Below are 61,591 nucleotides of genomic sequence, written 5' to 3' on the forward strand. Positions count from 1 at the left end.
CTCAACTAATTACATCTGCAATGATCCTACTTCTGGTAAGGTTACCTTCTGAAGCACCGGGGGTGAAGACATCAATGCATGATTTTTGGGGGGACACAATTCAAACCCTAACACGTGGGGAAGCCAATAGTCTGAGGATGTCTGGCAAAAGCGTTCCAAGCAAAGGGGGCTTCCCAGTTGGCTCTGCAGTAAAGAATCCACCTGTAATGAGGAAGCCACAGGAGATGGAGTTTCAATCCCTGGATCAGGAAGATCCTCTGGAGGAGGGCATGGGAACCCACTCCAGTATTCCTGCCTGGAGAATCCCATTGGCAGAAGAACCTGGTGGGTTGTAGTCCATGGGGTTGCAAAGAGTTGGACATGGCTGAAGTGACTTAGCACTTCAGCATTCCAAGTAAAGAAAACAGCTTGAGCAAGCTTCCTAGGGCAGGAGAGAGCATGGTGAGGCAAACATCAGTGTGGTTCAACTAAAGAGGCAATGTTTATGGGGAAAGTAGTTGCAATGGAAAAATTTGAAGTTATAGTCTTGGCAACAATTTTCCAGGGCCAGGATGAGGAGGGTCCATGGCATGGGTGTGAGAAGCACTGGGCAGTCAGACCCATTAGAACTTGGCAACTTTCCCCTGGACATAAGCTACAAATGACCACAAGTGTGGTCACAAAAGGATTAGAAGACAGTTCTGTTCAGTTCAGTTCAGTCGCTCAGTTGTGTCCGACTCTTTGCGACCCCATGAATTGCAGCACTCCAGGCCTCTCTGTCCATCACCAACTCCCGGAGTTTACCCAAACTCATGCCCATCAAGTCAGTGATGCCATCCAGCCATCTTATCCTCTGTCATCCCCTTTCCCTCCTGCCCCCAAAGCCTCCCAGCATCAGAGTCTTTTCCAATGAGTCAACACTTCACATGAGGTACCCAAAGTATTGGAGTTTCAGCTTCAGCATCAATCCTTCCAATGAACACCCTGGACTGATCTCCTTTAGGATGGACTGGTTGGATCTCCTTGCAGTCCAAGGGACTCTCAAGAGTCTTCTCCAACACCACAGTTCAAAAGCATCAGTTCTTCGGTGCTCAGCTTTCTTCACAGTCCAACTCTCATATCCATACATGACTACTGGAGAAACCATAGCCTTGACTAGACTGACCTTTGTTGGCAAAGTAATGTCTCTGCTTTTTAACATGCTATCTAGGTTGGTCATAACTTTCTTTCTAAGGAGCAAGCGTCTTTTAATTTCATGGCTGCAATCACCATCTGCAGTGATTTTGGAGCCCCCAAATATAAAGTCTGACACTGTTTCCACTGTTTCCCCATCTATTTGCCATGGAGTGATGGGACCAGATGCCATGATCTTAGTTTTCTGAATGTTAACAAAGATGTCGTAAAAACTTAGAGAAAAGGTAAGAGTGAGTCCACCATCAGGGATACTGGAAAAAAAGGCTCAGAAGGAACAGAGGCTGATACAAACAGTCCCCACGTGAGTGAAAGAAGCACAGAACACCCAAAACAACCAGGATGACTCCTGCTGTGGCTTCTGGGATTAACAGAGACTGTCAGAACCACAGCTGCAAGGCGAACACCCCAAACCAGAGCAATGTTCCAGGAGAATTTCCGAAATGTGGCACACTCGGATGAAAGTTACGTCTGAAAGACAGAAGTGGAGAATGAGTACTTGTGGAAAGCTCTGAGGATGACATTGGTTTTTACACAGCCACAGGCATTGAGAAGAAAGTCCACTGGCTCCCTGGCGGCCTAGAGGTTAGGACTCTGCTCTTCACTACCATGGCCTGAGTCCAATCCCTAGTCAGGAAACTGAGATCCCACAAGCCTGTGTGGTGCTGCCAAAACAGAAGAAAATTCAGGAAAGGTAGATGAGTGTGTGCTGACATGTCGAGAAAGCCAATAAATGTGTGAGGAGCAAGAAAAGGGGATGATACATGGATAAGAGATAACAGAACAAAAAAGATAATTTGTCAATATCAGGCTTCCCTGATGGCTCAGCAGGTAAAGAATCTGCCTGCAATGTAGGAGACACAGGAGATGTGGGTTCAATCTGTGGGTAGGGAAGATTCCTTGGAGAAGGAAATGGCAACCTACTTCAGTATTATTACCTGGGAAATCCCGTGGACAGAGGAGATGGCAGGCTACAGTCCATGGGGTCACAAAAGGGTCAGACAGGACTGAAGCGACCAAGCACAGCACAGCTCAGTCAATATCAATCTTCCCTCTGAGTTGAATTTCAAGGAGAATTGGTATTTGCCATCCTTTAAGGGCCCAAAAGGTCACACCCAGTTTGAATTTCAGCTCTGCTACTTAAGAGGCCCTAAGGCAAGCCATTGACTGTATTTGAATCTCCTTTTGCTTATCTCTACACTGAGATCAATAATAGAATCTATGCCATAGAATTTGTGGGCAAGATTTTATGAGAAAATGTATTCTAGCCACATCTACCCATAAAAGAAGCCCAGTAAAGACAGAGCTGCTGCTGCTGCTAAGTCACTTCAGTCATGTCCGACTCAGCGATCCCATGGACTGCAGCCCACCAGGCTCCCCCATCCCTGGGATTCTCCAGGCAAGAACACTGGAGTGGGTTGCCATTTCCTTCTCCAATGCATGAAAGTGAAAAGTGAAAATGAAGTCGCTCAGTCATGTCCGACTCTTAGCGACCCCATGGACTGCAGCCTACCAGGCTCCTCTGCCCATGGGATCTTCCAGGCTAGCTATTGCCAAACCAGAATAACAGAATGAACAGTCTGAGGGCTGAAAGCTCAGAGCACGTGTGGGTTCAGGAACATCTGAACTTCTGAAACATGTTCATCACTCCAAGCTGATCCAGTTTCTGCCCAGCATCCTGCAACTGAAGTGAAGCCAGAAGGCACCTATGCTATTCAACAGGGGCTGCCATAACAAAATACCACAGATCAAGGGGCTTAAACAACACACATTTATTCTGTCGCAGGCCTGGAGGCTGGAAGTCTAAGATCAAGGTGTTGGTAGGGCTGGTTTCTGCTGACACCTCTCTCCTTGGCATGCGACACTATTGTCTCAGCGGCTTCACATGGTCATCCCTCTGTATGTATCTCTTTCTTGATTGCCTCTTCTTAGAAGCACATCCCTCAGACTGGACTAGAGCTCAGCTCAGGGACCTCTTTTACCTCTTGGCAGAGCCTAATTCCAAATATTCACATGCTAGGGCACCAGGGGTTAGGACTTCAACATATAAATGTGGAGGGACACTGGTCAGCCCAGAGCAGTCCCCTCTGGTTACCTGAGAGCTCCCAGTGAGGGGACAGGCTGACAAGAGACTGACCCTGATGGACGTCCCAGGTTACACATGGCAGATTTGGGGAACTACAGCTCAGTGACCCTGATCCTCAGGAGAATTACAAGATGCGTTAATAGACATCACCCTTGAGAGCACCCAGGAAAAAAAGTTCTGATCAGCTGGAGTCACATGCATTCACAGGAGTTGTGCCTAATCTCAGATCTCCCTCGTTACCTTCTTTTCAAATGAAATTCTCAAGTTAATAGATGTTTGCTGAGTGCCCACTCATGCCAAGCATTGTGCTGGAAGAAGCACAGTCGAAGCTTCAAGGAATTTACATTTCCCTAAGGAAACTGGGCAGCTAAGCAAACAATTTAACTTACAATGTGAGAACTACAACAAAAGAAGGAAATGCAATGAGATTATACAGAGTAAGAATAATTAATTTTCTTTGAGGGACTACTAGGGGGTGGCTGACCAACGGAAATTTCCCAACAACAATTCGAGCTGGGATCTGAAGAAATAACTGTTTTCCAACAGAGAAAGGGGCTCAGGGCTCCCCAGGCAGGGGAGCAGGGCGTTTGTTTAGGAAGGGACCTGGCAGACAAGGGGAGGAGGCGTTGACAAATGTTCAGATGCAAGAGAACATGTGCTCAGAAAACCATAATCGGCTTGTTTTTCTTCATTGGATAGCCTTAGCGGGGGATGTTAAAGGACCCCGGGGCAGAGAGGAAGTCAGAGGTCAGAGAGGAAGGGCACTTGCCCTGCCAATGAGCTAGAACTTTCTCTACTCGGTTCAGTTCAGCTGCTCAGTCGTGACCGACTCTTTGCGACTCCACGGACTACAGCACGCCAGGCTTCCCTGTCCATCACCAACTCCTGAACCTTGATCAAACTCATGTCCATCGAGTCTCTGCTAGAGATGGGAAATCAGAGGACTGTTTAGAAATGACAGGAGATAGCAATGATAATGCTTGTGACAGACGCACAAGTGAAAGTATTGCAGGAAATGGTGAACTCACGCAGGAGGGAAGAACAAGACTCAGCAAAAATGGAGATCTTAGCACCTGGGGCCTCTCTGTATGTCAGCTCTGCCCGCTTTATTATCCTCCCACCTGTGCCAGGAAGGACGACTCTCTGTATTCCATGGGCTTGTGTCTTTTAGCCCTGCCATCCAACAAAAAGATACTCAAGACACAAAAGTTATCAAGAAAATGTCATCTCTACATCTATGTGGCCAGAGTCAGGACTGACAGACCACCCCACTGGAACCAAGAACAGAAGTGGACAGGAATGAGCAGCTGGTGGAGTGGGCTGGGGGACTGCTGGTTAGTTGATGGCTGATACTTACTGATCATTTGTTAGTCTATAGCAGTGGTCCAGGCAAGAGATGATGAAGACCAATATGCAAACTATTATGTATAAAATAAGCTGCTGCTACTGCTAAGGCGCTTCAGTCATGTCCGACTCTGTGCGGCCCCATAGACAGCAGCCCACCAGGCTCCTCTGTCCCTGAGATTCTCCAGGCAAGAACACTAGAGTGGGTTGCCATTTCCTTCTCAAAAGCATGAAAGTGAAAAGTGAAAGTTCAGTCGTGTCCAACTCTTAGCGACCCCATGGACTGTAGCCTACCAGGCTCCTCCATCCATGGGATTTTCCAGGCAAGAGTACTGGAGTGGGTTGCCATTTCCTTCCCCATAAAATAAGCTACAAGGGTATACTGTACAACACAGGGAATACAGCCAATATTTTACAATAACTATACAAGGAGTATAGCCTTTACAAATCGTGAATCGCTAAACTGTACACCTGTAACTTATATGGTATGATACATCAACTATATTTTAATACGAAAGAGAGAGATGTTGAAGACGTGAACTAAGGCAATGGTGATGAGAAAGAAGTGTGGAATTGGGAGAGATTATGAGCCAGAATTAACAGTACTTGGGGGCTGATTGAACAAATTATGTTAAAAGAAAAAGTGATTAAGATAGCATTCTAACTTGGACTATTCTGTGAATGGAGAACTCATGGGGGAGTCAGGGGATAAAAGTGAGAGCAGGTTTCACATGAAGGTCGAATGTGCATGTTGGGGGCAGCTTGAATTTGAAGGACATCTTCTAGTCTTGAGATGGAGATTCAGCAGAAGGTTATATGCCTGGACCAAAACTGGAGATCTGAGAGCTATTAGCCTGGTGGAGGCAATTACAGGTAGAAAAACAGACAAGGTCGTTAAAGGTAGGGGCAGGGAGGAGCAGAGTGAGAAGCATCCTGGGGACCCCTATTTCCATTCTGGTGATTAATACAAGATTTGTAATACATTTGACTACAGTTCTAAGAATCAGCTAGAGGCACATCCAGGAAGGCATGACAGGAAAGTCTGCAAAACACATCATTCATGAAGTGATAAAACACTAGTAAGACAGTTCACCCGAAACTCAGGAGCATCTGTATGAGGAACCTGAAGCTCAAAGTCCACACTCCCGACTTCCAGATGCTCACTTATGGTTGTTACCAAAACCACACTATGCTCCTTCTTTGAGGGTCACAAAGTCTTTGGCTTGTATTACATGAGATGGTCAGCGCCCTTGGACCAGGGCACTTGCTTTAGACAAAGGAAAAGCTTAGGAAAGAGTGTAATAGTCTAAGAGTCTGCGATAAACACTACAGCCACTTCCTTTTAAATAATGAGTGTTGTTTTCTAAGTTTGGAACTGAGGTCTGGATACAGAGGGTTGTTTATTTGAAAATTCCATTGGCTTTGCCGATCCCATTCCTGTCTATTGCTGTACTTTACAGAAACGTCTTGCTTTATACAGAATGAAATCTAAATTCTTTTACTTGACTTTTACCATGATCCTTAATCTAGTATCACACAGCCTCACTTTTTAAAAATTAACTTTCACGGGAGTATAGTTGTGTTATGATGTTTCAATGTGTTACAGTGTGTTACAATGTTAGTTTCTATTGTACAGCAAAGTGAATCAGCTGTACAATAGCTTTTGGATTTCCTTCCCATTTAGGTCGCCACAGAGCATCAAGTCGAGTTCTCTGTGCTCTACAGTAGGTTCTCTGTAGTTATCCGCTTTTTTAAGTTACCTGTTTCATACATAGTATCAATAGTGTATTTATGTCAATCCCAATTTCCCAATTCCTCCCATCATTCCTTTTCTCCCTTGGTATCCATACATTTTTCCTCTACATCTGTGTCTCTATTTCTGCTTTGCAAATAAGATCATCTACACCATTTTTCAAGAAAAGAAACTGGGTCATTTGTAGAGACATGGATGAACCTAGAGGCTAATACAGAGTAAAGTAAGTCAGAAGAGAAAAACAAATATTATGTTCCTAAAGGTCTCAACTCATCACAAAATCAGCTAAGAGTTCATAATCTTATCTAAATCTCATCAGGCCAAAAGTCCCAAATTTCATCATCTAAATAAGGTATTGGTGAGGCTTGAGCATGGGTTTCCCAGGTGAAGACAGTGGTAAAGGACCCACCTGCCAAGGCAGGAGACAAGAGACACAGGTTTGAACCCTGGGTTGGGAAGACTCCCTGGAGTAGGAAATGGCAACGCACTCCAGTATTTTTGCCTGTAGAATCCTATGGACAGAGATACCTGGAGGGCTACAGTCCATGGGGTCACAAAGGGTTGGCATAATCCATCCAGGAACAAAATTCCTTCCCATCTACAGAAACTAGAAACCCAGTTGTCTGCTCCCAATATACCATGATAAGGTAAACATAGGATACCAGTTATAGACATTCAGTTCAGTGAAAATGGGAAGAATAAAAGCAGCAACAAGAGTCAGACAAATCTCACAAAGCATCAGCACCTCAGAATCATCCCGTGTGTGTGTGTGTGTGTGTGTATGTGTGTGTGTGTGTGTTAGTTGCTCAGTGATGTCCGACTTTTTGCAACCCCAGGGACTGTAGTTCACCAGGCTCCTCTGTCAGTGGGATTCTCCAGGCGAGAATACTGGAGTGGGTTGCCATTTCCTTCTCCAGGGCATCTTTCTGACCTAGGGATCAAACCCAGCTCTCCCACATTTCAGGCAGATTTTTAGCATCTGAGCCACCAGGGAAGCCCAGCTGGAATCATTCCTGTGGCTCTTAATTCCACCCTCTGAGCTTGTGGTTTCACATCCTGCGCATCTTTCCTTTTTTCATGAAAAGTAACATGAGTAGTTTTATAAGCTTGTTTCTTGCCTGTAAGCTTTTACAAGACCAATAGTTTTTTGCTGTTTGTTGGTTGGTTATTTAACTTTCATACTATCTCTCCAAACTGGCACTTTTAGTCCAAACTTGCAGTGTTTTTCCACATATAAAGTTCTCAAAAACTTTGTGAATCTCTCATATATATCATGGGCATTTATTCCATGAGACAGAAGGCTCTTCCACAAGTCTTCCCTAGATAATCCTGTCTCTGCTTTTGGCTTCTGCTGAGATGGCCATGGGACAATGCTCCCAGCTTCCTAAGATGCGCTCTGATTTTCTAGAGGATCTGTGAGTCACACTCATAAAGTCTTCAAAGAAATCTTTTGTGACTTTACACTCCAATCTTTTGATTTCTTGAAGATTTTAGGAAAAGATTACATAGCTACACCCTCAACTTTTTCTCTAGAGCCTGCTGTCAGCCTTTCCTGATGACAAATCTCCTAATTTTAGCACTTATTTATTTATTTATTTTTGCATTGTGGATAATGTTAGGATTTTCCAAAAAGGCTAAAGCCTAATTTCTTTTCTTTTAACATTTCTTCTTAATCTGTATCATTCACCTTGAATTTTACTTTAAGCAGCAAGAAGAAATCAGACTTCCCCTTCAACACTTTGCTTGTAAATCTCCTCAGCTAATTCTCCAGGTTCATTCTTTACAAGCTCTTTTCACACAACTGTAGAACATAATTTCATCACGCTTTTTGCTGGTCTATAACAAGCGTCTCCTTTCCTCCAGTTTCCAATAATATGCTCCTCATCTCTTTCTGAGTCCTCACCAGCAAAACCTTTAACATTCATTTCTACCATCAGTCTGTTTATGATGATTCAATGGTTTTTCACTATTACATTTCTCACTCTCTTCTGAGCCTTTACTGGCAGGGATGTTTATTTCTATAAACATCCATATTTCTGTGAACAATGTACCGTGCTCCTCAAAATTCTTCTGGTTTCTGCCCACTGCCCAATTCCAAGGCCATTTATAGTTCGTTTGTTTTTTAAATAGATGCTTTTTACATTAGCACCACATTTCTGGTATCAAATATGCATTAGTTTTCTAATACTGGTAAAACAAATTACCTCAAATTTAGTGATCTAAAGCAACATAAATATACTATCTTAGAGGTCAGAGGTCCAAAATGGGTTTCACTGGACTAAAATCAAGGTGTCGGCAGAGCTGAACCCCTTCTAGAAGTTCTGAGGGAAATCTGTTTGGTTTTCTTTCACAGGTTCTAGAAGACATATGCATCCCTTAGCTCATGGCCTGATTCCTCCATCTTCAAAAACAATGTCATATCCCTCTGGCCTTGCAACCATTATCACACTTCTCTGACTCTCTCTTCCAGGTTTAAGTATCCTTGTGATTACATTGATCCACTTGGATAATCTGGGGTAGACTTTCTATTTGAAGATAAACTGATTAGCAATCTTGATTCCATCTGCAACCTCAGTTCAGCTTTGCCATGTGAAATGATATATCCTCAGAGTCCAGGCATTAGGACAGAGACTGCTTTGGAGGGTCATCATTCTGCCAGCCACAACCTCAAAGATGGTTTGAGGCTGCTGCCTTAAGTTCTGGATAGCAGGTTGGACAAAAGGGGACATCACATTTAAAATAACCCCAACAGCTTTTACCTCAAGTTCTTGGTATTTTAAAACAGAAAATACAATGAGATAATAACATTGAGATAATACATATGTTTACAGCAAAGAGTAACTTGGTTAGAACTCCCTCTTCTAGCCGTTAGGAATCAGAGAATTTAGAAGAATGAGAAATAGTTGGTGTAGCAGGGAAGAACATCTTTGCACTTACAAACATTGACATTTCCATTCAAATAATTCATGACTATTATGTAATTATGTAATTCTAGCAAAACACTCAATCACTCTTTGATTATGACCTATCTATGACTTCATGCTATGATGATGCAGGTGAACTTGGGCTCATTATCATCCCCAGTGACTTGTGAGGAAAATAGACTTCAAGAACTTTAGGCAGAGTTAAGGTTAGAAATTCAAATACAAATATTCAAATTTTAAAATATCAATGCATTCATGACCATTACCAAAGTCTTCTGTTTTTCAAGTAAGGTGTAATTTTTCTCTAATTTAGCCACAGGAAATAAAGGGCAACCTTCACAGTTACCGAGCTTATATTCCAGCAATAGCAAAATCCACAACAAAGCAATTTGTGTTTATTGAGCATGTGGCGAGTGGTGGAATAAACTATTTGCATGCGTACTTTGATTTAGAGGAGACCAGGATATCTTTGAATGACAATGTCAAGTAAGAAATAAAAGATTCTGTCAGGGAAAGAAACTAACATGCTGGGTACTCTTTCATTCCTTTCATTATCTTCTTTCATTCCTTCAACAACACTGTGAAATAACAGTGTTTTGTTAGTGAATAAATAGATTCAGTGAAGAAAAGCAACTTTCCTAAGTTCCCACAGATAATAGTGGCAAAGTTGGGTTACAAAACTAAATATGGTACAAAAAATCCATTTATTAAACAGAAATAGATTTGCAGATGTAGAAAACAAACTTATGATTATCAAGGAGGAAAGTTGGGAGAGGGATAAGTTGGGAGATTGGGATTGACATATACACAGTACTATATATAAAATGGATAACTAATAAGAGCCTGCTGTGTAACACAGGGAGCTCTGTTCAGTACTCTGCAGTGACTTCTATGGGAACAGAATCTTAAAAAGAGTGGATGTATGTATATGCATAGCTAATTTACTGTGCCGTACAAGAAGGAAATGGCAACCTACTCCAGAACTCTTGCCTGGAGAATCCTGTGGACAGAGGAGCCTGGCGGGCTGCTATCTGTGGGGTCGCACAGAGTCCAACATGACTAAAGCGACTTAGCATGCATGCAGGCATTGGAGAAGGAAACGGCAACCCACTCCAGTGTTCTTGCCTGGAGAATCCCAGGGACGGAGGAGCCGGGTGGGCTGCCGTCTATGGGGTCGCACAGAGTCAAATACGACTGAAGCGACTTAGCAGCAGCAGCAGCAGTACACCTGCAACTAACGTAAAATAGTAAATACTCCAAAAAAATAATTTTTAAAAACCTAAATATGACCAGCTTCCAAATGCATTGTCTTTTCTCTACAATCTGACATCTCCCATGAAGTGCAAGATGAATTCTGTGCAGGACCCAAGGAAGGAGATCTCTCCGTGAGGGGTAACTGGAGAGTGACTTACAGGAGGAAGGGAGAGAGTGAAGAAAGTGGAGAGCTGGGGGAAGGATGCTAGACTGACAGAAGGGTGAGGACCAGGGCACAGATGAAAAGGGCTTGAGATGGTTGGATAGAACAAGGAGTCTGAAGCTGGAATGAGACACTGGAAGAAAGTAATGGTAGAGAGGCTTGGACTCAATGGAGGGGTTCCAATCCAGAACACCTGAATGGGAGGCTATGGCCTTTTTTTTTTTTTTTTTGTAGGCAATAGGAACCCACTAAAAACACATGAGCAAGGAACTGATGAAATCAGATCCATATTTCATAAAGATTCACCTGACCACAGTGAGTTGATGGAAGAAAGGGAGAAACCTGGAGGTGACAATGAGAAGGTGGTTGCCCAGGTCCACTTGCAAGGTACCGAGGGCCTGAATCGCAGACACGATAACAGGAGCAGAAAAGAGACAGCGGATGCCACGGCTGACGTGAGCCGCTGCAGAACGAGGCCTGACAGCATGAACAGTTGAGTGAATGTGAAACACGTGAGGAGGAAGAGGTTATGCACATCTGACTCGGAGGTTTCCAGCCCAGGAAAGCAGGTGGAGGCTTGTCCCCGCCTGCAGGATGGAGTCGCCAAAAGGAAATGGGAAATGAGATGCTGGATCTCGGGGCAAATCTGAATGATAGATATCATTTTAGGAGTCCCCCAACACAAGGGGAAAGAAGAGTGGAGAGGAGAGCCTGGAGGGGAAGAGAGGAGGACCTGAGCAAGTCTTCAGCAGAGTGTGCCTTTAAGAAGACTGAGGAGCTGGCAGTGCTGGCAAGGGCACAGGAGAAGCAGCTGTAGGGACAGGAAAGAGTGGCCTGATTGCAAGAGATCTTCCAGAGGACGGGACTGCCACAAGTTCTGGGTGTTACAGAGAGGTCAGGGGGGACTCATCTGTCAAGAAAGTCATGTTGATGCTGCTAGGAAGGTGCTAAGAGTCCTCCCACAAGCCAGGCCATGGACTCCTTGCATATATTCTATGAGATTCAGCTCCTTACATGTGGAAAACCAGGTCAGGACTCTCAGCAGGTCACACTGCTACTGCACAGTGGATGTGCATGGGAGCCCAAGCTGGTCTGACTCTCAAGATTTCTGTGACACCATGCTGTCTCTCTGAGTGTATGCTGGACTTATTCCCGAACTTCAGAAAGCTGCAGAGCCTTGATGTCCACGAAAAGCATCACTTGCTGCTGTGTTAAGATGCAGCACATAGCAACTGACAGAGTCCAGCTCAGCACACACAGTGCCTGCAACATGGGTTTGTGTTGCATGAATGTTTAGTTCCTGGCTCTTCAGTCTTCCAACTACAACAAGGCTGGGAACACAGTGGGGAAAGTGACCCTGGAAAAAGCATGTACCCAGAAAAAGCAGGTGCCAGTCCTTCACCTGACTGCAATCTGTACCCACCTACAGTGCCCAGTACCAGGAAACACTGGGGTGAACTGAGAACTTGTAGCTCAGAAGAAATGAGTGAGAAGGAAAGAGCTGAGCCCTGGGCTCTCCCTCACTTCTTGCAATGACACTGACATTTGAGCTTGTGGGATAAATTTCCCTCTGGAAATTCTCTCTCCACACCTGCCAGTGCCCACCGGAGGTGAACCTGATGTGCTTGTCTTCTCAGGGCTTCCTGTTCTTCTTTCCATAGATTCCCCCTTTACTGAGTCTACTTTCTCCATCTTTTTTCCCCACATCAAAATGAAAAACTGTCTACAAAAAAAAAAAAAGAAATTTCACTGTTTTCCAAACAGTAGAAATCTTACATTAGCATGACTTCTGATCACAATATCAAATACTCTAAATGAACACCCCCAAAGAGTCTAGTCAATTGGCAATCTTAAGAGAAGTTTGCTGAATAGCTCCCGTGGTAAAAAGGAAATTGCCATGCAAACACTAGTTATCAACACTGATAAGATGTAGAAAATCAGTAATTCAAAGAACAATTATGGCTTTATTGGAAAACTATAGAGATTGAAAATAAATGTGGCAAGCATTCAACTAAAGAAGTCAAAACAACTAAACATTAAGTAAACCTAAAGGGAAGAATTAACAGAAATAATTAGAGAAAAATAACACCCCCTTTAAAAGTTAGTAGGTTAATCAATAAAAGCAAAGGCTAATTCTTCACAAAGACCAGTAAAACAGTCTAATCTCTAGCAAGTTTGACTTGCATACATAACATTAAGGACGATACTCATGCATGCTTTCATTTCTGATTCTTTGCAACCCAGTGAACTGGCGCACACCAGTCGTCCCTGTCCATCACTATCTCCCGAAATTTGCTCAAACTCACGTCCATTGAGTTAGTCCATTGAGTCATGTCCATCCAACCATCTTGCCCTCTGTCACCCTCTTCTCCTCCTTCCCTCAATCTTTTCCAGCATCAGGGTCTTTTCCAATGATTCAACTCTTCGTATCAGGTGGCCAAAGTATTGGAGCTTCAGCTTCAACATCAGTCCTTCCAATGAATATTCAGGGTTGATTTCCTTTGGGATTGACTGCTTTGATCTCCTTGCTGTCCAAGGGACTATCAAGAGTCTTATTCAGCTATTGACTGTTCAGTTTAGTTCAGTTCAGTCACTCAGTCATGTCTGACTCTTTGCAACCCCATGGACTGCAGCACGCCAGGCCTCCCTGTCCATCACCATCTCCCGGAGTTCACTCAAACTCATGTCCATGAGTCGGTGATGCTATCCAACCATCTCATCCTCTGTCCCCTTCTCCTCCCATCTTTAATCTTTCCCAGCATCAGGGTCTTTTCCAATGAGTCAGTTCTTTGCATCAGGTGGCCAAAGTATTGGAACTTCAGCTTAACCATCAGTCCTTCCAATGACTATTCAGGACTGATTTCCTTTAGGGTGGACTGGCTGGATCTCCTTGCTGTCCAAGGGACTCTCAAGAGTCTTCTCCAACACCACATTTCAAAAGTATCAATTCTTCATTGCTCAGCTTTCATTATATTCCAACTCTCACATCAATACACAACTACTGGCAAAACCATAGCTTTGACTAGACGGACCTTTGTTGGCTAGGTAATGTCTCTGCTTTTGAATATGCTATCTAGGTTGGTCATAACTTTTCTTCCAAGTAGCAAGCGTCTTTTAATTTCATGGCTGCAGTCACCATCTGCAGTGATTTTGCAGCCCCCAAAAATAAAGTCAGCCACTGTTCCCACTGCTTCCCCATCTATTTGTCATGAAGTGATGGGACCGGATGCCATGATCTTCATTTTCTGAATGCTGAATTTTAAGCCAACTTTTTCACTCTCCTCTTTCACTTTCATTAAGAGGCTCTTTAGTTTTTCTTCACTTTCTGCCATAAGGGTGGTGTCATCTGCATATCTGAGGTTATTGATATTTCTCCCAGCAATCCTGATTCCAGCTTGTGCTTCATCCAGACCAGTGTTTCTCATGATATACTCTGCATATAAGTTAAATAAGCAGGGTGACAATATACGGCCTTGAGTACTCCTTTCCCTATTTGGAACCAGTCTGCTGTTCCATGTCCAGCTCTAACTGTTGCTTCCTGATCTGCTTCCTGATCTACAGATTTCTCAAGAGGCAGCTCAGGTGGTCTGGTATTGACTGTAGCCTGCCAAAATAGGAGAGTTATAGTATAGTTCTACCACATGCTATACAAAAGCAAAGAGAAATTCTGTATAAAATATAATAAAAAATGTCCTTTGTTTTCAATACACAGTAATCTCAAAGGAGAAGTTTCCAGGTGACAGAAATGAAGGGAAATTCTAAGCAGATTAGTAAAATGAGTAGCCAACAGGGGCAATGGATACAGCTTATAGCCCAGGAATTGGAGCCTGGGGACTAAACTCAAAGTGAGCCAAGAGATGTAACCTTTTGACCTTGTGAAGTGATGAGCAAAAAACTGAGATCCCTACAGAGTTGGAACCCTCAGAAGTCTCTCTCCGGGGAAAATGGGATTCGAAATTTTCTGTCCACTTCTCCTGAGAAGGAAGCTCATACCAGCCCAGTTTAGAGGGAGGAAAAATGTTTCTATTCCAAATTTTTAACTCTGCACATTCTCTGTTGGAGCAAAGCCATTCCCAAGCTAGAGAAACAGCAGTATAAGTGAGCAAAGATATGGTGTATGAGGTTATTCACTGAAGCCTTGTAACCATTAAAAGCAATAATAACAATGGAAATAAGTTACATTAGTTTTGTGAGCAAAAATGCAATTGTCTTCAAAATGATGTGTATGCAATGATGCTGAAAGATGATTATAATGTTGAATTAATGACAGAAAACTGTCCATGTAGATAAGTAGGTGAATAGGTAGCTAGCAGAAGAGGAAAGAGGAAGAGAAAGAAGTAGTCAAACATGACTTTGGTTGAAGGGAAGTGAAAGCTCATGAGGGAATCTGGAGATAAGAGAATAAGTGGTTTAGGATTTGGTGGGAAACTCACATTTTATTAAACATGAATTGGTTCTAATTTATCAGAATAGTTGTTTGAACTAGAACAATGATATATTTAATGTACGTATCTAAATTTATGTTTAAATTAAGTGTCTAACAAAATTTTTTTTAATTTTATATAAGAAGGTAAAACAATGAAGAAAACTGAAAACACAGAAGCAGAGGAGGGAGGAGACGTATTTGCTGAAGGCCAGAGATAAACGGGCGGATTCCACGTGATCGCCTACCTCCTAGGCAATCTTTCATAGAATAAGCTTGTAGTTGTTGTTCAGTTACTTAGTTGTGTCCAGCTCTTTGCAACCCTGCAGATTGCAGTATGCCAGGCTTCCCTGTCCTTCACTATTTCCTGGAGTTTGCTCAAGCTCATGTCCATAGAGTCAATGAAGCCATCGAACGACCTCATCCTCTGTAGCCCTCTCTGCCCTCAATCTTTCCAAGAGTCAAGGTCTTTTCCAATGAATCGGCTCTTTGCATCAGGTGGCCATGTATTGGAGCTTCGGCATCAGTCCTTCCAATGAATATTCAAGGCTGATTTCCTTTAGGATTGACTGGTTTGATCTCATTACAGCCCAAGGGACTCTCAAGAGTTTTCTCCAACACCACAGTTCAAAAGCATTCATTCTTTGGTGCTCAGCCTTCTTTATGGTCCAACTCTCACATCCATACCTGACTACTGGAAAAACCATAGTTATGACTATATGGATCTCTGTCAGCAATGTCATGTGTCTGCTTTTTCAATATGCTGTCTAGGTTTGTCATAATTTTTCTCCCAAGGAGCAAGCCTCTTTTAATTTCATGGCTGCATTCACCATCCACAGTGATTTTGGAGCCCAAGAAAATAAAGCTTGCAGTAAGATAACACAAACCAACATTGGTGAAAATAAAACAGCCACACATCTAAGCAAGGAAAACAGCTAGCTAAATGTAGAATTTCAGCATCTAAGTAGACACATGATGCCAAACTTGCATCTGCTTCTCCCAGGGTTCAGCATTTCTCTTCCAAAGTTATGAGAACTCAGGGCTCAGAAAGAAATGCAGCAAAGGCCCAGCCCCAAGTCCCTGTGCTGGGCTTCCTTCACGATGTTTCCCTGTGTGTCTTTGCTTCTTTTACTGCTGGATGTGGAGCCAGGCTGTTTCTTGCTGCACAGCTTTGAGTCAGTGCTGATCTCCTGTGGGGCTTCCCAGGTGGCTCCGTGGTAAAGAATCCACCTGCCAGTGCTGGAGACAGGGGTTCGATCCCTGGGTCAGGAAGATCCCCTGGAGAAGGAAATGGCAACTCACTCCAGTATACTTGCCTGGAGAATCCCACGAATGGAGGAGCCTGGTGGGCTACAGTCCATGGCATCACAACGAGTCGGACATGCCTGAAGTGACTTAGCACACACTACAGATGAGGAAACTGAGAGTGAGAAAATGTAAGACATCTGTCCAAGATCAGGGAGAATTATTTCTACTAGTCAACCAAACAGAATTGTGGGGCATCTTTAAACAATGTCCTACAACGTGTCTTTAAATTTCCTAAGAGTGAATGTCAGCCTTCCTGATTCAGTGGCTCCAGCTGTCCCAGCCTCCCACTGGCCTCACAGTCATCTGAGGGTAAGAAGGTCAGCCCTTCACTGGAGCCTGAGACAGCCTTCTCTGAGGATGGGGCCCCTTCCCAGCACCCATGCCTGCAAGGCTCCAGTGTCACCCTGAGCAGTGGCTGGCACACACTTTGATGTAAAGCAAGGTGACATTTCCCATGAGGGACAAGGAACTGCGTCCAGCTATGAGCTGAACCACATCATCAGGGCAACGGAGCTACCGCAGGCCCTGACTCTTCTCTTAGAGGAGCAGCCCCAAGAAACTCAGTGCTTCTGCAACCTTCATGTGCCCGCTGAACTCTGAGGCCCGGATGGCCCCACATCCAGACCCTGGGGCTTGCTGTCACCACTCTTCACAGTAATAATACCATGACCTGTTTACAACAAATTTGATTGAGGCAGACTCAACTTACAAAAAAGCTGTACATATTTAATGGCAACCCATTCCACTGTTCTTGCCTGGAGAATCCCAGGGACGGGGGAGCCTGGTGGGCTGCCGTCTCTGGGGTCGCACAGAGTTGGACACGACTGAGCGACTTCACTTTTCACTTTCACTTAATGTTTGGAGATAAACAGTACACACACAAGCCCATCAGTATAATCAATGCCATGAACACACCCACCATTTTCAAAGGTTTCTTCTTGCCCTCTTGCTGCTGCTGCTAAATCACTTCAGTCGGTCCAACTCTGTGCGACCCCATAGATTGCAGCCCACTAGGCTCCTCTGTCCCTGGGATTCTCCAGGCAAGAATACTGGAGTGGGTTGCCATTTCCTTCTCCAATGCATGAAACTGAAAAGTGAAAGTGAAGTCGTTCAGTTGTGCCCAACTCTTAGTGACCCCACAGACTGCAGCCTACCAGGCTCCTCCATCCATGGGATTTTCCAGGCAAGAGTACAGTACCTCACATAAAATCTACCCTCTTAGCAAACATTTAAGTAAACACTACCGAATCATTAACTATGGGCTGTTCAGTGGAGCTCTGAGACTCATTCATCTTGTGTAACCAAAACTTTGTGCATTTTTTATTTTATATTGGAGGACAGTTGATTAACCATGTTTTGTTAGTTTCAGGTATACAGCAAAATGTTTCACCTATATACACACTTTGCATCTATTCTTTTTCCAAACTCTCTCAAATTTAGGTTCTTACAGTATATGTAACACAGTTCCCTGTGCTATACAGTAGGGCCTTGTTGGTTATCTGTTTTAAATATAGCAGTGTGTACATGTCCATCCCAAACTCCCAGTCTACCCTTCCCCTCACCAACTCCTCCCCCTGGTAACCATAGTCCATTCTCTAAGTCTGTGCAGCTATTTCTGTATTGTAAATAATTCGTTTGTATCATTTCTTTTAGACTCTTGCGTATAAGAGATATCATATACCTTGAAGTGAAGTGAAGTGAAGTGAAAGTGTTAGCGGTTCAGTCATGTCCAACTCTTTGCAATCCCATAGACTATAGCCCACCAGGCAACTCTGTCCATGGCGTTCTCCAGGCAATAATACTGGAGTAGGCTGTCATTTCCTCCTCCAGGGGATCTCCGTGACCCAGGAATCAAACCCAGATCTCCTGCATTGCAGGCAGATTCTTTACAATCTGAGTCATACCTTTGACTATAACCCCCATATACCCTCCTTCCACCCCTCTGGAGACCACCATTCCACTCTGAGCCTTAAAAAAGAGAAGGAAATCCTACCATATGTGCCAAAATAGATGAACCCGGAGAACATTATGCAGAGTAAAATAAGCCAAACGCAGAAGGACAAATCCTACCCGATGTCATACGAAGACTCTAAAATAGTCCAACTACTTGTCTGGGAGCTTCCCTGGTGGTTAAGACGGTAAAGAATCTGCTTGCAATTCAGGAGACCCAAGTTCAATCCCTAGGTTGGGAAGATCTCCTGGAGAAGGGCATGGCAACCCACTCCAGTATTCTTCCCTGGAGAATCCCATGGACAGAGAAGCCTGCCTGGGCAACCTGGCAACCTGACTGGGCTACAGTCAGTGGGGTCGCAAAGAATCAGACACAACTGAGCAACTAACAGTTTCGCTTTCACTTTCACCTGTTTCTGTATGAGCTGAGTATAAGCCACATGCAGTCAGTGTCCCATGTAATTCTCAAAACCCCGCCCTTTTATTCCTTCACGGAATAGATACTTACTAAATGCCTGTGATGTGCTAATCACCAGGGTCAGAGGACAAGACACGGTGACAGACTAGAGCTGACACACGAGAGGAGGGCAGCATGTGAAGAGACTTGGTAAGCTGTGCAGGTATCACAGACAGGTGAGTAGGAAGCACATCACTGGTGCGGCTGGGGACAACTTCAGAAAGGGGTTGAAGTTGGTCCTGATGGATGAATAACCAAGAGTTGGCTTGGTCAACAAAGGATGGGGGCAGAGATGGGGGCTGGGTTGCCCAGGCAGGGGGAAAATCTAAGGATAAATACTTCACTTAGCAGTTACTGAAACACAGTAGGAGAAGGATAGGCCTCGTGGCCTGGGCTGCAGCCAGTCCCCCATCACAGGGCCGAGTTCTAGAAGCAACAGGGGCACCAGAGACTAAGGTGCAGGCAAGGTGGCTTTGGAGGGTTCAAGCACACTGAGACATGAGCACACTTGTATTTTCTTTTTTAAATATTTTTAATTTATTTTTAATTGGAGGCTAGCTACTTTACAATGTTGCACTGGTTTTTGCTGCACAACAAGGTGAATCAGCCGCAAGTGTACATATGTCCCCTCCCTCTTGAGCCTCCCTCCCTCCCACCCACCCCATTCCTCTCAGTTGTCACCAGTAGACTGTTCTAGCTGCAGAGAGGAGAGCATTAGGAAGGTTTGTGTCTGCAGCTACAGTCAGGAACTGTCACAGTCATCAGGTCCAAGGTGGCAGGAAGGGTTGGTTGCTGTGGAAATTGAAAGAGCTAGATGCATGTAAGAGATGCTTCTAGAAACAACATGAGCATTGTTGTGGGGATTGGATGTGGGGAGTGAGAGAGTGATTGACAGCAGTCAGAGGGGATGCCCAGGGTTCTGGCTTGGACACCCTGTCATGTCCCTGAGGTAGAGATTCTAGAAGGTGAAACAGGTTTGGGGGGCAGGGCATTCATTTTCATTTTGAACACACTTGAGTTTGAGATGCCCACAGAGCAGCCAGAGAGAGTTGTCTCATGAGCCAAGGTGGCTCTTTTGATCAGGAACTTAGGAAAATGAAAAAACTTTCTGAGCGGCTCAGACAGTAAAGAATCCTCCTGCAATGCAGGAGACCTGGGTTCGATCCATGGGTGGGGAAGACCCCTTGGAGGAGGGCATGGCAACCCACTCCAGTATTCTTGCCTGGGAAATCCCATGGACAGAGGAGCCTGGTGGGCTACAGTCTATGGGGTCATAAAGAATCGGACACAACTGAGTGACCAACACTTTTCACTTAGGATAAAGGCCCAGGATACAAATGCAGTTTGGGGAGTTATGGGGAAGGGTTATTACTGAGATGACAGACATGCCTGAGGTCATTCAGGAATTTGTGGAAATGGAAAATATGTCCTGTAAACAACAAGGTCCTGCTCCGTAGCACAGGGAACCATATCCAACATCTTGTGACAAACTGTAATGGAAAAGAATGTGAAGAAGAACATATATATATGTGTATATGTATAACTGAGCCGCTTTGCTGTACAAAAGAAATTAACACAACACTGTAAATCAACTATCATTCAATAAAATTAAAAACTTTAACTATAATAAAATAGAGTCATTGGGAAAGCTCAGTAGGATAACACATGTACTTTGGGGCTACAGTGGGGCCTGGTACACAGCAGCAGCGGCTGCCAGTTTCTTATTATTTTGTTATTATTAAAATCATATAACAAAGCTCAACACATAGCAACCACTTAGTAAATGTCAGCTCTTATTTCCACTTTATGTTGTTAAATCTGCATCGTGCTATAGTACCTGGTCCAGGTGAGCGCTCAACAACTGTCCATGACTTTCTTATTGACTGTTGCTATGCCTGGCACAGGATAAGGGCTTAATAAGTGTTTCATTAAAAAAGTAAAAGAATAGAGGTCCTTGGGCAGCCACCAGGAAGCACGAACATTCAGTATCTGAGTGCAGAAGATGAAGCTGCAAAGACGAGGAGAAGGGGTAGCAGAGGTGTAGACAGCAGACCATGCGTGTGTGCAGGGGCTGAGAGCCCGAGAGGACCACATGCTCAGGGTGCAGAGAGGGCGGGTGAAGGAGTCTAGGAAGGACTCACCAGCTTTAGTAGCAGTTTTGGGGTGTGATGGACCCCAGTGGAGCCTCTCAGATGGTGATAGTGATAAAGAACTCATCTGCCAATGCAGGAGATGCAAGGGACCTGGGTTCAATCCCTGGGCCAGGAAGATCCCCTGGAGTAGGAAATGGCAACCCACTCCAGAATTCTTGCTTGGAGAATCGCACGGACAGAGGAGCCTGGCGGGGCTTTGTGTCCATGGGGTCACAAAGAGTCAGGCATGACTAAGAGACTAAAACAAAAACTCTAGCTTTCCAGTTGGTAATTATGTGTTCTATATATGTTAAGGAGGGATGCTCTTATAGAGAATAGCCGTCTCTTTATATACATTCTGGGAAATGGCAAAAATCCAGAAAAGTCTTTTGGGGCAGAGGCATATTGCAACATGTTTAGAACTCAGCCAAATTAGAGCTCATTTAATAGCAGATACAGTCTGTCAAAAAGTGCCACCAGCGCTTCAAAGCATCCTCCGGATGGTCCAATAATGGAGGTCATGCCCCACGCACGCTCCACTGTTGGGGTGGACTCCGCAGTTCCTCATATCAATCACTGTCAGCCATGTGAGAGGCACAAGGCCTCCTCAGTGTGTCTCTTGCCGGCAGGCCCTTCCCCATCAGATGTCCAGCTCTCCTGCTTAGACAAAACCTGGGCTGGGCAAAGCTTCAGAGTCACGGCCGCCTCCCAGCTAAGGACGAGCTCTGTGCTCAGACTCCTTAAGGCATGCAGAAAGCCATCTGTGAAAGCAGCGCTGGCTAGAGTCACCAGAAAAGAAACGGTACTTGTTCCAGGAAGGTGAGCTCCTCAGGGTCGTCCCACTGAAGTGTCCTGTCCACTGCGAGGAATGGATATGTGCTCCTGCCTTCCCTGCCCTTCTTTCAGCTGAGGACTCCTGCCCTTCCTGTTTTATTTCGACTGCAGCAAAAATACATACAACATCTTAACCATTTTTGTAGCATTAAATCTATTTACTTTATCTTGCAGCCCTCACCACCGTCCCTCTCCAGAACGTTTTTATCTTCCCCATTTGAAATTCTGTCCTCTTGAAACACTCACTTCCAACCACCATTTGACTTCCTGTCTCTTTGAATTTGCTCGGCTAGGTGCCTCCAGAGAAGGCAGTGGCACCCCACTCCAGTACTCTTCCCTGGAGAATCCCATGGACGGAGGAGCCTGGTGGGCTGCAGTCCATGGGGTCACAAAGAGTTGGACACGACTGAGTGACTTCCCTTTCACTTTCATGCACTGGAGAAGGAAATGGCAGCCCACTCCAGTGTTCTTGCCTGGAGAATCCCGGGGACGGGGGAGCCTGGTGGGCTGCCATCTCTGGGGTCGCACAGAGTCGGACACGACGGAAGCGACTCAGCAGCAGCAGCAGGTGCCTCATATACAGTATTTGTCCTCTGGTTGCTGGTTTATTTCACAGAACCTGTCTTCAAGGGTCATCCATGTTATAGCTTGTATGTGTATTCCATTGTTGGAACAGATCACATTTTCTTTACTCATTCATCTGTTGCTATGTATTCTTTGTGTCAGTACGTCTAATGGGATTAAAAAATAAAGTGATATCGTTAAATCACACACATTCAAGGATAAAAAAAGAGCCCATCCTGCCTTATACTGGACCAGTCTGAAGGACACATGAAAGAGTAAACCTCCTACCCTGACCCACGAGTTTCTCCTGTCTGCCTGTGGTTGATGCCAAAGGCATCACTGTAGAAAATTACCTTTCTGTTCCCTGATGCCTCTGGGACTAAGTAACACATTAAGGTATCTCACCCTCTAACAGGCTGCAGCAGAAGGCTCACGGGCTTCTGCACTCCCCGTGACAGCTGTCTGAGTGGTGGTAATTGATTAGATACGAGATGTGATGGGAAGAGATGAGAGGGAAGATGAGCGAGGGTTTGAATTGTGGAGCTCTTCTTAGGAGAAAAGAAACTTAATGGAGATTTCTGTCAAAGGAGCAGAAGGGCACAGATTACCCCTGAGACTGTGGTTCCCGCAGGAAGACAGAGAACTAAGGTGGAAAGAAAGAAAGAAGGATGCGTAACTGTCTGCCCTCGGGAGCATAGGGGGCATCCTTAAGGGCACAACTCATCTATTTCCGTAGATCCTGGTTTGAGCAGGACCCACAGTTGAGCAACAAGTAAATTTCCACCCAGAAAACTTAAGAATCCCTAAGGAAATACAGCAACATGTTTCAAGCTTTTAAAATGAATATTCAAATAAAATATAACCCTATATAATGGATTCAGTAGTCATCATATACATATAATTTTTATCATCTATAAAAGAGGGTTGTTTTCCTTTTTGCTCAATCACTCACTCGTGTCCAACTTTTTTTGACCCCATGGACTGCAGTGCCCCAGGCTTCCCTATCCTTCATGATCTCCCAGAGCTTGCTCAAACTAGTGTCCATTCAGTCAGTGATGCCATCCAACCTTCTCATCCTCTGTCATCCCCTTCTCCTCCTGCCTTCAATCTTTCCCAGCATCAGAGTCTTTTCTAAGGAGTTGGTTCTTCACATCGGTGGCCAAACTATTGGAGCTTCAGCTTAAGCATCAGTCCTTCCAATGATTATTCAGGACTGATTTCTTTTAGGATTGACTGGTTTCATCCCCTTGCAGTCCAAGGGATTCTCTAGAGTCTACTCCAACACACAGTTCAAAAGCATCAGTTCTTCAGTTTTAACCTTTCTTTATGGTTCAACTCTCACATCCATACATGACTACTAGAAAAACCATAGCTTTGACTAGATGGACCTTTGTGAGCAAAGTAATGGCTCTACTTTTCAATATGCTGTCTAGGTTGATCATAGCTTTTCTTCCAAGCAACAAGCATCCTTTAATTTCATGGCTGCAGTCACCATCTGCAGGGATATTGAAGCCCAAGAAAATAAAATCTGTCACTGTTTCCATTGTTTCCCTATCTATTTGCCATAAAGTGATGGGACTGGATGCCATGATCTTAAAAAAAAAAAAAAAAACACACACCATTCAGTTTTTTGAATGTTGAGCTTTAAGCCAGCTATTTCACTCCCCTCTTTCACCTTCATCAAGAGGCTCTTTAGTTCCTCTTCACTTTCTGCCATAAGGGTGGTGTCATATACATATCTGAGGTTATTGTTATTTCTCCCAGCAACCTTGATTCCAGCTTGTGCTTCATCCAGCCTGGCATTTCTCATGACACACTCTACATAGAAGTTAAATAAGCAGGGTGACAATATATAGACTTGACATACTCCTTTCTCAAATTTGAACCAGTCCATTGTTGCATGAGGTTCAAGATGGCAGTAACAGTGATGGTGTTCAGGGTAACAGTGATGGTGCTCAAGGTGACAGTGATGGTGCTCAAGGTGACAGTGATGGTGCTCAAGGTGACAGTGATGGTGCTCAAGGTGACAGTGATGGGGATGCCTTGAAAGACCCAAGGCAACCATGACCCAAAGCAGATGTGGCAGTAAATATTCTGCCCTTACCAAAGAGTGGCTGAGCACCTCCTTGCTATGATGAAAACAGAACCATTAGAATTTAGACTTCATATGGTAGGGAATTGTGTTGTGTCTATAACACAGCCTGGCACACAATAGATGCTCAACATTTACTGAATGAATAAACTAATTGTATTCAGTCATTCATTCATATGCCTCCTGGGAGCTTACACCAGATGCAGAGGTTGAGGGCTGCAGTAAGGAGCATTTTCCAAAATCGAGTATAGCGGTAGCCATTCAAATGGATAAAGGGTAAATATGCTTGAGTCATCCGTCTGAGGCAAGTCTCTGGAGTTTTTCAAATGTTGACTATAAATTGTTCAAAAAGCTCATTTATTACCACTCATTTTTCACAATATATTTGGGGATGAGCCCATCATGTGTCCAAATAAGCTGTTTTATGTGCCTGCCTTTTGGAGGAAAGAGAGGATATCCAATAGTTATTACCATGTCAAAATATGGAATTGATTTTAAATGCTAACAAGAAATTAGCATAAAGTAAAGATGATTATCTAAGGAATAGCTCTGTTTGCTTTTCACTCTAGCCAGAAATAGGGCCTAGAACCTGACCAGCATATGGTTGCTAGAGCAAACACCAAATTAATATGTGTCCCTATAAGATGCCCTTAATAAAATCATCAGCAAGACATTTAAAAGTCAAGTACCTGAGGTATTAAAATTGCCATCCATCCATAATCCAAGCACATGACAAGTTTTCTAAAGTCAGATCCCCACCTAGCACTCACTCCCTTCTTTCTTTTCAGGTGTGTCAGGGAAGATTCACTTGCAGCAAAGTAGAACTTCCCTAGTTTTTCCAAGTGGCAGATCGAATCTTATGTATAATATTCCATGACCGCTGGACATCTGGGCTGATAGAAGTGTATTGGGGATGAGGAGAAACACAAGTGCCTTGGCCAAGTGTTTTGCCATAAGTTCTTCTTTTGTTTAGGTTTGAAGAATTTGTCAACAAAAGAAACTACTTATTACACACACAATAAACAATTCCAATACTTAATGGAGTCCCTTGGACTGCAAGGAGATCCAACCAGTCCATTCTGAAGGAGATCAACCCTGGGATTTCTTTGGAAGGAATGATGCTGAAGCTGAAACTCCAGTACTTTGGCCACCTCATGTGAAGAGTTGACTCATTGGAAAAGACTCTGACGCTGGGAGGGATTGGGGGCAGGAGGAGAAGGGGACGACCAAGGATGAGATGGCTGGATGGCATCATGGACTTGATGGACATGAGTCTGAGTGAACTCCGGGAGATGGTGATGAACAGGGAGGCCTGGTGTGCTGTGATTCATGGGGTCGCAAAGAGTCGGACACGACTAAGCGACTGAACTGAACTGAATACTTAATAGAGGATTGTTTGACAATTTCAAAACACAGTCATTAAAAGGAAAGAAATAGAAACAGTAAGGAGAAGTAACAGCATATATATATATCATAAAACTGGGCCGGCAATCTACATCCAGACTCGAACAGTGCTGGGAAGTTCCGCATTAACAGCAATTTGGAGTCCCAGTTGGGCAAGGGTCCTGGGAGGTGACCCACCCCATGGGTCAGATTTTAAATTGCAATTTTGAAAAAAAAAATACAAAATAAATTGCAGTTTGGGGGGCTCCCGCTTATAATTCCAGGCTGCACCCTGATATCATCATCAGTTTGCTTGCAAAAATATGGCTCTGCAGGGGGCATATACCTGTGAATGAAGGAATCTTTTTCAAAGAAAGTGATGTCCTCAGTCTGGAAGGATGAATAGGAGCCATCCCAGGGAAGGAGCAACAGGGGTGAGCACATATTCCAGGCAGAGAAGAGCAGGTCCACAGACAGTGGTGGGAAGAAGCCAGTTCCTGCAGAGTCTGTGGTGGACTAGGTATTCAAACCCAGATGAGAGAGGACTGGGGATGTGAAGGGTAATGAAAAAAGAAAACTGATCACAGACGGAAACAAATCTAGGATTTCTTGGTCTCATTTGCTCAGAAGTAAATTTTGAACAGAACTATTCTCCAATCAGGCAAAGAAAAATCTGGGAAGAGCAAGATCTTCTTTCAAACAGCTAATTATGAGTTCTGGTGAGATTCAAGGGGTCAGTAAAGACCCCCGTTATGGTCTGGTCCCTGTCTTTACGGAGCCCATAGGCTGAGAGGCACACAGACCAGAAAACGGGCAAATCTAACGCAGTCTGTGGTGTGCTAGGGTAGGGACGGCTCCCTGTTCCCACGCTTGATTCCTTCAGACACAGACCTTGAGAGAAGGGTTTATTTGGGAGGTGGGAAGTGAGATGGGGAAGGGAGGGGATGTGTGCACATTGCATAGTCACCACTCTGGGCACCCAGGTCCACTCCCACAGGCCATGTCTGGGAGACTGCATGGTACCTGCCCCAGGTTGCCTTGCCTGACCACCCCCTCCTCCATCTCCCATCCACCATGATGAAGGGCCGCTCTGGGCATGCGCATCTCCTGGCTCATTCAGTGAGTCCTGAGCTCTGGCTCCTGAAGACAGAAGCAGGTATAAGAGCCAACCTAGGCAATGTGGGGGGGCTTAGGAAAGCTTCTTGGAGGTGCTGGTACATACGCCTAAGTGGGTCAGGTGAGGAAGAAAAGGGGGAAGACCTCCCAGGTAAGGAAGCGGCATCCACCATATTTACTAGAATTATCAGTACTTAGGTGTGTAATTTTTCCCCCACTGGGCATAAATGCTTATGGGGCAATGATTAAATCTTATCCATCTTTTCACTCAGCTAACCTTTCTCAAGCATTGACTTCTTTTGTTCTGGACCAAAAAAAAAAAAAAACCCCTAAGGGCAAGAAATATGGGACAAGGTATACATGGAGCAGCTGGTGTACCTCTCTCTAGCTTCAGAGAGGGCCACGAAGAATGACCAAATTGAAACTCCTGTCACCGTGAAGAAAATGCAAAAATGCTTCCTGGTGTGCAACTTTGTGTGAGAGAAGCCCCACACCCTGTTTCCCTAAGAACTTTCTTGTTTTTCTACAAGAAAAAAAAATAATAATTTTAAGAATTAGAATGTACAATGTATAAAAATGATGTTATACATGCTAACAGTCTATTTTAAAAAAATCAACAATATGATGGACACAAATCATAGACACAAACCTATTTCTACAATGTTATATAATATGTCATATATTATTTCTTTGCCTTCCGTTTAACCCATATTTACCTTAAGACTTTTGAATAAGGTCAATGTAACTGAATGCTGCTTTCTGTTGTCTTCAGTTCTTTGTATATCTCCTGTGTTTTCTTTGAAATAGGAGCTTTTTCCCTCAAACACCTGCTCACACTAAGACAAAGGCAAGAATAAAAGACATCATAATTTTTCAGGTCTAGGCCTGTCCTTTATTCTTGGGGCCTTGGAGTCTGTGAGCAGACATTGTGTAGATGCAGGGTCTTGCTAGACCGACATCATACTGACATCTGCTGGTCACTTAGAGGTCATCATTGGGAACAATATTCAAAATGGAGAAAGCTGCTCTGAGTTGCTTTCCATGTGTGTGCTGGACTTAATTTCTATTCTGTTTTCAAAGCTTCAGTCAAGATATGGACCAGGTTCTCAGGGAAGCTATGTCCATTAATGAATAGATATATTTTGGACCTTTGGCCTCTTGATACTGAAAAATTAATGCGTTCGAATTGTGGTGTGGGAGAATGCTCTTGAGAGTCCTTTGGACTGCAGGGAGGTCAAACCATTGAATCCTGAAGGAAATCAGTCCTGAATATTCACTGAAAGGGCTGAAGCTAAAGATCCAATACTCTGGCCACCTGATGTGAAGAGTCGACTCCTTAGAAAAGACCCTGATGCTGGGAAAGATTGAAGGCAAGAGGAGAAGGGGGCAGCAGAGGAGAAGATGGTTAGACAGCATTACTGACTCAATGGACATGAATTTAAGCAAACTCCAGGAGATAGTGGAGGACAGAGAAGCCTGACGTGCTGTAGTCCATGGGATCAAAAAGAGTCAGACAAGACTTAGTGAATGAACAAGTCTCTGTTTCATTACTTCCACTTGCCATCGGTCACACTGACCACCCCTCACTCAGCACTGTCCTGGGAGCATTTGTGGTGTGAAAAGTAGACAGATGGAAAACTTTCACAAACTTACCCATTTACCTTATTTCCACAAATGGTCCTCAGAGCCTGAGCTCTTAGGGCTTTAGAACAAAAGTAAAGAGGGCGTGGGAGGATGCCACGTGCATTTCTGCATGGGCATGGAGTGGGGCATGGAGAAATGGTGTTGAGAACATCCTGTGGGAAGCCAGCTCTCAGTGTTCCAGCATGTGCTGTTCCAAAGGCATCAGTAACGTTGCAATAACCAGCCCATCAGAGAAACCGCGCTGGCAGGAAACTAAATGGTTATTTGTCATTTTGGAAAATAGCTTAAAACAGTAAGGTGAACTTCCAGAACCTGAGTTCCCACAAAGAGAAACTCCACCCAGAGAATGAACTCCTGCTTCTTACCCTTCTATGCTCACTACTTCCTGCTGGTGTCACCCAGCCTCTTGCCCCTGCTATGAGAGTGTGGTCACAGAAAAATTAGATTTCAAAGTGCAGACACTGGGTTCACATCCTTTCCCTATCCCTTACCCATCAGGGCATGAGCAAGTAATGTTGTTGTTGTTCAGCTGCTAAGTGTGTCTGACTCTTTACAACCCCATAGACTGCAGCATGCCAGGCCTCCCTGACCTCCACTATCTCCCAGAGTTTTCTCAAACTCAAGTCCACTGAGTCTGTGATGCCATCCAACCATCCCACCCTCTGCTATCCCCTTCTTTTGCCTTCAATCTTTCCCAGCATCAGGGTCTTTTCCAATGAGTTGGCTCTTCACATCAGGTAGCCAAGGTACTGGAGCTTCAGCTTTAGCATCAGTCCTCCAATGACTATTCAGAGTTGATCTCCTTTAGGATTGACTGGTTTGATCTCCTTGCTGCCCATGGGACTCGAGTCTTCTCCAGCACCACAATTCAAAAGCATCAATGCTTTGCTGCTCAGTCTTCTTTATGAAGAAACAAGTAACACAATCTTTCTAAGTCTCACTTCCCTCCACTGAAAATTCATGTGACCACAGATAATGCAAAAGGAACGGGAACATCCATGTAAAGAGGCGGCAGAAGGAACCTGCTGGTACACAGAAAGGATTCACTTTTCCACCTCAACCTCTCAGCAGGTGCCCAGCCTCTCTCCCCTCCTTCCTGCCTCCGTGTCCGCTCCTCTAACAACCGATGTCTTGAAAGCAGTCTCCAGCCTCCACCCCACCTTCCTATCAGAGGTTCCCACTGCTGCATGGACATCCCTCCTGACAAGCTCATCAGTGACTTGATGATGATTTTTCTGTCCTTATTTAACATCTTAGGATTCTAAGACACCCGCTTCCTCGGTTTTCCCTCTACTCCACTCCTTCTCAGATCCTCTTTGAATGGGGAAACTCAGAACTCAGTCCTGGCCAGCTCATCTTTCCTCTCTGGTCTTTGGCCCTGGTTGACCACCTCTGACTCTAAAAATCATGGAGACCCTGATGACTCCTGCATTTGTAGCTCAATCTAACTTCGCCCTGAGCTCCAGGCTCAGATGTCCACCTCTACAGGACCTGTTCTGGATGCAGTGCTGGGCATCTTTTACACACCACCCAACGTCCACTCAGGCTACCTTTCCATCCAGCCGTTGCTTTGGCAACCAGCTGCACATGGGAGGAACTGGAAGCTCCAGCCCTGCCCACCTCTTCCACTCCTTCCCAGGACTTTTCTGCTGCTGTCATGTTGACCATCTGCAGCAGCCCACTCACTTACAAGTAGGAGATCAAGGGAATTGACCCCACTCCAGTACTCTTGCCTGGAAAATCCCATGGATGGAGGAGCCTGGAAGGCTTCAGTCCATGGGGTCGCTGAGGGTCAGACATGACTGAGCGACTTCACTTTCACTTTTTACTTTCATGCATTGGAGAAGGAAATGGCAACCCACTCCAGTGTTCTTGCCTGGAGAATCCCAGGGACAGCAGAGCCTGATGGGCTGCCGTCTATGGGATCACACAGAGTTGGACACGACTGAAGTGACTTAGCAGCAGCAGAGTGACCCTTGAGAGTGGGGGTTGAGAGCCCATGGACGAGCATAACCCTACCCCTTCCCCAGCAGGACTGATCCCAAAGGGCCCACGGACTCAAAAACACCTCAGGAAGTGACTTCCCTCCTGTCTTCCATGTCTTCCCAGCCCCTGGGATCACTTCCCCAAATAACTGATGTATAGGGTCTGCTTTGGGAGGAACCCAGGCTAAGTTGTATGGGTCATATGCCCCTCAGACACCAAGAAAATGTTACCACCCTAGCCCCACTTCTCCCTACCCAACACCCCTCATCTTCCACCTCCAAGGTTGGGCTGTGCATCTGAATTGCTCGCAAATACTCCAGTTGATTCCTATTGTTGTTCATTGTTCTGTGGCTCAGTTGTGTCTGACTCTTTGCAACCCCACGGACTGCACCATGCCAGGCTTCCCTGTCCTTCACTGTCTCCCAGAGTTTGTTCAAATTCATGTCCATTCAGTTGGTGATGCCATACAACCATCTCATCCTCTGTGGTCCCTTTCTCCTCTTGCCCTCAATCTTTCTCAGCATCAGGGTCTTTCCCAATGGGTTGGCTATTTACATCAGGTGGCCAAAGTATTGAAGCTTCAGCTTGAGCATCAGTCTTTCCAGTGAATATTCAGGATTGATTTCCTTTAGGACTGACTGTTTTTTTAAGTGAAGAAGCTGGCTTTAAAAAGTTGATTCTCAAATACATACAAAGGTAAAAACCACCTGTCTGGGGACTCTCACATAGGACCTCAGATGAAGCATTTGGGGAACTCTTATAGAGGGTGATGGCAGAAATCCTTACTCAGGTTGGGTGTCTAAGGCCATGGTTGTGACTGCCCTTCTTAGCATACACATGAACGTAGACATCCCTCCTGTTTTGCTGAAAGTTTTACTTTCAGTTTAGGCTCAAAAGATTTGGTAACAAAAGAAATCCCTTGTTACACACAATAAACAATTTTGATATTTAATAGAGGATTATTTGACTCAATTTCAATATAGAATCATTAAGAAAAAAGAAAAAGAAACAGAGAAGAGTAACAGCAAGTGGTTTTCCCAGCAGTCATATGCGGATGTGAGAGTTGGACCATAAAGAAGGCTAGGTGCCAAAGAACTGATGCTTTCAAATTGTAGTGCTGGAGAAGACTCCTGAAAGTCCCTTGAACTGCAAGGAGAGCAAACCAGTCAATCCTAAAGGAAATCAACCCTGAATATTCACTGGAAGGACTGATGCTGAAGCTGAAGCTCCAATAATCCGGCCACCCAATGCAGTCAACTCATTGGAAAAGCCCTTGAGGCTGGAAAAGATTTAGGGCAGGAGAAGAGAGTGACAGTGGATGAGATGGTTGGATGGCATCACTGACTCAATGGACATGAGTTTGAGCAAATTCAAGGAGACAGTGAAGAACAGGGAAGCCTGGCATGCTGTAGTCCATGGGGTTACAAAGAGCCAGACACAACGACTGAACAACAACAACAAAACAGCATATATATCATCAAATTGGGCTGACAACCTACATCCAGACTTGAACAGTCCCTCAGTATCAGTAATCTGGAGTCTCAGTTGAGAAAGGGTCCCAGACATCCACCCCGTGGGTGAGATTTCAAATTGCAGCTTTGGAGCCTCCTGCTTATAATCCCAGGCCACAAACTGTTGTCGTCAGTTTGCCTGCAAAAATACAGCTCTGGTTTTTCTTTACCTTTTACAATGCTGTTAGTTTCACCCTGTGAGTCATAAGACCCTGGCAGGGCTGACCAGGCCTCCAGGGGCTCAAGAAAATTCCAAGACCCACTCCCTCTCTTATCTAAAATGACACTTGACTTGCTGGTAACAATTGGTGTGTTTTGCAAGCAGGTACATAGTCTGGGCAGTGTCCAAGCAGGTCAGAAGCAGGTCAGAGGCCTGCTCTCCTGCTTCTGAAGCCTGAACTAGACTTCCTCCATTTTAATTTCCCGAACACCTCGCAAGTCATCCACAACACCCATTGCCTCTCTGTGGGCAGCATGACTGCATTTGGCATCCACAGGTGGCCTGATTGCCTGTGAAAAAGCCCTGCCACCCATTTGATGTGGCCTGAACATCAGGTGTGAGTCAGGCTGGGGCCCTCCCATCCCCTCCGCCCCCTCAAGTCTGACTACCACCCCCCGTGCTGCCTGTGGCACAGCCTGAGTGAACCAGGCTGCAGGCTCTGTGGCTCTCAGCACACTTGGGTTCCTCCAGCTTTCTCCCCTTCTCGTGGATGCTCCCACACAGTTCACAGTTCCCAGGGCTTAATGAGCCTTGCAGGCACTTCACCATGAGCTATGAGGCCACATCTGTTACCCCATGGTACTGAACTCCACCAGTGGCGTGACCACACAGGAGACACATGGAAGCTTTGAGAGAGTTGTACCCATGCTTGTTACACACGTGCATGCATGTGCCCAGCACATTCACACTCACAACACACACACACACACACACAGATTATCTGCTTATTTATACTTGTGACCCAGAGACCATCCAAGGCACATGGGGTCCATGGGACTTCTCTCCCCTGCCGTCCCTCCTGCCCCTCCAGCATCATTCAGTCCCCAGGTCCATTGAGAGCTCTGGGGACTCAGTAAAGTCCTTGAATTACCCTCTCCCTCAGTTTTCTCATCTCTAAATTGGACAAAATCCCACCTTGCTGTTGTCATTGTTCAGTTGCTATGTCATGTCTGACTCTTTGCAACCCCATGAACTGCAGCCTGCTAGGCTTCCCTGTCCTTCACAGTGTCCCAGAATGTGTACAACACAAATTAAACGAGATGTCCCTGGGACCCCTTTGATGTAGAAACATCTGCACCCTGAGGGCTCCTTGTGCTGGAAGGAGGGATGGGTTTCCACCTCATGGGGCAGGAATTCATGCAGGGGGACACGGGGCCCGTTAGGAGGAGACTGGGCTCCCTGGAAAGCAGAGTCAGAGAGAGTGCCGGTGGATAGGATTTTACTGGTGGGTTCAACCACAGGGGCAGACTGAGGGGAGGGATCAGAGTGTGGACGGGAGAACCTGTCACCCAGCACACTGGAGTACAACAGACTGCTCCCTCACCAGGGAGCCCCAAGAAGTCTGACACACCTCACTCAGGGGCACTGCTTGGAGGGCAGCCCCTGCCCTAGTCTTCTGAGCAGTGCTGTCCCTGGGAGGGGCTCAGAGGGAGCACTGCAGGGGATAAGGATGGAAGAGGGGGAGGGCAGGCACACAGCAGCGGTTGCTGTTGGGCTGCACACCCGTGCAGCCCGCCAGACCCACCCCAAAAAGAACTTGGGCACCAAGGTTTAGTGATCTGGATAGGAGCACAGCCGGTTCCTGACACAGCGTGTTTCCAAATGGAGTCATCCCCCTGGCTTTCTCTGCTTTCTTTCTAATCTTGCCTCTTGTCACCTCACTTCTCAGTGGTTCTGGGGGAACTCGGGCTTTTGAAGATATTTGCATCATAACAAGCATCCTATCATCTCACCAGGGGGCAGGGACACTCAGCACGTGAGGTTCCTCTCCAGGCCCAACCACCTCCTTGGCCAGGTCCCTGGGGAGGGGGATGTTGTTGTGTTGCTGTGTGTCTGTTGTCCTGTTGTGGTTGCTGTTCCAGTCCTGGGATCCTTGACAACCCAGAGCTCTTCATCTGGGGCCTTTCAGCACTCCAGCACCGCGAGCACTACATTCCTGCATCCGTACCCTGACCCTGCTATCTCCCACAGGCCCTGGCACGCACAAGATACACTGTAAACTAGGATCGACAGAGGATATTCCTGGATAGTAAATATTATTAAATTTAAAACAAATGAAAGGCACTAGCAGGTACACTTTGTGCCTGGGGCCATAGGCGAATTGAGAGCAGAAGAAGAGGTGACAGGTGGCTTACTGCCCCTCCTCCACCCAGGAAGATCCCAATCTCCTGGGCGGCTCCCTCCCCAGGAAACCTGCTCTGCCTCATCCATCAGGGCGAGGACTCCTCATGTCTTGGAAACTAGTGGTTATCCCCGAGCCAAGACTGGGAGCCTTACTGCCAGGGGTGTGAAATCTGGACCCTCACCTCCTCCATTTACAGCCCAGCTGGGCAGCTTCTTGCTAGAGGGACTGTGCTGACTCGCTGGGCCCTGAGCTGGGAAATATCTGCTACTGTGCTTCATGCACCCCTTTTTCAGGAGAGAAGCTATAAGTAGGGGGACATGCATGAGTGCCCAGTCATGTCGGACTCTTTGCAACCCGCCATGAACTGTAACCCACCAGGCTATGTCCATGGGATTCTCCAGACAAGAATACTGGAGCAGGTTACCATTTCCTTCTCCAGGAGATCTTCCCGACCCAGGGGTCAAACGCGCATCTCTTGAATCTCCTGCATTGCAGGTGGATTCTTTTACCACTAAGCCACCTGGAAAGCCTTAATAGGCAGAACCCAGCTCTAACCCAGTGCCCCAAAGTCAGTCAGTTCAAGGTATCAGGCGTGATCTCCGGCTTTCCCCTCAGCGCCCCCTGGAGGCCCGTGGTGAACCAAACCTGAGAGCGGGCGGGGTGCGTCCTTCCCACCCAACCCGGTTCAGACGTGGAGACCGTGAATCTCAGTGTCCCCCGCAGCCCAGGAGTCACAGGTCCTCCCCTCTAAGGTCAGGGAAGCTGGACCAGGGCGCTATCCCTGGTTGAGACCCTGGATAAGTGCACAGACACAGACATGAGAGGAGTCATGCAAAGGGAGGGCCCCGATGGTCCAGCTCGCTGAGAAGGCCGTGGGGTCTCCGTGTGCCCCCTCACCCTCCTCTCCAGGCCAGGCAGGAGTATGGGGGCGGGGGGCTCTGCAACATGGACACAGCCCCTCACCCGCTCCCCACCCCTCACACCAAAGGGTGGGCAGTGACCACGGCTCCACCCGTCTGCTTCCGGTTTCAAGGCCAGTGACAGTTCTGCTCCAAAGGCCTCACCCAGCATCCAAGGAGATGGAGAGGGAGATGGTCTAGCAGTGGCGGGAGCCAGAAGCTTCCCCTGCACTCTTCCCCCGCACTCTCCAGCTCCTCAGGTCTGAAAGCCAGGGAGACTAGCAACCCTGTGGGCACTCACCCCACCTGACTGTGCACCAGGCCCAGTCCAGGCACTGGGTGTCTCATCTCAGATTCTCCTGCCAGCTGTGCGGAAAGCTGTCAGCCCCTGCTCCCATGTGCAGAAGCTGAGCTTCAGAGATGGGGCTGACCTTGTCCAGTGCTTCCGCTGGTCAGTGGCAGAGCCTGGATTTGAGCCTAGGTGTGTCTGGTCCTCAAAGAAGGTAGCAATGGAGGTTTTCATCTGCACAGGGAGCCAGGAGCCTGGGGCCAGAAACAGGGGGGAGGGGGCTCGGAGTCCCACATGAGTCCCTTGGCCCCTGCTGAGGGGTGTCACTAGTGTCTACGGCCGAAATCTGGCCTCTCCTGTGCCACTGCCCCCTGCCCCCACCCCCCCACCCCAGAAGATCAGGTCCTCAAGTGTACGCTTTTTTCCTGTGTTATTTATTGCTGAGTTCCCACTGCCTACATCAGTGTCTGGCTATAGTGGGTGCTCAATACCTATTTGAATAAGTCAATCAATCAGTCAATCAGTGAGATGGCTGATCAGACGGGCTAAGAATTGAGCAGATCAAAACTGCCATTTCTGCACATTTACTCTCATGGAATTAATCCAGACCTATTTTCACTGTAGTCGTTTTGAACATCCCTACATAATGGCCTCTCTCTCTCTTTGGCACAAACCTTGCCCATGTGCTCCGTGAATTATGGGCAGTAACAGTATGAGAAAAGGGCAAGGGTATTGAGGTGAGAATTCCTCAATAAATACAGACACCTCTCCACTCCTGTACAACATCTCCAAACATCTCATTGGGGGGGAAATGAAATTTAAAATTTTATCTGCCTATGAAACCTTTTGAAACTAAAAAAGAGAAAATAAGATTTATCTGTTCTCTATATCCTGAAATTGGCTCAAAAAGAAGTTTGAGAAAAATCTCTGTACATCTGCTGCCCAGTCTCTCCTCGGCTGCACGTTGCTCAGTCAGGGTACGCGAAGCTGAAGAAGTCATGAAAATGTGCAGAAAACCTCATCCCAACCCACACGGCTGATCATTTTCCAAAACAGCATTCCTGCCAAATGGACTTCTGGCTTCATCCACTCAAACAGCTTTCTTGCTCACTGATTGGAAGAAGAGTCGTTTGGCAGAAAAAGGGACCCATGGTGTGAGCCTGACATGACAATCCCGTTCTGATCAAAAGAACTGAGGTAGGGAACAAACAGGGAGAAGCAGGTGATGTTTACCTGGCGTTCTCCTTCCGGGGTCCTTCTCCCCCAGACGCCATCCCCTTGTCACCCAGGCATCTCAGCAGCCACCTCTCTGCCCCACACTGCCCACAACTGGCTGCTTGCTTTACACACTCATTTCACAAACATATATGTTTAGAGCTACGCTCAACCTGGCACTGTCTAAACTACCTCTTATAAACGTACGGAATACAGCCTGTAAGGTTATTATTGCATCCATTTTACAAATGAGGAGGTGGAGAGTCAAGTTCAGGAACTTGTCCGAGGCCACACAGCTAGCAGACAGCAGGGCTAGGTTTCCTATGAAGGTTAAGAACTCACTTTGCAATGCAAAGGACATGGGTTCTATCCCTGGTCAGGGAATTATAATCCCACATGCTTGGAGCAACTTAGTCCAAGTGCCACAGCTATTGAAGGCCACGTGCTCTAAAGCCTGTGCACCGCACCTACTGAGCCCTCGAGCCACGACTAGAGAGTCCTTGCATTGCAACAAAAGATTGTGCATGATGGAACAAAAATCTCACTTGCTGCAACTGAGACCCGATGCAGCCACACTAATGAATTAATTAATTTTTAAAAAACACAATACACAAGGGTCAGGGGCGCACTGTGTGTAAGGTTCTTTCATACCGGTCATTCTAGAGTATCCAAGACACAAGTTATTCTGAAAACTTGGAGACAAGTCTCCCTTCCTTGCTTTGTTCTGAGGACTGTTTGACAGGCTGGGTTGGGGAGGGGGCTGTGAAACCATTTGGTATCATTTCAGGGGGCTCTGAAGAGCTCCGGAATCATAGTTCTTTATGTTATGTCTCAGCAAAGAAAACATATCAGGGAGATGCAAAGTTCTAGATAAGAAGTGATTTATCAGAATTGGATGTTTGTGAGGTTTGCAAGCAGGTGGGCAAGAGGATGCTGTACCCTGAGAACTTAGTGGGCTACACTTTTATAATCAAAGAAAAGTAAGGAAGGGGAGATTACCTTCTTCCTCATTGTTGAGTAGATGTCAGGCTTCTAACATCAGCTCCTCCTCCAGGTTGGGCAGGAGTTTTCTTGCCCCTACATGGTCAAGTCAGGACTGAGATGGCGCAATGGAAAAATAATCTCAGATTTCAGTACAGTGAAGGTTTCTTTACTTTAAAATGTCACCTTTCCATAAATTATTGTTTTCTGTGTGTGCAGAGAGCATGTCCTAGGAGTCATTAACTCACTGAGTTCACTGGGCAGGATATGGGTTTCACACCACCATTGCTTTATTGTTTGGGGACATGTCCCCATGCTCCTGTTTCATGGTTTTGTTGCTAAGTGAGCCTGCTTGGTTTTGAGGTTAAGCAAACCTGCTTCCTCGTGATCATTAATTTACAGGATCTCCCATGCTTTTTTTTTTTTACTTACAATCCCCTAGTCGGATTAACTATTTAATCACCTACTTTGTGCTTTTACACTATTCGTATCAGGGGGCATTTACATTTGAGAACAAGCGTAAGTTTTGTTTTCCCGGCACACCTTATAACCTTGCAGTGGGGCTTGCACAGAACATTGGAAAGACACAGTCTCTGATGACCTTGGACTTATGGCTCTTGGTCACCACCAGCATTTGCTTTGCGGATCATTTTGATACATATCTGCTTCTAAATGTCCATCTGTGTCCCCAGAGCACTGTAACATTAGAAACACTTGGTCCTTGATGTGGAAAAGCAAACCAGGAAAGGTAGTTGGCTGCATCCTCATTTGGAGGAAAAAGAAGCAGATTCGTTGGGACATATGTGCCCAGGGCCCTTGTGGAAAGAGAGAGCTCTATGTTGGGAAAATTGGCATGGCCTCATGCCCCAAAGGGCCAGAGCTATCACGGAGAACTTCTGCCCATGGAGCAGACCTCTGCCAGGCCACAGGTGGGGAGAAGAACCCTGGGCCACAACCTGAGAGGCAGAAGGCAGCGCGTGACCTGCAAAAGTCACATCACCTGAACAAGAAAGGCTTTGGCTTGGACCACTTGCCTGCAACCTTCTTCCCCACAGAACATTTTCTGCCCAAGACATTTTGCTCAGAAGCCTAAGACTTGAGAGCCTCTCTCTAAGTGAGGAGAGATTCCTTGCTAATCCTGAAGTTTCAGGACCAGAAGTTACGGCACAGCACAGGGTGGAATCCTTTTGTGTCCCAGTAGCCCAGGAACCCGTCCCACCCCAATGCTGGGTTCAGTTGATCAAAGGGGCAGCAGGGTGTCACTTCGGCCATGCTGCCCTGCTTCAAGGCAGCACAGGTTCTCAGTCCATAACACCTTCCCAGGACAGAAATGAGGGCCCAGAACTGACTCCCAGTCAGGATTCTTGTGTGAATGCCTTGGGGCTGCCGTATATCAAAGCACCACAAATGGAGTGGCTTAAACCACAGAAATGCACCCTCTCCCAGCTCTGGAGGGTTAGAAGGCCAGGGTGTGGGTGGGGTTACCTCCTTTCCAGGCTGCGAGGGAGAATCAGTCCCAGGCCCTCACCCAGCTTCCGGAGGTCTGCTGGGGATCTTTGTCGCTCCTCGGCTTCTAGACCCGTCGCCCCTATCTCTGCCTTCATCTCCACGTGGCATCTCCCGGCGTGAATGTCTCTGTCCAAATTTCCCCTTTTCATAAGGACACCGCTCATATTGGGTTGGAATCTGCCCTGCTCCAGTATGACCATAGCTAATTATACCTGTGATGACTCTATTTCCCAATAAGGTCACATTCACAGGGACTGGCAGTAGGGCTAGAACTTAGTGATTTGGTGGGAACACAACTCAGCCCACACCCAGTCTTTTCGTTAAATGTTTTCTTATTGTGGTAAAAGTCACACAATATAAAACAGACTATTTTAACCACATTTAGCTGTACAGCTCAGTGGCACTAAATACATTCACATTATCATGCAACTCTCACATCTCCCGAATTTTTCGCCTTTCTAAGCTGAAACTCTGTCCCCAATTAAACACTAACTCCCCATTTCCGCTCCCCACCTGGCATCTACCAATGTACTTTCTGACTCAGTGTAACTATTCTATGTACCTCGTGTAAGTGGAGTCAAACAGTATTTATCTGCACCTAATGTATACTGGAATGCATTCTTAAGCTTAACTTAATTTATGTCCTACAAACAGATTGCACCTTTTTTTTTTCCTTCCCTGTGCTGTCCAGCAGGTTATCTATTTCACACATAGATATTATGGATTAATGATCTATTTCACACATTTCACACATAGTAGTGTGCCTGTGTCATTCCCAACCTCCCATTCTTATTCAACAATCAGGGCAGGTTTAGCTAACATTTAATCCCATATTCCCTACCTTATTGCCTGGGTGAAGAGGCTTCTTTTCCTCATCTTTAAGACATTCGTAGAAGAGCGAGAAATTTAACTTCTAGATAAAGAAGGGCCCCCACTGTTCCTCCCTACTGGGACCGGAAGATGCAAACTCCCACTGAGACCAGCAGTCACTATCACAGCCCTCTTCAGAGAAAGTGAAGTCACGCATGTGTGTGCAGTAGTGGGGAGGGCTGTTCCAACCCTCCAAGGGAATCTGGCCAAGGTCTTTTTTTAAAAGCCCAGTGTGGGCTCTCTGCCCGTGGACACCATTGAGTAAGCATCGTTGAAGTCTCCCGCCTCCACTGCAGTCATGTCTAAGTCAGAGTCTCCCAAAGAGCCCAAACAACTGCGGAAGCTCTTCATCGGAGGACTGCGCTTTGAAACCACTGATGAGAGTCTGAGGAGCCATTCTGGGCAGTGGGGAATGCTCTCAGACTGTATGGAAATGAGGGATCCAAACACCAGTCTCTCCAGAGGCTTTGGATTTGTCACACATGCCACTGTGTAGGAGATTGGTGGGGCCACAAAGGCAAGGCCATAGAAGGTAGATGGGAGAGCTGTGGAACCAAAAGATGGCCGCCTCAAGAGAAGATTCTTAAAGACCTGCCTACTCAACTGTGAAAAAGATTTTTGCTGATGGCATTAAAGAAGACACTGAAGAACGTCACCTGAAAGATTATTTTGAACGGTGTGGGAAAATTGCTGCTGGCGTTTAGTCGCTAATTCATGTCTGACTCTTTGCAATCCCATGGACTGTAGCCCACCAAGGCTCCTCATCCACACGATTTCCCAGACAAGAATACTGGAATGAGTTGCCATTTCCTCCTCCAATGGGAAAACTGGAGTGACTGACATCATGACTGGCAAAAAGAGAGGCTTTACTTTCATAAACTTTGATGACTATGACTCTGTAGACAAGACCGTCATTCAGAAACACCACACTGTGAATGGCCACAACTGTGCAGTAAGAAAAGCCCTATCTAAGCAAGAGACGGGCTTCCCGGGGGGCTCAGTGGGTAAAGAACCTACTGCAGTGCAGGAGATGTAAGAGATGAGGGTTCAGTCCCTGGGTCGGGAAGATCCCCTGAAGAAGGAAATGGCAATCCACTCCAGGATTCTTGCCTGGAGAATCCCATGGACAGAGGAGCCTGGTGGGCTACAGTCCATGGGGACACAGAGTAGGACATGACTGAAGTCACTGATCACGCAGCATGCAAGCAAGAGATGGCCAGTGCTTCATCCAGTCAAAGAGGTTGGAGTGGTTCTGGAAACTTCGGTGGTGATTGTGGACGTGGTCGTGGAGGAACCTTCAGTGGTCAAGGTGGCTTTGGTGGCAGCCACAGTGGTGGTGGTGGGTATGGTGGCAGTGGGGATGGCTGTGATGGATTTGGTAATGATGGAAGCACTTTTGGAGGTGGTAAATCGACAATGACTTTGGCCGTTACAACAATCAATCTTCAAATCTTGGACCTAAGAAAGGAGGAATGCAAAAGTAGGAAGTCAAGAAACACCAGAGTAACAGGCAAATTTGGCCTTGGAATGTGGAATGAAGCAGGACAAAGACTAATAGAGTTTTACCAAGATAATGCACTGGTCATAGCAAACACCCTCTTCCAACAACACAAGAGAAGACTCTACACATGGACATCACCAGATGGTCAACAATGAAATCAGACTGATTATACTCTTTGTAGCCAAAGATGGAAAAGCTCTATACAATCAGCAAAAACAAGACTGGGAACTGACTGTGGCTCAGATCATGAACTCCTTATTGCCAAATTCAGACTTAAATTGAAGAAAGCAGGGAAAACCACTAGACCATTCAGGTATGACCTAAATCAAATCCCTTATGATTATACAGTGGAAGTGAGAAATAGATTTAAGGGACTAGATCTGATAGATAGAGTGCCTGATGAACTATGAAATGAGGTTCATGACATTGTACAGGAGACAGGGATCAAGACCATCCCCATGGAAAAGATGTGCAAAGAAGCAAAATGGCTGTCTGGGGAGGCCTTACAAATAGCTGTGAAAAGAAGAGAGGTGAAAAGCAAAGGAGAAAAGGAAAGATATAATCATCCAAATGCAGAGTTCCAAAGAATAGCAAGGAGAGATAAGAAAGCCTTCCTCAGCGATCAATGCAAAGAAATAGAGGAAAACAACAGAATGGGAAAGACCAGAGATCTCTTCAAGAAAATTAGAGATATCAAGGGAACATTTCATGCAAAGATGGGCTCGATAAAGGACAGAAATGATATGGACCTAACAGAAGCAGAAGATATTAAGAAGAGGTGGCAAGAATACACAGAAAAACTGTACAAAAAAGATCGTCATGACGAAGATAATCGTGATGGTGTGATCACTCACCTAGAGCCAGACATCCTGGAATGTGAAGTCGAGTGGGCCTTAGAAAGCATCACTACGAACAAAGCTAGTGGAGGTGGTGGAATTCCAGTAGAGCTATTTCAAATCCTGAAAGATGATGCTGTGAAAGTGCTGCACTCAATATGCCAGCAAATTTGGAAAACTCAGCAGTGGCCACAGGACTGGAATAGGTCAGTTTTCATTCCAATCCCAAAAAAAGGCAATGCCAAAGAATGCTCAAACTACTGCACAATTGCATTCATCTCACATGCTAGTAAAGTAATGCTCAAAATTCTCCAAGCCAGGCTTCAGCAATACATGAACCATGAACTTCCAGATGTTCAAGTTGGTTTTAGAAAAGGCAGAGGAACCAGAGATCAAATTGCCAACATCCACTGGATCATCACAAAAGCAAGAGAGTTCCAGGAAAACATCAATTTCTGCTTTACTGACTATGTGAAAGCCTTTGACTGTGTGGATCACAGTAAACTGTGGAAAATTCTGAAAGAGATGGGAATACCAGACCACCTGACCTGCCTCTTGAGAAACCTATATGCAAGTCAGGAAGCAACAGTTTGAACTGGACATGGAACAACAGACTGGTTCCAAATAGGAAAAGCAGTACGTCAAGGCTGTATATTGTCACCCTGCTTATTTAACTTATATGCAGAGTACATCATGAGAAACGCTGGGCTGGAAGAAGCACAAGCTGAAATCAAGATTGCTGGGAGAAATATCAATAACCTCAGATATGCAGATGACACCACCTTTATGGCAGAAAGTGAGGAAGAACTAAAAAGCCTCTTGATGAAAGTGAAAGAGGAGAGTGAAAACGTTGGCTTAAAGCTCAACATTCAGAAAACGAAGATCATGGTCCCATCTGGTCCCATCATCCATGGTCCCATGGTCCATCTGGATCATCTGATCCCATCACTTCATGGGAAATAGACGGGGAAACAGTGTCAGACTTTATTTTTTGGGGCTCCAAAATCACTGCAGATGGTGATTGTAGCCATGAAATTAAAAGATGCTTACTCCTTGGAAGAAAAGTTATGACCAACCTAGATAGCATATTGAAAAGCAGAGACATTGCTTTGCCAACAAAGGTCCGTCTAGGCTATGGTTTTTCCAGTGGTCATGTATGGATGTGAGAGTTGGACTGTGAAGAAAGCTGAGTGCCAAAGAATTGATGCTTTTGAACTGTGGTGTTGGAGAAGACTCTTGAGAGTCCCTTGGACTGCAAGGAGTTCCAACCAGTCTGTTCTAAAGGAGATCAGTCCTGGGTGTTCTTTGGAAGGACTGATGCTAAAGCTGAAACTCCAGTACTTTGGCCACCTCATGTGAAGAGTTGACTCATTGGAAAAGACTCTGATGCTGGGAGGGATTGGGGGCAGGAGGAGAAGGGGACAACAGAGGATGAGATGGCTGGATAACATCACTGATTCGATGGACGTGAGTGTGAGTGAAGTCTGGGAGTTGGTGATGGACAGGGAGGCCTGGCATGCTGCAATTCATGGGGTTGCAAAGAGTCAGACACAACTGGGCAACTGAACTGAACTGAACTGAACTGAACTGAACTGAACTGAAAGGAGGAAACTTTGGAGGCAGAAGTTCTGGCTCCTATGGTGGTGGAGGCCAATACTTTGCCAAACCACAAAACCAAGGTGGCTGTGGTGGTTCCAGTAACAGCAGGTGCTGTGGCAGTGGCAGAAGGTTTTAATTACTGCCAGGAAACAAAGCTTGGCAGGAGAGGAAAGCCAGAGAAGTGACAGGGAAGCTACAGGTTACAACAGACTTGTGAGCTCAGCCAAGCACAGGGGTGGCAGGGCCTGGCTGCTACACTGAAGATGTGTTTTAGACAATACTTATGCATATGGGCAAAAACTGTATTTGTGACTAATTGTATAACAGGTTATTTTGGTTTCTGTTCTATGGAAAGTGTAAAGGATTCCAACAAAGAACTTTACCATAGATTTATTTTTTGTACCCATGCTGCTGTTGTTCAGTTGCTAAGTTGTGTCTGACTCTTTTCAACCCCATGGACTGCAACCCCATGGCTTCCCTGTCCTTCACTATCTCCTTGAGTTTGCTCAAACTGTGTACATTGAATGGTTTTTCCATCCAACCATCTCATCCTCTGTCTCCTCCTTCTCCTCCTGTCCTCAGTCTTTCCCAGAACCAGGGTCCTTTCCAATGAGTCAGCTCCTCCCATCAGGTAGCCAAAGTATTGGTGCTTCAGCTTCAGCAACAGTCCTTCCAGTGAATATTCAGGGTTGATTTCTTTTAGGATTGACTGGTTTGATCTCCTCGTTGTTCAAGGGACTCTCAGGAGTTTTCTCCAGCACCACAGTTCAAAAGCATCAATTCTTCAGCACTCAGCCTTCTTTATAGCCCAATTCTCCTATCTGTATATGACTACTAGACCTATGCTGTTGATTGCTAGGTGTAATAGTCTGATTATGATGCTGAAGAAACATGTCTTTTTTTAAAAAAAAAAAAGCCAAATGTGGATAAACTGATAAAAGGAAAGGGTCCCTGCTAGGAAGAGGGAGTGGGAAGCCAGAGCATCTCACCAGGCATAACCCTGTGCCTCCAACCTCAGTGCCCTGTTAGCTTCCACTGCCCCCTGGAAGCAAATGTGTATTTCATTTTCTGCAAGGCTGCACTCACCAGGGCATCAGTGTCAGGCCACCTGTACTTAGAGCATGCAGGGCGTCCCTGGGCTCCTGCAGGGGTGGAGGACATTGGTTCTATGAAGGTAGGACCTGCCACCGCTGGAGTCCCCATTTATCCTGGGGCCATAGCACAGCCTCCTCCAGCCTTCCCTTCACCCCAAGCCCCAGCTGCAGACTCCACCAGGCAGCGGTGCCCTCTGGGGACAGCCAGGACCATAAACCCCCAGTCACAAATGCCACCACACTGCCCAGGCTCATGTGAGCACGTCCTTCCAGTCATCTCGCCCATGTAATTGAGAGAAGGGCTCTGATGAATCAGTCCCAAATTGCATGACATAGAAGTCATGGCTTCTAGGAATAGCATAATCTGATGGGTGATAAAAATCACTTACAGGTGCTGAGAAAGAGTTCTGTGTGTATAAATTGGGAAGCTGGGATGCACCCAGATGATGAGGGACCCACTCACAGTCCTGGGAATGCCATGCTGCCCCAACCCAAACCAGACTTTAGCACAGGAAGCCGATGTCTTCCCTGAATCAACAGAACCCAGCAGAAGTAAAGCCGGTGTGGGCGAGTGTCGGTCTGGCAGTGCTGGAATCAGTTCCAGAATCTTCCAGGCCTCTGGGCTCCCATCGCCCCACATCTCAGCATGAAGGCCAGAAACATGAGCCATCCCCCAGCCTGCAAAGCCTGGCACCTTGCAGAGAACCCCCTCAGATGTTTTATTAACCTCCAGATTTCTCTCCTGCCATTTAACCATGGGGAGACTCTGGCATTGGATCCACCTGGACTCTTGTTCTAAGAGCAAAGGTTTTCTGAATTGTCCCTTTTGTATACAATGAAGTCCAGAGTGGGCTTGTGTTCTGGTTTTAGTCGTGTTGATAGTGATAACTATCAAATGATTCAATGACTAAATTGCAGGTTTTCCAGTGTCCTTAGTCTTTAGGCTTCTTTAGGCTAGTGTGGTGGGAAGGGTGGCCCAGGAGCCCTGTATGCTGGGCTCATGAAGCACGTGGAGTCTTGCAGCTCCACAAGAGGAGGGTGATTGCCCCAGTTCACAGAGGTGGAAACTGAGGTTCAGCAATCTTCCCAACCCACTATCGAACCCAGGTTCCTGCATCGCAGGCAAATTCTTTGCCATCTGAGCCACCAGGGAAGCCCAAGAATACTGGAGTGGGTAGCCTATCTCTTCTCCAGGGGAACTTCCCAACCAAGGAATCTAACCTGGGTTTCCTGCATTGCAGGCAGATTTTTTACCAGCTGAGCTACCTGGGAAGCCCAGAGAGGGTGAGAAACTTATTCAAAGCTCCACAGCTGGGAAGTTGGTGGCTCCACGTTGGCTGTAAGCCTTGTTTGGTTTCCAAGCCTCTGCTCTTTGTAGACACCAAAGCGCCCTTTATAACTGTGTGTGTGCATGCTAAGTCACTTTAGTCATGTCCAACACTTGGTGACCCTATGGACTTGTAGTCCGCCAGGCTCCCCTGTCCGTGGGGTTCTCCAGGCAAGAATACTGGAGTGGGTTGCCATGCCTTCCTCCAGGGGAGCTTCCTGACCCAGGGAGTGAACCTATGTCTCTTAAATCTCCTGCACTGGCAGACAGCGTGCAGATGCATTTGCTTTCCCAGACCTTTAGAAAAACTAAGTCAGAAATTCCAGGAGCCTGCAGAAACCAGTGTTCATTATTTGCATCTAACGAAGCAAGCGTAGGAACAAACCCATGTAGGGAATTATGATGAAAGGCGGGGGAATTCTTCCTGTATGGATGTGACTATGGGGTTGTTATGTGGAAAAACAACTGTGGCGCGGGGGGGGGGGGGGGGGGACATTTGAGCTTTTTAAAAACAATCCTAGTGAATGCAGTTTGCATATCAAAGGCATAAAGAAGGCTGGGTAATGACCAAAACTGTTGAGAGCTTCCCTGGTGGCTCAGTGGTAAAGAATCCACCTGCCATTCAGGAGACATGGGTTCCACCCCTAATCCAGGAAGATCCCGTATGCTGCAGAGCAACTAAGCCTGTGCACACAACTACTAGGCCTGTGCTCTAGAGCCCATGTCTGAAACAAGACACCGCAGTGAGAAGCCCACACACCACAGCTAGAGAGTAGACCCCAACTCGCAGCAACTAGAGAAATCTGTTGTTGCACATGCAGCAACAAAGACCCAACACAGCCAAGAAATAAATAAAATATTTTAAAAAACGAAAAACCCTCAGTTGACAGAGTGTTACAGGAAAACTCAGGGGCAGGCCTGCTGCTGCTTGTGTGGTGGCAGGAGAGCAGGGAGAGAAGGGGGTGGAGGAGAGGAGGGGGGTGGGGTAGGAGAGGCAGCTCAGGCAGGGTGGGCATGACATAAATGTTTCCTGTAGCAAAGTGTGCAGAGTTTAGCTGGAAAGTTATAGACAAGAAGCATATCCAATCAAAAGACATTTTTTTTTTTTCCAGTTTTGCGTAAAATCTTCAACTAAGCTTAGTAACCCCGGGGATAAAGCCGGGCAGTTCTCCTAAGTCATCAAGGACCAGGTTAGCAGATGTTAACCTATAACAATAAAACAGCCAGTTATTTTTACCAGCAAAACAAGTTTATTCAGGAGCAGCAAAGAATCATCATTTAGGATATACAGCTATGTGGAACCACCTACTAACCCATAAAGTAAAGGAGAGGAGACTCATAGGAGTGAAAGTGAGCCAGGAGAGGTTCTCACAAACAATGGGCTTCCCAGGTGGTTCAGTGGTAAAGAATCCACTAGCCAATGCTGGAGACATGAGTTTGATCCCTGGGTAGGGAAGATCCCCTGGAGAAGAGAATGGCAACCCACTCCGGTATTCTTGCTGAGAAAATCCCACGGACAGAGGAGACCGGTGGGCGACAGTACAGGGGATCACAGAGTTGGAGTTGGACACAACTGAAGCGACTGAGCACACACGCAGCAGAAAAAAGTTGTGCTTGCATGCTAAGTCACTACAGTCACGTCTGACTCTTTGTGACCCCGTGGATTGGAGCCACCAGGCTCCTCTGTCCATGGGATTCTCCAGGCAAGAATACTGGAGTGGGTTGCCATGCCTGCCTCCAAGGAATCTTCCCAACCCAGGGACTGAACCCTGTCTCCTGCAGCTCCTGCATAGGCAGGCACCTTGTTTACCGCTGAGCCTACTGGGGAAGCCAGTAGAAAAAGTCAGAAGACCTCAAGTCAGATCAAAATCTACTACTTATTTGTAACTCCAGACAAATTATCTAGTTTATATAAGCCTTGGTTTCCTCAAAATGTAAACTAGACATAATAATTCTCACCTCCCCCTTCTTGAAAGACTGCTGAGACAATCCAATTACATTGTGAACTGAATGTAGATTTTTTTAAATATAAAGCACTGTAAAAACGCAAGGTACTTTTTCTTACCCTGAAGTAAAGAGAACATTAGAGTCATTGGAGTGATTATATTCACTTTCTACTCCTAGGTTTTGTAATGTTAAAGAGGTATTTTAGTCCCTTGAGAAGCTTAATTAGACATTGATTAACAACACACAAAAAAATGTTTTTCAAATATGTGATGTCTGAAAAAAAGCAAAATGTTTGTTTTGTTGTTTACTCGCTAAGTCGTGTCTGACTCTTTTTCGACCTCATGGACTGTAGCCTGCCAGGCTCCTCTGCCCATGGAATTCTCCAGGCAAGAATACTGGAGTGGGTTGCCATTTCCTTCTCCAGGGGATCTTCCTGATCCAGGGATCAAACCTGTGTCTCCTGCATTGGCAGGCAGAGTCTTTACCAGTGAGTCATGTGGGAAGCCCCAAAATGTTTATTTAGTTGCAGCATGTGAGATCTTATTTCCCAGACCAGGGACTGAATCTGTGCCCCATGTGTTGGGAGAGTGGAGTCTTAGCCACTGGACGTTGTCGCTGGTGTCACTGGCCGTGTGAACTAGGAGGCAGTGTGTGGCCAGTTCTGAATGCCAGGGAAGAGAGGTTACCTCACTGGAGGCTAAGGAATAATAGGGTGTGGGAGGGTGTGTGTGTGTGTAAGGGAGACGGGATGATAATCCTGAGGGGCTAGAAGCAAAAAAGAATGACAGAGGCAGAGAGCACAGAGGTTCCCTGGGCAGCAGAGGGACCTTCCTATCCCTGACAGGTACCCTTACAACTCGCTGGGAAGACTAGACTCCAGCTGCACCTGAGCAGGCACCCCTGGGCAGCAGACAGGAGCACGGGGCTCACCTGGCCCAGGGAAGGTCGTGAAACATGGCAGGTTCGGAGACACCTGTCCCTCCTCAGCGAACACTGCCCAGCCATTAGGTCAGGGTCCCGAGACCAGGTGTTTATCCACCTTCCTTCCTGATCTTTGAGACCAAGGTCGCTGCCAAAACCTGTCTTGGGTCTCACTTTTGCTCTCCATGAGCGTAACTCTGCTGTCTGAATGCAATTACCGTTTCCCTTTATATCCTGGAGCTGTCATCTTTACATCCTGGAATATCTCATCAGAGAGGACCTGTGAGGGCGGCAGGACCAGAGGACACTGGGGCTTCCGGCGCATTCCTGGGGGCGGGGCCGGAAGTGCTGCCAGGGCTTCCCGGAAGCCGTGTCTCGTCTGAAGGCACCCATCTTCTCCCTCGTGACCAGGCTAAGCAGGGAGGTCAAGGTCCTGGATTAGTAATTAACTAGTGTGATAAAGCTGGTATTTTCAGATGGCTATGAGCCAGGAGTTAAGCTGAGTAATGGAGGCCCCCAGGAGCAGGGCGTGGACAGTGCTAGCTGGAGGGACCTCATTTCTGCAGACTGTGCTAGGAATCCACCTCTCCCCTCTACCCCACAGCTCGCCAAACCAGGGCTGTCCCATCCCACCTGGCTCCCTCCTGAGAAAATCCTGAAAGGTCTCTGAGGACGGAGAATAGCCCGGGTAGTGAGGAGCTCGGTAGGTCACTGTCTGGGGAGGAAAGAAACTAAGCATCTCAGAGAGAGAGAGACGCAGTTTCTTCAACTCGACTCTGTCCTCACATGTTCACTCCCTCAGCCCCTTGCTTCTGGGAATGTACTCGCTGGTCTGGAAATGCCCCCCTCTCTGTTGTTCCTTGAAAACAAAGAACGGAAACAGAAGAAAAAATCCTTTCATTACCTGGTACAGTGCTATACACAGACCCAAGACGGGGGAGATCAAAGCCCCGGCTTGTAGCAGGAATAAAGAGGGATTCATTGACCATGCTGCAAGTAGGCAGGCGCACAGCAGACACTCCAACCTATGTGCCTTTTCTTTTCTTTGTTTTCAAAATATTCTAGTCAGGGGAGAAAAAAAAAATTTTTTTTTTTTTAATTCAAGGAGAGGAAAAATCAGACTGAATGGATTCGAATGGTCTGAGAGCCACATCCATATTTTAGAAAGGAACCCTCAGGTACACTGTCCCTGCCCACACAAGCAGGGGGGCCTGGAAAAAGTGGGCTGTTAACAGCAAAAGGAGTTCCCAGGAGTGACCTGATCTTAAACTGGCCCAGGTGTCATTGAACCGTTTTCAACTGTTTCACCAGTCGTGAAAGGGGATTTGGACGAGACCCTGGCTAATCTCTTATGCCCTGGAGCCCAGACCTGCACGCTCAAGAGAAGGTTCTGGTGGATGGGTGGATGAGGACTGTCAAGCTGGTGGCTCTTCCAAAGCTCTTTCAGTTAAGTGATTGGGAAAGAGATATGTTTGCAGACAGAAAGGACTCCCACGTTTATGCGTTCCTGCTGTGGGATACTTTCTTCACGCATGGGCTGTTTCACCCGAGCTCCCTGACTGCAGCACTGCCTTGGCTGAAAGGAGGGGTGTGGAGAGGGGCCAGGCTCAGGGCACAGATGGGGTCTGTGACTGAGCCTCTCCCCTGCAGGGCACAGCCACAGCTTCGCAGGTAGGGGACTAGCCTCCAGAGAGCCTGCCACATCCCTTGAGATCAGGATTCACACGTCCCCAGGGCCCCGAGAGGTTCTCAGCCCCCATCTGTGCCGATGCTCCGGACAGAGTCGCGTGTCTCTTGTCCTGGGGGAGTCTGTCCCTGGTCAGAGTGCTGGGCAGGCCTGGGGAAACCTGCGTCCACCGGAGCAGGTTCCAGGAGGCTTGTAGCTTATAAGCAGCATAGACGGTCTGTTTGATTGTGTGTGTGTGGTGTGGTATGTGATGTGTGTGCTATATGTGTGAGATGTGTGTGTCTGGTTTGTAGAGGGTATGTGTGTGGGGGTGCGTGTGTCCTGTGTGTGCTGTGTGGTATATATGATGTGGTATTGGTGTTTGTGCTGTATGTGTGAAGTGTGAGTGTGCTGTGGAGTGTGTTTGTGTGGTGTGGTGTATGATGAGGGGTATGGTGTGGTGTGTGATACAGTATATAGTGTGTGTGGTGTGGTGTATGATGTGCGTGGAGTGATGTGTGTCTGTATGTGGTGTGTGTGTGGGGTGGTACGTGATGTGTTACATGCTGTGTGTGTATGGGGGGTGGTATGTGATGTGTTACATGCTGTGTGTGTATGGGGGGTGATATGGTACATGTGGTGTGTGTGGGGGGTGTGATATGTATGCGGTGTGTGTGGTATGCATGTGTGGTGTGTGTGATGTGGTATGTGGTGTTTGTGCTGTATGTGTGAAGTTTTTGTGTGCCTGTGTGTGATGTTTGAGTGGTGTGGTATGTGATATGGTACATGAGGGGTGTGTGTGTGTGTGGTGTGGTTTGTGATATGGTGCCTGCTGTGCGTGTGTGTGGTGTACGTGCGTGGTGTGTGGGATGGCGGAGGGCAGGGGTCACTGCAGTCCAGGGTGGTCAGAAGCCTACTGAATGCACTAGGACTTGCTGGTGCTCCTCGAAGAGGAGGAAGGGCAGAGCCCCATTTGAGCCACTCTGGGGAAACCCACCAGCCCACGCTGCGCAGCCAGATGGAGGGCGGTGAGTGATGGTCAGCAGGTAATGACCAGAGCCCGGACCGCTTCCCTGTGAGACTCACTGATGTGAGAGTCAGGACGCATGTGAAGCTCCTGGCCCAGCTCCTAAGAGATACCAGGAAAGCCTTAATGATGTTAACTGTGCCCTAAAAGATCCTTACCTTATTATTGAAAGGATTATTGCAGTAAAATATTTTATTCAGGCATGGAATAATCTATTCTTCCTGTCCTCCAGAGATGCACAAATAACAAAACCCTGATGCACATTTTGCAAAATGCTCTCAAGTGAAAAATCACCTCACCACAGTTACCCACCCACCACTTACCCTCTAGGCTACTTACTTAACCTTTTCACACCCTAGTATCTTCTTCTGTGAAACAGGGTTTATGGTCTATAATCAACTCAATGAAAGTAAAGTGTCTACACTTGTGTGAACAGTGAGTACCTGTGCTGGTCTCCTGGGCGGATCCTCTGCTTTACTTGAGATGCTTGGTCCTGAGGGTCCAGGGTGAGTTGGCCTGGTTGACAGAATATAACTGTGAAAGTGAGACTTGGAAAGTAACAAGTTCAAAAGGAAGAAGGGAGGGAGGAAGAGAGACAGAAAAAGAGAAAGAAAAAAAGGAAGGGACCAGCCAGGTCACTACAGGAGAGGTAACTAGACCATGCCTGGACCATGTAGCATGCTTCCACTTTCTTCTTCTATTTCCTCCCCCAGAAGAATTTCCAGACACATAGAAATTGGGGCCAAGTCCAACGACTTACTGTGTTCTCTCTGCCTAGAAGTAGAGTTGAAAACCATGTACTATGACTGCCCACATTCAGATCTGCTCGCATGAACAGTATTTTCAGTTTATGAATCTTAACTCCAAAACAGCACAGTGAAATTTTTTTACTAAGGTATGCTGCTGCTGCTGCTAAGTCACTTCAGTCGTGTCTGACTCTGTGTGACCCCATAGACGGCAGCCCACCAGGCTTCCCCATCCCTGGGATTCTCCAGGCAAGAACACTGGAGTGGGTTGCCAAGTTGACTTTATTTTCTTGGGCTCCAAAATCACTGCAGATGGTGACTGCAGCCACGAAATTAAAAGATACTTGCTCTTTGGAAGAAAAGCTATGACAAACCTAGACAGCATATTAACAAGCAGAGACATTACTTTGCCAACAAAGGTCTGTATAGTCGAAGCTGTGGTTTTTCCAATAGTCATGTATGGATGTGAGAGTTGGACCATGAAGAAGGCTGAACACCAAAGAATTGATGCTTTTGAACTGTGGTGTTGGAGAAGACTTTTGAGAGTGCCCTGGACTGCAAGGAGATCAAACCAGTCAATCCTAAAGGAAATCAATCCTGCATATTCATTGGAAGGGCTGACGCTGAAGCTGAAGCTCCAATACTTTGGCCACCTGATGTGAAGTCAACTCATTAGAAAAGACCCTGATGCTGGGAAAGATTGAGGGCAGGAGCAGAAAGGGATAACAAGAGGATGAGATGGTTGGATAATATCACTGACTCAAGGGACATGAGTTTGAGCAAGCGCTGAGAGATGGTGATGGACAGGGAGGCCTGGGGTTCTGCAGTCCGTGTGGTCGCAAAGAGTCTGACAACAATAGTTGATTTCAATATTATATTAGTTTCAGGCGTACTACATTGTGATTCAAAGTTTCTGAAGGTTGTACTCCATTTAAAGTTGTTATCAAATACTGGTTATGTTCCCTGTGCTGTACAACATACACTTGCAGATTATTTATTTTGTTCCTTCCTTCCACAAATATGCACTGAGTACTTGCAACATGCCAACCCCTGTCTGAGACATTTGGGATGTGTTAACAAACGAAACAGCAAAGACTGCTGTCCATGTGGAGTTTATGAGCTGTGTATGCAGGGAGACAGACAGTGAGCAGTAAAAAGCAGACAGAATGAGTGATTCATTTGTCTGGTTTGTTATAAAGTGACAAGTACTGTGGAAGGAGAGAAAGAAGGAGGAAGGGAGCCGGGGGGAAGGAAGGAGGACAGAAAGTAGAGGTGGGGAGTGGTCAGGGAGACCTAGGCCAGGCTGGGGAGAAGGAAGCTGGTTGTGACTGGAAATTGAGAAGTGACCTCTGAGCAAGGGCTTGAAGGAAGGGAGGGCCTGCAGGGGCAGTGTCCAGAGGGGGAGCATTCCAAAGGGAACTGGCAGCAGAGAGGCCCTCAGGGTGGAGGGCACTGGAGCATTCCCTGGAGGAGCCATGAGGCTGGTTGCCCCTGGCGTTCACAGAAGAGGGCCTCCGCAGACGGCCTCACAGGTCATCATTAGACAGGAGCCCCCTGGGAATCATTGCAGAGGTTTGAACAGAGGGGCGGCATGATGTGACATACTGTAACAGTCACTGTGGCAGCTGGGCAGAGACCAGACCTTGCGGACAGAGGTGACAGCCAGGAGATCAGCTAGGGGGCTAGGGCAGGTGGGAGAGGATGGTGGCCCAGACCAGGGGACAGACCAGGAATATAAAGCGGGTGGTCAGTGTCTCGTAAATTTTGAAGATGGAGTCAGATGTCTCCTGAGAAGCAGATGTAGGGTGGGAGGGAAAGAAGAATTAACTAACAGAAGAATGCATGTGTGCGTGTACAGTCAGTTGTGTCCAGCTCTTTTGTGACCCCATGGACTGCAGCCCCCCTGGCTCCCATGTCCATGGGATTCTCCCGGCAAGAATGCTGGAGTGGGTTGCCATTTCCTCCTCCAGGGGATCTGCCCGACCCAGAGGTTGAACCAGCATTTCTTGTGTCTCCCTCATTGAGCAAGGGGGATTCTTTACCAACTGTGCCACCTGGGAAGTCCCTGTAGAAGAATGGGTGCGGTGTGGACTGAGGTGGAGAACCTGGCAGGTAGAGGACTTGGGAGAGTGGGGGAGGGAGGGTAATACAGCAGAAGCTGGCTTTGATCATGTCAGCCTCGGGATGTCTATTAGAAACTCCAGCCGATCGTCGAGGAGGCAGGGCCGCCGGGTCTTAGTGTTTGGAATCGAGGAGAACGCGGAGCTGAAACTATAAACTGATCTCATGTTTCAAGTCACAGTCTGGCGAAGACCCCAGAAGTGCAGAATAGGACCAAGGATGGATGGCACCCCCGCGTTTCGAACCCTACAGGACTGGGGAGGGAGAACTAGAAGGAGAGACTGGGAGGACAGAGGAAAAGCAGGGCAGCCAGGTGGTGGAGAGGCTGGAGAAAGGAGACTGAAGGCAGAAAGGTCAGCTCTGAATCAAGTGCTTCCAAGGGTCCAGGTCAGAAGGGAACTGAGCACTCAGCAGCTCCTTTCTGCGGCTCAGAGCCAAAGGCCGCTTTCATACTGTTGATCATCCTTCCCTGGGCTATGCAAGTTCATCCCCAGGATTTACTCTTCATTTCCATCAGGGGACTCCATCAAGTTTTACGTCCAGTGGGGTGAAAAAGAGATTCAAGGAAAGGAGCTTCTTCATTTAGCATTGAGCCCCAAGTACAAAATGCCCCAGCCCAAGGTTATTACAGAGAGATTGAAAAAGAACACCTTCAGCCATCGCATCCCAAGCAAAGTGGCAAGTTCACCACCCCAATTCATAAATGGAAAGCCTCCAGCCTTCGAGACCTGTTAAGGCGAGTTTGCTTCCATTTCACAGAGTGAGCTTTATTGCTCTGCACCCTTATAAACTGTCAATGCACTGAGTACATTCTATCAAAACCAAATAAAAGCATCACTTAGTTGGGAGTAATCGAAAGGTACTGATGAAGGAAAAGACAAAGGAAATATATTGCCCCCAGTATCTTCCTGAAGCTCTGCAATGCCTCTGTTACTTCAGCCAAGGGGCCAGCATCTCCTCCACCTGCCAGAGGGCAAGTCCCTTCATGTGTTGGAGTCTCAGCTGCCTCACCTATAAACTTGGGGTGTTAGTCCTCACTGCCTACCTCTGCTTAAGGATCCAATGAGATAAAATGTGTAAGGCCTGGCGCATGGTGGCCGATGAATATTAACCATAATTTTTTAACACCTAGAAACGCGTGATCTAAAGAGCTTGCAATCATTGTATTGATTTAGTTTTGGCTGTGCTGGGTCTTTGTTGCGCCATGCACTTTTTTCTAGGTGCGAGGAGTGAGGGCTACTCTCTAGCTGCGGTGGGCAAGCTTCTCGTGGCAGGGCTTCTCTTGTTGCAGAGCACAGGCTCTAGAGCAGAGGTGCTGTGGTTGTGGTGCTTTCAGTTGCTCCATAGCATGCGGGCTCTTCCCAGATCGAGCCACTGTCTCCTGCATTGGCAGGCAGATTCTTTACCACTGAGCAACCAGGGAAGCCCTGAAGAGTGACTATTATAATGGTCATTCTCTGATACTTCCTCAGAAGGTTGATTTCACCAGAGGTCCTCATCTTCCCCAGCCCCTGCTACTGCTAAGTCACTTCAGTCGTGTCCGACTCTGTGCGACCCCATAGATGGCAGCCCACCAGGCTCCCCCATCCCTGGGATTCTCCAGGCAAGAGTACTGGAGTGGGTTGCCATTTCCTTCTCCCCCAGCCCCTGGGAAATCCCCAGCACTGGATCCACCCTCCCTGACCAAACCCCCCAGGGACTCTCACAGGAGGGTCACCCAGGTGATAGCATCTGGCTGCCAGGTGTGTGGGAGAGGCTGCTCTTGACCTTTTGTCCTCTGCCCACAGGGAAGTAGGGCCCTTTGCAGGAGTTCCAATGGCTGCAGAGAGCTCCTGAATGCAGGGCTGGCTTGTGATTCAAATCCTGCTCCTGTGGTTTAAGAACTAACAGTTGCCATCTCACTGTGTACACAGGTCAACATCCTGCTCTTTGCCCTGAGGGACACGGCTCATGGGTGACTCTCTTTTTCAGGTGCCTTCTTGTTGGCCCTTGGCTTGGCTCCCACCCACCTGACAGGGAGAGGCCCCAACCTCTTGGAAAAAAGCAAACAAACTCCACCCTCCAGATCCAACCCAAGCCAGCCAGCCTGGCTAGGTCCACCTGCCTGGCTCGCTCAGGAACAGGGCACCCCACCCACTTGCCCCAGGTGTTTAGAGAGGTGTTTCCTCCACAGTACTCCATGGGACACAGGTTTGTCACCCGGGTGGGACTGTCAATATTCCAAACCCAGGTTGTACATTGGAAGGGTTTCTGGTAAGCTTTTACAATGGCATAACTGAAGCTCTATGTTTTAAAAAATTGTTTTAATGTTTAAATATGGTTGAATCTGTATTTTCCTATCACCATCAATGATAATAATATGCACGCGTGCTAAGTCACTTCCGTCATGTCTGGCTCTTTGTGACTCCATGGACTGTAGCCCACCAGGCTCCTCTGTCCATGGAATTTTCTAGGGAAGAATACTGGAGTGGGTTACCATAATAATAATAATTGTTATTAATTAAAATAAAAGCTATTGACTGTCAAGCAATTAAATGTGCCGGCTCTGGCTGAGGTGACTGGCACAAGTGTTATGCACTAATTTCACCATCTCCAGTGGAGTGGGTTTTCTCTCCCATTTTGCAGACAAGGCAGGTAAGGCATCACAAAGAGGAGACACAGTGGCAAACCCTGTGTCAGGATTCAGTCCTTGTTGTGGGACCCAGGGCGTCTCCCCTCCGCCCTCAGGGAATCTTCCCACAGCCCTCTCAGCATCCAATCCACCCCCACCCTCACCCAGGCGAGACCCCCTCCCACCTCACCCCCACTCTATCCCTCCCACCTGAAAGAAAGAACTTGATGAAATAATCAGAACTTTCGGTTCTCGGTTGTTAAGCCATTTTATTAATACTTTTCCACATCGCACCTCCTCTGCTTTGTGAATCCTTCCTCGACAATTTCGATAAGCCTTTCAGTCCTATTCTCAACGGCAGTTCAGACTAAACCCAAAAGTTTATTGTGTCACTGGTCACTGCCTCATATAGCACCGTCCTTTCCTCGAATTCCCTCTTCTAATTCATTTTTTTCATTTGATTGATGTATTTTGTGAGTAAGATCTTTTTCAGAAGTAGCATAGGAAGAACACCACTCTCCTTGTTCCCTCCCATAGGAAGGAGAATCCTGGCACTACCCCCAAAAGGTCCCAGGTCCAGCTACTCCTCACTCAAAAAACCAGTACTCAAGTGAAGCAAATGAAGACAGAAAGGAAAGTTGCTTTCACTCAGAAAGATGGCAATCCTGGGAAATGGTGGACTCAGTGTCTCCCAAAAACCACCTCAGAAGATTCTGCTTGGCCATGACAGCTTTTAAAGAGAAACAGAAGTAATCTCAGTCATTTAGATGAGGGGTCAGAGTCATTGCCACCCCTCACTACATGCAGGCTTGTTGACGTCTTGTGATCTTTCTTTTTTAAAACTTCTTTGTTGGAAGATAGCTGCTTTACAATGTTGTGTTAGTTTCTACTGTATAGCGAAGTGAATCAGCCACATGTATACATAAATCCCCTCTTCCTTGGATTTCCTTTCCATTTAGGTCACCACAGAGCACTGAGGAGGGCTCCCTGTGGCTCTACAATAGGTTCTCATTATTATCTATTTTATACATAGTAGTGTATATCGGAGAAGGCAATGGCACCCCACTCCAGTACTCTTGCCTGGAAAATCCCATGGACGGATGAGCCTGGTAGGCTGCAGTCCATGGGGTCGCTAAGAGTCGGACACGACTGAGTGACTTCAATTTCACTTTTCACTTTCATGCACTGGAGAAGGACATGGCAACCCACTCCAGTGTTCTTGCCTAGAGAATCCCAGTGATGGGGGAGTGTGGTGGGCTGCCATCTATGGGGTCGCACAGAGTCAGACATGACTGAAGTGACTTAGCAGTGTATATATGTCAATGCCAGTTTCCCTGGTGGCTTAAATGGTAAGGAATCTGCCTGCAATGCGGGAAACTCAGGTTCGATCCCTGGGTTGGGAAGATTCCCTGCAGGAGGGCATGCCCACTCACTCCAGTGTTCTTGCCTGGAGAATCCCCACGGACAGAGGTGCCTGGTGGGCTATAGTCCATGGGGTCACAAAGAGTTGGACACAACTGAGTGACTAAGTACAAGCTCCCAATCCATTCCACTCCCCTCCCCTACCTTGGTATCCATATGTTTGTTTGTGATCTTTCTTTAGATGCTGTCTTGTTCACACACATGACATTACTGAAGGGGAAGCTAGGGATAGAGATACGGTCATCTGTTAATTACTTATTCTTCATTTCTACTTCTTCGATCTACGGAAAAAAAACAACAAGTTAGGCAAAGTATTGTGTGAGCAAAAGATTTGAAAGTTGTGCTTGGGCTAGAAACGAGTGGAGCACGCGGGTGACTGTTGTAAGTTTAATGTTAAGACAAAGGGACCTCCAGCAGATAGCTCTTTCCTGCCAAAAGCTGCTTACACTGGGACCACTCCCATTCTTCTCAGACTGGTGGTTCTATCACCAGTCAGTCATCTGGGACACTCCCCTGCAGCTGCTGCTGCTGCTGCTAAGTCGCTTCAGTCGTGTCCGACTCTGTGTGACCCCATGGACTGCAGTCCACGAGGCTCCTTTGTACACGGGACTCCTCAGGCAAGAGTACTGGAGTGGGTTGCCATTGCCTTCTCCCCTGCAGACACACAGTTTAAACAATTTCCTCTTTATCGTTGAAATTTCTAACTGTTCTTTTCAATAACTGCACCCAGAATGTGGTGAGGATCTTTGACCTGATGTCCTTTGCTCAAGAATCACTTGCTTTTTCAGTCTTTGCTTTTCCTCTATCATTTTGGTTCTCACTTCCTGGAAATTATGTGGTTGCTCCTTGTTCAGTTGCTCAGTCGTGTCCAACTCTTTGTGACCACGTGGACGCCAGGCTTCTCTGTCCTTTACTATCTCCCAGACTTGGCTCAAACTTATGTCCATTGAATTGATGATGCCATTAAACCATCTCATTCTCTGTCACCCACTTCTCCTCCTGCCCTCAATCTGTCCCAGCATCAGAGACTTTCCCTTCAGGGATCTCCTCATCAGATGGCCAAATTATTGGAACTTCAGCTTCAGCATCAGCCTTTCCAATGAATATTTGGGGTTGATTTGCTTTAGGATTGAATGGTTTGATCTCCTTGCTGTCCAAGGGACTCTCAAGAGTCTCCTCTAGCACCACAATTCAAAAGCATCAATTCTTTAGTGCTCAACTTGTGTTCTTGTTGTTGGTTTAATCACTCAGTTGTGTCCGACATTTTGCGACACCATGGACTCTAGCCCTCCGAGTTCCTCTGTCTGTGGAATTTCCCAGGCAAGAATACTGGAATGGTTTGCCATTGCCTTCTCCAGGGAATCTTCCTGACCCACGGACCGAATCCAGGTCTCTTGCATTGCAGGTAGATTCTTTACCAACTGAGCCACCAAGGAAACTCAACTCGTGACATGAATGTAAAGGTCCCCTAGACTCCCTTCCCCATATCTCTGTCCTTCCATGGTCCCCATCTCTTTATCTCTTTGCTCTGGGGCTGCAGATATCCCTTGACCTGCATTGAGCTTCTCATTTACACCTCAGATTTCAGCTCTGTTCCTTCTGCCATTTGCTGTCTCTGTGAGTTCTTTTATTCTCCAAGAATTCTTTTTTGAGCTCCACTTGCTTTTTTTTTTTTACAGTAAGAGCTCTTATTTCTTTCTTAGAATAGCTCCTGAAATTTCCCTGAGGAAAAAGAGTCTTAGAATTCTATGTTAAGTTCTTCGTGGCGCCCCTTCAGCGGCTGATCTCCTCGTGTGTCTGGGAGCATCTCATCTGCACATATTTGGGGGAAAAAAGCTAAGACTGACGTATCTTGGTAGTTAGTGCAGGTTCATTCTGGAGCCAGTTTAGTGGGAGTGTTTGGAAAGAGGAGAGAATGGGATAGAAGCCAGGGGTCAGCTGACATAGTTCCTCTTGGGGATGGTGCAGAGGCAGGAGGGGGCAGGTGGCCAGAGCTAAAAACCAGGGTGAAGGGGTGGCACCATTTTGATCTGGTAGTGGAGAGTGGGATTAGTCTGCAGGCCACAGGTGGGTAGTCACTCCATGTCTGATGCTCTGGTGGGGTTTCTGAGATTTTATGAGTTATCCTGTAACTGCTCCTGGTTTGCCCACCCACCCTTCAGCCTCTCTCTGCTGGTGGAATCTTATTTGTGTCTCTGCAGTGTCAGCACAGGTGGCGCTAGTGGTAAAGAACCTGCCTCCCAATGCAGAAGACCCCACGTAAAAGATGCAGGTTTGATCCCTGGGTCAAATCTCCTGGAGGAGGAAATGGCCACCCACTCCACTATCCTTGCCTGGAGAATCCCATGGACAGAGGAGCCTGGTGGGCTAAAATCCACAGTGGTCGCACAGAGTCGGCCACGACTGAAGCGACTTAGCAAGTAGCAGGCAAGTGTCAAGACAACGGACCAGAGGGCGGGGTGCGTGGGCATTCCACTGCTGCCTGGAGCCCTGCTCCCACCTTTGACTAAGGCCCTTACAGGGAAATGAAGCACTGCTTCCTGGTCCCTGCTGTCTGCTAAGGACCTTGCC

The 61,591-nt window shown here is 46.6% G+C and overlaps 1 pseudogene; it reads left to right on the forward strand.

Annotated features, from left to right (window-relative positions):
• Positions 1-40,500: 40,500 nt before the first annotated feature.
• LOC138087003 (heterogeneous nuclear ribonucleoprotein A1-like) lies at positions 40,501-44,274 on the forward strand (annotated as a pseudogene).
• The last annotated feature ends 17,317 nt before the right edge of the window (positions 44,275-61,591 follow it).

The sequence above is a fragment of the Capricornis sumatraensis genome, chromosome 1 (genome assembly GCF_032405125.1).
Source record: "Capricornis sumatraensis isolate serow.1 chromosome 1, serow.2, whole genome shotgun sequence".
NCBI classification, from domain to species: domain Eukaryota; kingdom Metazoa; phylum Chordata; class Mammalia; order Artiodactyla; family Bovidae; genus Capricornis; species Capricornis sumatraensis.